This window comes from Ylistrum balloti, unplaced genomic scaffold (assembly GCF_031769215.1).
Source record: "Ylistrum balloti isolate Yb309-2 unplaced genomic scaffold, AGI_CSIRO_Ybal_v1 Utg370818, whole genome shotgun sequence".
NCBI lineage: Eukaryota > Metazoa > Mollusca > Bivalvia > Pectinida > Pectinidae > Ylistrum > Ylistrum balloti.
The window spans coordinates 46213-110443 of NW_026782473.1; the positions used below are offsets into that span (position 1 = coordinate 46213).

At 33.2% G+C, this 64231-nt stretch overlaps 3 protein-coding genes and 1 long non-coding RNA gene across 4 annotated transcripts; 3 read left to right on the forward strand and 1 right to left on the reverse strand.

Moving 5' to 3' along the window:
- The first annotated feature begins 6924 nt into the window (after positions 1 to 6924).
- On the forward strand, positions 6925 to 7517 carry LOC132558730 (uncharacterized). The gene is made up of 3 exons (XR_009554567.1): positions 6925 to 6953; positions 7101 to 7121; positions 7468 to 7517. It is a non-coding gene; the product is annotated as an uncharacterized LOC132558730 (long non-coding RNA).
- A 322-nt stretch (positions 7518 to 7839) lies between these two features.
- Positions 7840 to 14272, forward strand: LOC132558731 (uncharacterized). The gene is made up of 7 exons (XM_060223327.1): positions 7840 to 7870; positions 7980 to 8273; positions 9708 to 10046; positions 11028 to 11315; positions 12247 to 12588; positions 12831 to 13148; positions 14082 to 14272. The coding sequence occupies exons 1-7, from the start codon at positions 7840 to 7842 to the stop codon at positions 14270 to 14272; spliced, it is 1803 nt and encodes a 600-aa protein (XP_060079310.1).
- Positions 14273 to 30312: 16040 nt separating this feature from the next.
- On the reverse strand, positions 30313 to 31534 carry LOC132558742 (E3 ubiquitin-protein ligase MSL2-like). Its single transcript, XM_060223338.1, has one exon. It carries the CDS (start codon positions 31483 to 31485, stop codon positions 30313 to 30315), a length of 1173 nt encoding a protein of 390 aa, XP_060079321.1. The 5' UTR covers positions 31486 to 31534.
- A 9526-nt stretch (positions 31535 to 41060) lies between these two features.
- On the forward strand, positions 41061 to 54007 carry LOC132558732 (uncharacterized). Its single transcript, XM_060223328.1, has 3 exons — positions 41061 to 41142; positions 51950 to 51993; positions 53093 to 54007. The coding sequence occupies exons 1-3, from the start codon at positions 41061 to 41063 to the stop codon at positions 54005 to 54007; spliced, it is 1041 nt and encodes a 346-aa protein (XP_060079311.1).
- The last annotated feature ends 10224 nt before the right edge of the window (positions 54008 to 64231 follow it).

Genomic DNA, 64231 nt, shown 5'->3' on the forward strand with positions numbered 1-64231 from the left:
TCTGATCATGGAAAATGTTGGTTAGATAATCCATGCTATTAGTCACTTTAAAAAAAAAACGGTATTTAGGTCAGAAGATAAGATAACCTAGCTCGAGAGTTGAGACTTTCTGTGATGTATTTTGCAGGTTGATCAAAGTAGCCGACCTGCTACCATTAGAGATGTCTCATCTACGGAACAAGCGATTCGTCCAGAATATTTCCGAACGGTAAATACGACAAAGGATTCGGTTTATTAAAAACTTTTTTTTATGTTTCATGACTTCGTGTAAAACATTCTCTGTCTTGCGCGTGTTGTATGTAATTGAAGCTCGTCAGAAGTGTTGTGAGTTGTCTTGTATGCATTTGAGAAAGTGAAATAACTTGGATCGCCCTAGATTAATATTGTAGGTGTTGAAGATGACGTCGAAGACGCTTATCCGTTCGGTACACGTGCTATTATTGTTCTTGTACATGTTTAGTGGTGTCTTGTAGAAGCTTTCATTTTTTGCATCTTTGCCCTCATTTCATCGACTTCAAGTTTGAATAATGACTTTAATGATATGTTGAGTAAGTAAAGGAAGGATTAAGGAACATTTTTGCTTTATTTGTAGTAGAAACACAGTTCAGTGTGTATTGGGTTTTATTTAGCAATACTGTATAGAATCTAAAATGTGTGTTGGATGTTGCTGTATATTTGATATAATCCTTCAAATGACTTCCCGACTGAGGTTGTTGGCAATACAAACTGGCCTTTTATTTGCGATAGTACAGGCAGCATTGCACAAACCAAACATGAAGATGTGTATCGAGGACATCAAACGGTTTCCAGCTAAATATTATACGTATTTCACGAGTATGACAGATTATACATATTCTTCACGAGTTTGAATCAGTGATGAAAAACAGTAATTTATATTTTGTTGTACAAGTTGCGTATATGATAATCAACGGAAAGACCATCAAATTTTCGTTTTGTTATATTTTTATGGGGAAACGTTTATCCAAATATAAACAAAAATATGTGTGAAATTTCCGTATTCATCATTCAGCCATTCTTCACCCTTATCTTGTCGTTTTATATTTTATATGTCGATTTTTATTGGATGTGCTAACGTGTGAGCCAGGATTATGAGTAGCATATGTAGTTCCACATTATTCCCAGGTGAAACTATGTGGTAACACCCTCTAGTTGATCATCCTTATCCTACATAATCTTTTTTAATTTGAATTGTCAAAATGTAATACAGATCTTTTAACATCGACTACTTTTTTATAATGTTCGTGTGGCCAACCATCTATTAATTGGGTTTTAAAGAATAATAATGGATCACAACGTTCGATAAATCCCCATATTAACTCTACATATGATATACATCAATAAAACTGAGTTGCATGTTTTCAGGCGCTATTTCAGCCAACATCCGGAATAAATACCAGAGGAATGAACCATTCAGAGGTAATGCATTCCTTTTTAGTGCTTATACTGTTTGAGTTCTCATACATCAATACATTAGCGGTTGTGAGTGGTCAACATCAAAAACATCCTCGTATTTTGGTTCTGTATGGTTTACCTTAATATTAACATCAAGGAAAGGTATAACGTTAAAAATGCACAAGTGTTGTTGGTCCTTATACAACCACTGTCCTGTGATTTCATTGTTCTGTATATTTTACAATTACTATTAGATGGAATAATTAAATAAGTATTTATTTAATGATACTATTTCTATATCAATGGCACTAGCGAATATACCACAACTGTTCAGAGTACATCTTGACAAAATTAGATGATCTGACCTCATGAAGACAATTGTACAATATTTACTTGCAGACGTTTACACTATTGAATCCCATTTAAAGATTTTATGTGTTATTCATCAATCAAAAAAGAAAAAGAAAAACAAAATACAAAACAAAAAACAAAATGAAAAAAACAAACAAACAAAAATACAAAAAAAAAAACAAACAAACAAAAAAAAAACAAAAAAACAAAAACAAAAACAAAAAAAAACAAAAAAAAATGTGTTTCTTACAAACAACAAACGAATTCCACATACAGTCTGTAGTGATTCAATGGTATTTTAATATCTGCTTTAAATTTTACCTGACGCCTTATAGTTAAGGGTAAAATCAGTTTCTATTTAAAGACATCCTTGCGTTCATCTGGTAGACGTGGTTATCGATACCTACAATTCTATATTGATAACTAAATAGTGTTTAGGATAGATAAACTGATGCTATAGCGTAGTATAAATGACTTGTTGATTTAGTGGTTTCTCTGACGCCGGGATATCCATGTATTATGTTCATATAAAACCACCTAAAGGTAATAAGCTTAACGTTAAAGGGAGGCAACTCTCATACAATTGTTTTTTTATTCTGGGATACTAGGATCATTTACATAATTCATCAATTAAACTATATGAAGAGGGGTGTCTTGACTTCTAGTTGACGAATTATGATTGGTTATCATACAGTCAGGTTATACTATATCTGTATTCTCTGTACACCATTCACTTTTCTAATTTGGATGTTACCTCATTGTACGTGCCTAGCTGTAGAGTTGACTTTGGCAAGTCATTTGACTCAGCAAATAGCCGCTCGCTTCAAGAAAAGGTTAATAAAGTACTAAATTTACAACCAACAAAACGTCTAAAAATATGTGAACTCTTACATGGAAACGGTCGAGATTTTCCTTCTATAAATCGTTTACCTGGTGGCTATTAGTGGCACCGCTTTGCTCAACTTTTATCCCTAGTACATGAGCAATGATTGTGACATAGCCATGGCTTCTATCCCTACCTGCATGATGATATAAAGACACAACCGAAGTAATGGTAATATAACCACCTGTGCATGCCATCCTAGCACCCCATGGCTTAGTCTATTGGTCAAGACATGATCATACTTCATGATTTCAACCATATACATTTATCTGCTGGCAGTTTATGAAGAGTCATAACATTGGAATAAAAACTTGATTTGCATATCTTGTGATACACATTTTGTTTCTTTAAATTAAATTGAACTATCATTTATTGAAAGGCCTTCACTTTCATAAAACCGGAAAGCAATACAACCATTTCAGCCTCTTTCTTCAGACATATCTGTAAATGCACAGAATTGATGTTAGGGGTATAATTCTGAAAAGAAGAAAAAAGAAAAAAATCAACTGGATGCAGACTACTGATTTTCATAAAATTTTCTGTACGAAAACACATATCCATTTTAAACTCATCGACTGACTGCCGTTTTGATGTCTTCACTTTCGAAATAATGAGAAATGAGCAAGAATGATATAATACAATACATACATTTTTTTAAATAAAAGAAATCGTATTTTTGTTCATTCAGTATGGGCTCTTTTTTAAGACCATCCATTCGGCATGCAACTAAAAATGTAGCTTAGCAATACTAACATACCTGATAGCATCTTAGACGCACGCAAATCACACGTGTATTTATATCCAGGCCTCTTGTTAGACAGGAAATTTGACTCTAAGTTAAATTTCTGAAAATGTATTGACCGTGTCCTTATCATGGTTCTCCATATAATTCCATAGCAGTAATAAAGAATTGAAAAGTAACTATTTCTATGACTATGATAAAGTGTTTACGTCCACATTTCCAATTCATATATCTGATCCCTATCAAGGTATTTATTTTATTAAAGTCCATTATCAATATTTTACATGAAAACAATAAGATTTTAGCCGAATAAAGAAACTTTATTTTGATTGTTATTATTTTACATGATTCATCATTGACTGTTTTATTGTTTGGGTTTCTGGATTATTTCATCATTACTGAACACATTTGGATTATTTTTGTTGTCCTATCATAGACTGCGTTTGCGTGAATAGCGTTAAACAAGGGAACCTTACGCCGTTTCCTGATCCAAATCAGTACAATGTGTGCCCAACCCTACATTAAGTCAATCCATTAAGTAATATTTTTCCACTCCTAATTAAGGAGCTGTGTTAATTTAACGCCGTTATACGTTGACCCGCTTCCTAACCTCCAGCCCATCTCGTCCCACAAATGTTCGGTTGGGGACAAATCTGGACTGTTTGGTGGTCAATAAAAAAAATGGGACGTTTCTTTTGAGCCAGAAAGTCACTATAAACCATAGCTTTGTCCTTCAACACTTGGGTACGTTGACGGATAAGAGAAAGAAAGCGTGGTCTCAAGACCTGATCCCGATTTGTTACGGCTGTACATTGCCATTGACACCACGAGAGGTGTTTTTGGCCTTCAGATATCTCTGTCTATATCCTAACAGATCTTCCCCCTTATCTTAACATCACGCAAGTGTCAGAATATTTCTGAAAGCTTACAGGGTCGAGCAGAGTCACGGTCGGCTGAATTTTAACTGAAGAACATTTTACAGGTAGCTCAATGTCACATTTGTTTGAATTTCGTCCACGTGTCTATTACTAAAACCCAACTTGCGTTTCTTTTTTCCGCTTATATACATATACTTTGATATCCAAAATAGTATTGATGAAAGTCTTGTGTTTGGTGCACAAGTAAGTGTTACTTATATACTTTTCCATCCTTAATCTGCTGGTTATTTATTACTTATCATTTCCTTTTCTTAGCGTGAATCACTTCCTTCAGAAAACTCGAGTTCTCCTTACACGACAATCAAAGGGGTATGTGATTTTAATATTATTACATAATCAACACAGTGTCTAGTTATATCATAATTGCTTTATTTCATAAGTACTTTTATGTAGGATTATGATGTGTATTTAAGATTGAATAGCAGATACTGCAATCGCATAATTTAATCAGGAAAAAGATTCTGTCTACGATTTATTGCATCAATGTCCGCCTATACGCTAACAGACCTTCCCCCTAATCTGTCGCTTTCCAACGGTCGGCTGAATTTTAACTTAAGAACATAGTACAGTGCACTGAGGTAGCTCAGTGTTACATTTGTTTGAATTTCGTCCACGTGTCTAAAAGTTATATTACAAAAACTGAACTTGCGTTTCTTTTTTCCGCTTATATACATATACTTTGATATCCAAAATAGTATTAATGAAAGTCTTGTGTTTGGTGCACAAGTAAGTGTTACTTATATACTTTTCCATCCTTAATCTGCTGGTTATTTATTACTTATCATTTCCTTTTCTTAGCGTGAATCACTTCCTTCAGAAAACTCGAGTTCTTACACGTTAATCCAAGGGGTATGTGATTTTAATGTTATTACATAATCAGCACAATGTCAAGTTATGTCATAATTGTTTTATCTTATAAGTAATTTTATGGAGGATTATAATTCGGTTCTGTATGGTTTACCTTAATATTAGCATCAAGAAAATGTATAACGTTAAAAATGCACAAGTGTTGTTGGTCCTTATACAACCATTGTCCTGTGATTTGATTGTACTGTATCGTTTTACAATAACTATTAGATAGAATAATTAAATAAATATTTATATAATGATACTATTTCTATATCAATGACACTTTTGTCAAAATTAGATGATCTGACCTCACGAAGACAATTGTACAACGTCTACTTGCCAATCCCAATTAAAGATGTCTTCTCGTACATTATCGCCACTCACATCATTCACTTAACAACTACTTTCTTTGGTACCACGACAAACACCAGATTATGTATAGGCTTGTTACTGATGAGCAAACAATTGGACTGTTACTGTAGCAGAACTTTGAAACACCAGAAACTATTCGTCCTTAAGTAACAAGCGTGTGCAAAGTTTATCTATAATCTAATTACTGATGTGCTGTGAACGATAAAACCATGGTGCCGTATCTGCTTACTTATCGATATTTGTAAACAATATAAACTGAGGAAGATATAGAATATAACGTTAAATTCAAATAAAAAACTGTAAACACTGAAACGACAGAAATTCATCTGAATGTAATTTCCTACCGATATCAGTGCAATTTCTGTCGCAATATCGAAAGCAATATGTACATCCATAATCTTGTTTCTGTTTCCGAATATTGGTGAATCTGACTAGCGCTTTTTATTAAATTAAGAATGCAGATTTCATGCAGTATACCTTATCTCCGATAAGCTTGTAACAATACTAATAAACACAAATATCACACCAAGTTGTAGCATTGCGGTTTTATTATATCGTTCATATTTACTGCTTTTTTTTGTAGAACTCTGTCTTAGGACATGGACATCCGGCACAAACATTTGAAGAGTTTTTTCCGGAACGTCAGCGTTTGGTAAATCAAATTAGTAGATCTTTCTTACTATTGTTATGTGATTGAAGTACAGATCATCATTATTTACTATGTTATGAGGCTCTCATGGTGGCTGGTAATATATCATTAGTAGTGGTAAAGATATTCAAATGTTACTTCCTTGAGGGGTAGTTACCATATATGACACATTAAACACAATCTAGATTGCTTGCGATAGGTGCAGCCATCTTGGTATGGATAAGATCCGGGACACTCGGTTATCTATTTAATAACAACCAATCATGATAAGAGGAGGAGAGAAACAGATTTTGCTAGCCAGGTTTTGATTAGTTGGTTGAAACGTCATATGTTTGTGACCACTTTCCAATTACCAATCTTTATAATGTTGTGTAAAGATTAAATATCGTTTGGTGTTTAAAGAAAAACTATGAAATCTGAATAGATATTCGTTATAATGGTGTGTAAATTAATAAAATATTGTGCCAACATCGCTTATGTTTGCACTTCATTAGAAAAACGGGTCAACTTAACGTTTGATATATCATCTAGCTTATATATTACTGATTAAAAACATGTTCTAATTGTTCATTGTTAAGCTAAACAGTGACTTAATCACATTCTCATGTGCACCATTTTATATCACATTGTTCTCTCTTTATATGTATCCGTACTGGTGTGCAACAGATATCCTTGTAAACCAAATCATAGCAACTGTTTAATATTATATTTTAGAGTCCGAGACCTTCAAGTGACCAGACGTGCTTTACAGAAAGGGTAAGCATACTTTGATAGATCATGAAAACAAGGTTAATAAAAGCGTAATTTCCTTGTAACAGTCAATCAGATGAAGCTTGTATACATACATATTATTCACTTTCTCATGGGTATTAAATATCAACTAATGACGACTTTATTTTTCAGTGTGGTTGCCACTTCAAACAGGTTAGTACAATTAAACATATTTATGTTATAATATAGACGTTGCTTTCGAGGAATATCTAATAAAAATAGTTTTTATAGTTGTAAACATCGACCCTAAGGCTCCCTATATAAACATACTTTATACTGTGACGTTGTATTTTTCGTCTATATAAGTGTACGTCAAATTGATTGAAAGCTGTGCAACCCAGGTTTCCGGACATCTTGTATTCGAATGTTCCTGGATGTATTTGTAATCAAATATTCCTTGTAATTTCAAGATGCATCTTTTTCGGGCCATCGCCGTGAACGATTGAAATGCTAAGCCATCGGTCGTAGAGCTGTATTTAACCAATTTTTGATGTTTCAGATTTTGTGTTTTGGTGTCTTGCTGCTATTAGTGACTGCATCAGTACTGACATATATTGTCGTCTGGAAGTCTCCCCTAGATGAAGGTATGTTGATCGATAATTACAAATTGCTTCACGTATTAGATAACAGAAATATTATTTTATCTACTGTAATTAAATATAAATGTTCGCCAAACGCCATTCTCGTTGAAACTCATATACTATACATCATGAAATGTCCATTCTGTAAAAAAAAATATCCTCTTCGTGAATATAAACAAACCACGACAATAAATAGAAACGCATCACGCTTAAATGTACCGAAAATTGTGTAAAATAATTTGATACCCATGAAACACTTCATCCTTGAAATGATATCCTAGAATTCAACCATGAATAAAGAACCCCCAACAACATCGATAAGTTAGCACAAATTTCATATGAACATTGATTAGAATGTCTTAGAAATCAACAAAAGTAATGTCTCATGCATATTCTTTAGTCTATAATGAAATTTTTTAACCTGTTGAAGTTGCATGCCAAATACTTACCAATGAGATGGTATGCCCTTTCAAATCTGAATACGCAAAGATCCATATCTGGAATCCATCGAAACATTTGAAGAACGGAGGCGGGCGCACTTCCTATCCACTCCAGGAAGATACGGACGTTTCAATCGATGGTTTTAACATACGAGTAAAGCATGGAAATATTTCCATTCGGAAACGACCTTCTGACTGTGATGAAGAGGGTGACTATCCAATCCAGCTCAGTGGTGTGAACAACACAGAGATAACACAGAACAAATTATCCGTAAAAGTTAAAGGTAATATACATAGCTGTATGATTCTCTTTAGAACATTAAGAAAGTACTAAACGGTATTCGTTATGTTTAATCATGATCCTAGATTGTATAGAAATCAACGTAAAATGTATTTGTTAAAAGGATGAAGTCAATGTTTTGAAGAAAATAAACTTGATGTTTGCCAGAAATATTTATGTTTTGAAAGTCATGCTACATCATTGCTAACTTCAACAATCTGAGAGAAAAGTTATGCAAATTTTATGAAATTGACTATGTTGAAAGCTTGTGTCATTGTTATACAGGATTATACATCAGGCGCAAAATTGATTGATGCAGACATTATGATTAGTTTTGAGTTAGAGGTGGTAAGACACACCGATAATTAGTACAGGAGTTAATGGTTTGAACAAGAAGTGGTAAACACACCAATAGATAGTACAGGAGTTAAGAGTTTGAGTTAGATGTGGTAAATACACAAATAGATAGTACAGGAGTTAGGAGTTAGAACTAGAGGTGGTAAACACACAAATAGATAGTACAGGATTTAAGAGTTAGAAAAAGAGGTGGTAAACAAACCAATAGATAGTACAGAAGTTAAGAGTTAGAACTCGAGGTGGTAACACACAAATAGATAGTACAGGAGTTAAGAGTTAGAACTAGAGGTGGTAAACACACAAATAGATAGTACAGGAGTTAAGAGTTCGAACTAGTGGTGGTAAACACACAAATAGATAGTACAGGAGTTAAGAGTTAAACCTAGTGGTGGTAACACACAAATAGATAGTACAGGAGTTAAGAGTTAGAACTAGAGGTGGTAAACACACAAATAGATAGTACAGGATTTAAGAGTTAGAAAAAGAGGTGGTAAACAAACCAATAGATAGTACAGAAGTTAAGAGTTAGAACTCGAGGTGGTAACACACAAACAGATAGTACAGGAGTTAAGAGTTAGAACTAGAGGTGGTAAACACACAAATAGATAGTACAGGAGTTAAGAGTTCGAACTAGTGGTGGTAAACACACAAATAGTACAGGAGTTAAGAGTTAAACCTAGTGGTGGTAACACACAAATAGATAGTACAGGAGTTAAGAGTTAGAACTAGAGGTGGTAAACACACAAATAGATAGTACAGGAGTTAAGAGTTAGAACTAGTGGTGGTAAACACACAAATAGATAGTACAGGAGTTAAGAGTTAGAACCAGAGGTGGTAACACAAATAGATAGTACAGGAGTTAAGAGTTTGAGTTAGAGGAAGTATAAACAAATAATTAGATAAATGATAACTATGGTTCCCAAAATTCGAAAACTTAACATTCTTTGAAATTACGTATTGTATGTTGGCAATGAGGTCAAAGACGCTTACCATTCTGTAGAATCTCGCCTTATTGTCTTTGTATTTTTCTCATTCATTTTGGACTGTTTTGTTGACAAGTTTGTCTTTTTTATTGTTACAGATGACAGCGATGTTATGCATCTGGACATAACTCCATTTACAAATGCATCTGATGCCAAAAACTATACCCAAATCGTCTGTACAGGACACCATCAATGTGGAACTGTAGTGGTAGATCTTCAGCTGCAAATACAAGGCTTCGGTACATACTATCAGCCAATGGAATGTTCTCGGACCAACCCTGACGGGAAAATCCTGGACAACTACGGATATGCATGTACTCATATAATGACAACAGAAATATTTAATCGCATAGAAAATCTAACATGCAAGCCAACAGTGGAATCGCTAGAAGGCACGAAGACTCATTCTATTGCTCAACAATCCATTGATGTCATCAGTAAGAAATTTTATGTCATTTTCAATACCCTCTTAAAGAAATGGTGAACAATCATTTTCCAAGTATCCCCAACCTATGGTATTTCCATGTTATTCGATATTTAATAGTCCGTTCTCATTATCACGATTTTCGTGCAGGAAGTTACCTACTGACGGACAAACCCGTTACACAGGGTTTCAAATGATGCAGATTTTTGAAAACTTTGGGGAAATTTTAGGGTCGGCATAGTGATTTCACGGCGAAATATCATTGTTCCTGAACACCTGGTCTACTTGTCCGTTTTTGTATGTAAATTTTTGTTTTGCTCATATTTTGCCCTAGTTTGATGGAATTATGTTTACATGTTATTTTCTTGTTTTTTTTCACTCAAATTGTACCTGTTAATGCTAAATAATCCTTTGACGAAGTGGTTGCAAAATTGCTTAATTATATTGCTGATTCTACTGTCCACTCGGCTGAAAATATATACCCGTCTGGGATTTTTTATTTTATATTTTGAAACAAAGACAACGTTGTGATGCAGATATTTTCCTGATTTCCCTTACCTCTGACTAACCTAAATAAGTATTTTCTCATTTTGATATATCGTGACAATTAAATCACAGTTCCAACTTCCACATAAATCGCGTAAGACTGCATTTCTAGTTCAATCGACCTATGTCACGGTCCATCATCGTCACAGTCAGTGCTTATGAACACTTATGCGGATGTGGTTGGAATAGCTTTGATGATGAGTATCTGATTAGATATTCACATAATCATTAATATTTTGATAACCATAATTCAAGTGTCAATTCACAATGCGACACATTATATAAGTATTAATTTTATAACTTGTTAAAGATTAATCGGGTCAGACTATATGACAATATTCTTCCTCTGTAAATTACGCGTTTTATTTGTTTTAGCCAGTCATTAATTGTTACAAATCTTCAATCACAGAGAGGTTCCATATAATTTAAATCATGGTTATTTTTTTAGGTGCTACTCGGTACAAGTTTGAACTAGATCAAGGCAAACCTTCAACATTAAAGTGGAACGTGAATATACCCCCATTAACAAACATTAGTCTTCTTCAAACGGAAAACAACGGTGTTATTCACCAAAACGAGTCTGTCCAACACGAACGAGTACAACTATTCATAAGAATTGAATATCATGTTGCTAAATTGCAAGTGAGCTTCAATCCAGTCACATGCATTGACAATGGAACTCTGGAACTACATTTTCAAAATGGTGACAAACAACGCAAAGAAATCGAAGTAAATGGTAAGAACAGCACTCCGCTATTTTTTTTTTTTTTTTTTATCAAATGGATATGGGTAATAAATTGAGCACTAATTAATTGTTATTTGCAACACAGTCCCTTGCATCTCAATAGAAGGTGAAGGAACATGTTATTAGATAGTATATGTGTAAATCATACATTGAGTAACTTCTGGAAATTATCCGAGAAAAAAATTTGAATGATGTGGAAATGACTCCCAAATATGTATCCTGTTGTAAGCACGAAATGTCTATCGTTTGACCATGTACTTCAGGTGTTCATATGTTTATAACTTAAAAGGACATCATTTTATGAATTCATCCTTTCCCGACTTTAAGATGATATGTTCCAATGATAACTGCAATTTTTAGAAATAATTCATGAGGTAAACACTGACCTTAATCACCTGAGTGTAACCTATGGCGATTCGATAGTCGTTTTGTATAGGAAAGTATTGTTTCGATGTCTGTTAAAAATAATCTGAATTGACCTGTTTAACTTGACTCAAACTAGTACACTAAAACTCCAAACAGAATTAATCAACCAATCAAAAAGGCTTTATGTTATGTAAAGTCCGATCATTAAGCTACGTCTCCTGGATACCAGTGTCAAAACAACGTGATACTACATCATGATCAGAAGATGCAGTGGCACAATGATTAAATACGCGTCCATAATTAGGGATTAATTGAAGCATACATTGTGTTAATTAACCAGAAGAAAGACATGTCATGGTAGCTGTTATAACATTAAGTAATCTGAAATCACTTCATAGTTACCACAATAATGTGCACATAACCTCTCCCCACATTTTGTTAACTTGACATTGGATCAAACTGTAATGATATTTACATGGTTCACATGATTGGTGTTATCAGTCGGATTAAACAATTAGATTTCATTCAAGCTGGTCCTCCGTTTTATTTATTACAGGAATGTCGACTTTTAAAGCATGCCCTGAGTATTTGAAAGTTTCCGTTGGTGATGAGCTTAAACTGAGCTTTCTATCTTGCGTGCCCGATGATGTGAGTAGATACACTTTGGATCTTTACGGGATACATAACAGAAGCGGATTCTTTCTGCGTGATCAAGCTATTTCTATTGATGACCATTCTGGAAATTTTCTAGGGTACCTGTCTCTCAATGAGTTATCGGTGAATTACACAAAACGCCTACCGATCACATGTGCTGACCATGAGAAGGCATTCAAAATGTCACTGCAAACAATAACAGGAAAAACCATACGACACTTCACGTCTCTCACGATTGTCAACGGTACGTCCTATCGGCATTATCTGACAACAAATAGAGCAAGCACTCTTTAAGTTAAATGTGTTTAATACATTGCCAATTGTTTATGTTTAAATATTTGTAAAATATTTTTAAAATTTTCATGTTCTGTGACACTGGTTTACCTAACCTTGAATTGTAACTGTCTGAGAAGTTAAGATGGTAAAATAAGAATATTCTGTGTTTTCTCATGTAATACACATATGTTGATTCTATTTTTTCTATAGCGGACAGGGGACGATATGAAAGCTTTACAACTGGAGGAGATTTCCGAGAACACCTCCCAGCAGTTGTCTATCAGCGGCTTCATTTGGGATGCAGACCGGGAAACCTGCAACTATACGTAAACGGATCCTTCCTGAATGGTCCATATCGTTTAACAGAGGCCACTTACTCTGGAGAGAAAATTTTCAATGAATCATTTACGTTCCCAAACCTTACCATGGCAGATCATGGAACGACAGTGTCTTTGCATGTCAGTTTTATAGACGACGAAGGATCCCCCCGATATCTCAGTAGCACACAAGAGATTCGTGTCCTACCAGGTAGATATACATTTATCAAAAGTTATATCTTTGTCAGGAGTGTTCAATATAAGATACAAATAACACTTTTTTCAAACGAGTATTTGAAAATTCCTTTCATAGGTAGGTAGCGCATTAAAGGAAGCTGTAGCCTCACTTAATTTACGTGCTTTCTCAAAAAGGAATGTGTGAACCAATCTAACATAAATTACAGAGTTTGAAAAATCTGAAGATGCAACAATACATTGCCATATTTGCTACACATTCCAGATTTATTGTATTTCCTTGGTAAGTAGGTTGTTTGTTAGTTGGTTAGTAAAACGAACCCATCTCTCACATAGGTATTGCCATTGAAACGAAAATGCAGCTGGGGCTGACATTGGTGGGATTCACGTGCCACATATATTTTGCGCTATTCTGAAGCTGTATTTTAACATAGGCATTAATTCAATATGTTATAAAGAACCATTTTTATTGGTGAATATCATCTGACAACATTAAGCGTAACATTAACTTCAGGTAAACAAGGATTGAACATCAAAACTTATCTCGTTTCTATTGTCTCTTCGATGGAGCCTCGTGTCTTTTTTTTTTTTTTTTTTTTTACCCTCGCTGAAATATTCAGACACTGACCAAGTATCCTCGATGTATATCAAACGAGAGATTAGTATCTGTTGTTTATAACTCTCATTACTGTCAATACCCGGTGTTGTATAATGGTATTTTAATAATCTAAGCAGATATACATAAGTGTGCCCTTTCCATAATCACAACTCAATAATGAATGACCATATCATTTTAAGATAGTGTTAAGAGTATTTCACAATCAGGGAAAATTAAAAAAAATTACCACAAATCATTGTTAGTTAAATGTTTTTCATCTTTAACACTTTTGTATTTTCTACGATATATTCACACCTTAAGCTGCAACCAATAAACACCTACTTTTTACAGATACATTTTGCAAGGGAAGACAACATGGTTGCAACTTTAACCATCCATACAACGCCAACATGTATGTAGCATGTGGTGAAGGACTTATTGCGGATTTGCTGAAATGTCCGTATGAGTTAGTGTTCGTCGAGTCTAACTGTGAGGGACAGTGTTGTCCCCAGGATGAAACAACCAACTGCCGACGACCCTAAATAATGCTCGTTTATCAATGGTGTAGGCAGCATTGCCAACAACGGCACGCCGGGAAAATCTCTCAATTTTTAATGGCTTTACAGGAAATTTGAAAATGTAAATTTAGAAAGAATGATGTCAGATATAGTTGTAAATGGGATAACCCTTTCGTAGAACAAAAAAAAAAACACTCGTTTCAATATCCGTTGGAATGGACAATAGAAATGTAAGTGTTTACCAAGGAATGAAAAAAAAAAGAAATTTCATAAACGTTAAAGTATATGCCGCAAATGAACTGATATGTTAAAAACAATTTCACAACGCCTTATGGTATAGAATTATCAAAGGTTGATATTTGTAATAATACTTAACTTCTTAGTTGTTGTTGTAGCAGCAACGATGGATGTAGTTGCGCATGGTTTTGAGGTATTTCATGTTACATTGAGTCAATTAACTATTGAAAAAAGAAGGGTTATTATACCAGTTGGAAGAGAACTTATTATAAAATCACTTATGATATCACGATTTAATCATCTGTTTATATCTCTTCCAAATCCACATAGGAATTTTTGGAAGCTGAAAAACAGAATTATTGATCTTTCGTTCGAAGAGTAAAAATTGCAAAATATAAAGAGATGATTTATTTTTTTCTGAAGGGTGGGCCTAAAATATTATCTGTTATGGAAGTACTGAAATTGACATAAATGAATAAGAAAACTAATAGAGTATCTATTAAATTGCAAGCAATTTTTAAACCTTTCAAACCAAATTATAACCATCTACACCTATCCATTCTTTTACGAAGTAGAAATACCTCCCTGTTTTGCACGCAAAAACGAAATCTAAAAAAATAAGAGCACACACTTTCCGGACATGCAAAATGTACAAGAATTGTATGACTCTTTTATAAGATGCCTTACTTATTCCATTCATTTAATGATAATGAAATAATTCTTACAATAAGACAATGTATTTATAAATATAGATGCATCCAAGTTCCACTAAATATTATTGATTTAACAACACTATCATGTCCAATTATATGGTACTAATGGTAAAGACGATGATTTTAAATCTAAATTCAAAACAATGAAGAAATAAATTGGTCAAATTAGTTGACACCAATTTATAAATTCTGGCATCAATTTTTAATCTAATTTTATTATTATGTTCTTTCCGCTAACTTCTTTTGTATTGTTATACATATATGTCTTCTATGTGATACGCAGTGCGGTGTAATGTTTCTGTATTTGAATGTCATATTGTTTTCGCAGTATTATAAGTAAGGATCGATGTATATGTGTATATATGAGTAAATGTGTGTAAATAAGAGTGTTAGTAGGTTTGTTACCATGTTTATGTATATCTTTATTGAGCCTAATGCAATGTAAAGTTTTGGAAAATAAAACAAATACAAAAGCATGATGAGTTATAACACTCGACTTTAAACTATTTATACACATTTACATTTGTTTTATAATGTTTGGAAATCATCGTTTTGTATAGGATTAACGTTACTTACCTATGTTAGTTGTAGAATACTGTACTTTCCTACTTCTCACTTATCTTTCCATAAATCAATACTCAAACGGACATATCTCACTGAAGCTGAATAGTGATTCTTTCGTATACGTTACACAAACTATTATGCATATTGTAACAAAATGAGTAAAAAAATGGGTTTAATGGTAATTTTGGAATGGTGTGTATCGTAGAGAGCAGCATCTTAGTTTAAAGTACATCAGGTCAAAAGTCAGTTAATGCTGGACCGAGGAAAAGATCCCGTGAGTGATAGATAGTAATGCACGCCTGATAACGGGCGGGGTTTGTACCCAAGTGGTGAAGTACCGTGGCAGAATATCGCCAGTATGATTGATCAGGACAGATAGATGCTCTCTTTTGTATGCCTCGCGCTGGCGAATATATTTGTAAGTAAACGAGATAAGAAACAATGTATAAGGTAGATCAACGATGGGAAGTTGATAACAGGTACTCCTAGTCGCACGTGCCTTCATAATTAGATGCTCCGGGGGCTGGGTTATTGTTGTCCAATTGGGACTAGGCTTAAATTAAGTATTTGGGTATTATTTATACAAAGATAATAGCCAGTAGAAGTGTAGTCGAGTCTGGGATCGAGTAGCTAGAGAGAGTTGGGAGTCGGACGTGGAGACGGGCAGAGTCCCGTAAGGGACCTGCTCCGCGATGGAGCGGGTCCTGGCCAAGTTGGCCAATGAACATGTGTATGGAACTCTTTGATATGGACGGGCAGGTTTTTAGTTTTTGTCTGCCTTACACAGGTGTTTAGTTTTGGTGCCACGACGTGATGCTATATGTTGATTAGGAACTATCTTTTGTAATAGATATTAACGCGAAGTACTAATTATGGAAAACCACTATACGATGAAATAAACGTTTCGGTCAACCCAAGTAAACACTGTGTTTAGTCATTGTGTTACAATATGGAACTTATATATACTGATATAATACAAACAATATCAAATATATCTCAAATTCTCAATGTCTAAGCGATAGCGGTCATACGTTAATTGTGTGATGATATTAGAATGTTACCTTTTCCATGCTGTTGAAGAAATTTGTAGAAAACAATATGGAGAGTGGAATATCAATGTAACTGTTTATTTTGATTTAGTCATCAAATACTTTAACGTAAATGTGTTTGGTGTAAATATAAAGTCTTAGTAAAAGCGGTCATACTATCTTTAATCTTACGATGCTATCGGTATGCCACCTTATCCATGCTGTTCAGGATTAAAAAAACAACGATATCGAGATGTAAATCTAACTGTGATATGGTGTTACTGAATTCAAGGGAAAAAGCCCAAAACCAAAGAAGGTTTACATATATATCTCGATTAAATTGTATATAGATAATGAGTACGTAATTAGAAATGAAATACGACTGTTTTTTTCAATTTTATTTTTCTTTTATTTATTTACTTTTGTTTTGTTTTTGTTTTTTGTTTTTGTTTTTGTAGTGGTTTAATATACCAAAGAATGGTGACTTGGTTGAATCTGAAATTTAAATTAGTTTATGAGTTAGCTTCAATCTGTACGAATAAACTGTAAAGGTCTTGTTAATATTGTTACTTGTACATTGTATGCTCGAACACTTTTACTTTGTGTAGTGTTATTTGATTTTAATTTGATAAAAATATACCTGATTGAATTTGGTAGATTTTTATAATTACGATCAACTGGACGGAAACAGAACAAAACGTAATGATTGATATCTTAGTCTAGCATTAAGGAGTCTCATGCGCTCAATTTTAATTTGGGTAGGATTCACTGGTGTTCAGATATATTTTATATTACAAGACAACGCCATTGTGACGTCATCTATGTGCCGTGTTGATCGAAGTTACTTCAACGTTTTGCTTTAATCCTTGTCGTTGTGGCAAGATAGTCTTAATATATAACATTACTTTACCTCATTAGACGTCACAAAATTGGACTGTTCGTCCCACGCGCATACCCGCCGATATGATGCTTTTTCAGGTTTTTCACACCCACCGCCATGACACTTTTTCAAGTTTTTGTAGATAAAAAGTTTGCGCTTCGTAGGCAAGGTGCAGTTGGTGCTCATGATTTATGAATAATATATATTTTAATACCGTACTGATCATGATGTTGACTTTGTTATAACTTATATTTACACATGGGCAGGAAGGTTACACCAGAGGCGGTCAATTGTTCCCCTTCCCACCTCCGTCGTTATCTCTGATAATGAATATTTTGATTAGAGCACTAATGAGCCGCGCCGGACATGGCAGCAGCATCAACTCACATGGTATAAAATGTCCCTCGGACAAAACAAATATCGCAACTTGATGAAACAGACATGATGATATTTTGAAATAATATCTCTAATGTGAAGTTAACTATTGAACGTTTGTCCTGTGTGGTATGTTGTCAATATGCATGCCATCTGGAATACAACTCTACAAAATGTATCATATTGATTTATGTGTAGACATCATGATATTTATCTGTCACCTACATTTGTATATTGTTATTTACAGTTAGGAACGTTCGTTAGAAGTCTCAAAAGGATATGTTTGATGAACAACTGTCGAATAAGAAAATAACAGGCAATAAAGCATTATTCAATTTGTGATCATTAGTTGAATTCCCATTCTTCATTGGTGTTAAATCTATTAGCGATAAATTCTAGAATCCAGTGATATGTAGCTGCCAATGCCTGTGTTGAGCTATAAGTAAAGCTATTATTTCAATAAGTATCCCAGTCTTTGCTGATTTATGTATTTTTCATGCGTACATATAAAAGATTAAATTTATCAAAGAGCTTTTCTGAAAAGTGAATAGTAATCTTGACGAATCCTTTAATTTTACTTCATTTAAAGATATAATGATAATGTGTCCATTTACAAATGAAAGGAAAAAAATTAAAAAGAAAAGAATAAAATAAATTTATTTAACATTTCCAGCGAGTACTACCTAATGAGCCTACAAATAGCGACACGAAAGATGCAACAGAAAATTCAGACGTGTTGAGCAAATCCCAATTCCATCACTAAATCGACGAAACGATAGCGAGTAATGACCAAAAATAGCAATAAACACGAGGATATAGACTATAGTATATATATGTCACTAAGGTAAGATAGACTATATATAGTGAATCATGTAAGGTAAGATAGACTATATATGTCAAAGTAACAGACTATAATAACTATATATATCTAATTCACTATATATGTGTCAAAAGGTAAGATAGACTATAGATAACTATATATGACTATATATGTCACTAAGGTAAGATACTATATATGTGTATATACTATATATGTGTCACTAAGGTAAGATAGACTATATATATGTCACTAAGGTAAGATAGAATATATTTGTGTCACAAAGTTAAGATAGACTATATATGTCACTAAGGTAAGATAGACTATATATGTGTCACTAAGGTAAGATAGACTATATATATGTCACTAAGGTAAGATCGACTATATATGTGTCACAAAGGTAAGATAGACTATATATATGTCACAAAGGTAAGATAGACTATATATGTCACTAAGGTAAGATAGATTATATATGTCACTAAGGGAAGATAGACTATATATGTCACTAAGGTAAGATAGACTATATATATGTCACTAAGGGAAGATCGACTATATATATGACTATATATATGTCACTAAGGTAAGATAAATTATATATGTCACTAACGTAAGATAGACTATATATGAGTCAATAAGGTAAGATAGACTATATATGTGTCACAAAGGTAAGATAGACTATATATGTGTCACTAAGGTAAGATAGACTATATATGTGTCACTAAGGTTAGATAGACTATATATGTGTCACTAAGGTAAGATAGACTATATGTATCACTAAGGTAAGATAGACTATATATATGTCACTAAGGGAAGATAGACTATATATGTGTCACAAAGGTAAGATAGACTATATATGTCACTAAGGTAAGATAGACTATATATATGTCACTAAGGTAAGATAGACTATATATGTACCACTAGGGTAAGATAGACTATATATATGTCACTAAGGTAAGATAGACTATATATGTGTCACAAAGGTAAGATAGACTATATATGTGTCACTAAGGTAAGATAGACTATATATGTGTCACTAAGGTAAGATAGACTATATATGTGTCACTAAGGTAAGATAGACTATATATATGTCACTAAGGTAAGATAGACTATATATGTGTCACAAAGGTAAGATAGACTATATGTATCACTAAGGTAAGATCGACTATATATGTGTCACTAAGGTAAGATAGACTATATATGTGTCACAAAGGTAAGATAGACTATATATGTGTCACTAAGTAAGATAAGGTAAGATAGACTATATATGTGTCACTAAGGTAAGATAGACTATATATATATAAGGTGTAGACTATATATGTGTCACTAAGGTAAGATAGACTATATATATGTCACTCTATATATATGTCACTAAGGTAAGATAGACTATATATGTGTCACAAAGGTAAGATAGACTATATGTATCACTAAGGTAAGATTGATCATATATGTGTCACTAAGGTAAGATAGACTATATATGTGTCACTAAGGTAAGATAGACTATATATATGTCACTAAGGTAAGATAAACTATATATGTCACTAAAGTAAGATAGACTATATATGAGTCAATAAGGTAAGATAGACTATATATGTGTCACAAAGGTAAGATAGATTATATGTATCACTAAGGTAAGATCGACTATATATGTGTCACTAAGGTAAGATAGACTATATTTGTCACTCTGGGGAGATATAGTCTATATGTGTCACACTGGTGTGATATAGACTATATATATGTCACTAAGGTAAGATAGACTATATATGTGTCACTAAGGTAAGATAGACTATATATGTGTCACTAAGGTAAGATAGACTATATATGTGTCACAAAGGTAAGATAGACTATATATGTGTCACTAAGGTTAGATAGACTATATATGTGTCACTAAGGTAAGATCGACTATATATGTGTCACTAAGGTAAGATAGACTATATATGTGTCACTAAGGTAAGATAGACTATATATATGTCACTAAAGTAAGATAGACTATATATATGTCACAAAGGTAAGATAGACTATATATGTCACTAAGGTAAGATCGACTATATATATGTCACTAAGGGAAGATAGACTATATATGTGTCACAAAGGTAAGATAGACTATATGTATCACTAAGGTAAGATCGACTATATATGTGTCACTAAGGTAAGATAGACTATATATGTGTCACAAAGATAATATAGACTATATATGTGTCACTAAGGTAAGATAGACTATATATGTGTCACTAAGGTAAGATAGACTATATATGTGTCACTAAGGTAAGATAGACTATATATGTGTCACTAAGGTAAGATAGACTATATATGTGTCACAAAGGTAAGATAGACTATGTATCACTAAGGTAAGATAGACTATATATGTGTCACTAAGGTAAGATAGACTATATATGTCACTAAGGTAAGATAGACTAAGGTAAGATAGACTATATATGTGTCACTAAGGATAGACTATATATGATAGATTGATATATATGTCACTAAGGTAAGATAGACTATATATGTGTCACTAAGGTAAGATAGACTATATATGTGTCACTAAGGTAAGATAGACTATATATGTGTCACAAAGATAATATAGACTATATGTATCACTAAGGTAAGATAGACTATATATGTGTCACTAAGGTAAGATAGACTATATATGTGTCACTAAGGTAAGATAGACTATATATATGTCACTAAGGTAAGATAGACTATATATATAATGTTTTTAAGGTAAGATAGACTATATATGTGTCACTAAGGTAAGATAGACTATATATGTGTCAGATAGACTATATAGGTAAGATAGACTATATATGTGTCACTAAGGTAAGATTATATAGCTCATAGACTATATATATGTCACTAAGGTAAGATAGACTATATAGGTATATATTGTTTTTGGTTTTACACTAATATTGTAAATTTTATAGACATATATATGTAGTCACTATATAGCACTAAGCATAAGATAGACTATATATGTGTCACAGCATATATTATTTTTGTAAGATAGACTATATATGTGTCACAAAGGTAAGATAGACTATGTATCACTAAGGTAAGATAGACTATATATGTGTCACTAAGGTAAGATAGACTATATATGTTAGGATTTTAAAATGAGTTTTCATACAAGATCTTTTAAAACGAGTCTTAAAAGCTTTTATTTTGGCGGGTTTTTTTCACATTACTTCGAAAAGATAATTTTTTACGTGTTTTAAACTAAATATGTGGAGGACAATCTCAAACGGAAGCTCCCGTTTTGTTGAGTCATCTTCAATTCATGACGTAACGTCATTGTCCATATTAGGACATCACGATCGATTTCTGAGTAGCGCAACCAATGAAAACTATATCATTCTAGTGACGTCAATACGAACGGATGACATGGGTGTGAGTTACATGTCCAACTCCTTTCAATCATATCACAGTAATGATGTAATGTCATTATCTTTACTAAGATGAACTGAGTTGGTTAAATAACATAAGTCATATCCATCATGATTTAGATAGTGTAAGTTCTATGTGCCATAAATAATCACTCTCTAAAACAAACATGTCGCATTGTAGTTACCGTTATTGACGTTTAGAACCGTACATCAACGTGACGGTCATAATTCACTGAGTGTGAAACTTGATTTACACTTCCCTGTTTTAATTCCTATGGGAGGATTTTTTATTTAATTTAAACATATTTTATTTGTCAATCAACAAAAAGGATTGGGCACAAGTTATCGCAACTTAAAAACGCCTTCTCCATAAGATTTCATTATACACAAATGGCATGACAACAATAACATTTACAAAAGTATACATATATGAGTATAGAAAATAAGTGAAGAAAGGAATGGGGGAGAAAGGAAGAAAAGGGAGGGTTCGAGCCTCGCTGTAATATTTAAATATCCTTAATGTCGTCTCATTCTAGAGACAACCTTAATTCCAAATTGGTTATCTCACCAACTGAAATCTTGAAAGGCCGTAATTGTGGATTAAATGATAGTTAGATAAATAAAATCTATATGGAAACTAGCACCAAAACAGTACATTTTGATCTTATTTTATGTTCTGTCATTTCGACAGACAATTGTTAAAATAACAATAGCACAACAGAAAAAATCATTTTGTACACACATTTATTTTCATATTCAACAGGTTTGATCCCTTTCTCACACTACTTACATTGTAGTAACAATAATCCAAGCAGTAACGAATACCCATGTAGAGTTTAACAAAAAAACATTGGAAAGCACGTACACACATGGCAATGTTGACAATATTACAGATAGCATCAGGATACGACGTAAAGCAAAAACAAGCAATATGGGAGAGCATTATGTTGTATAATGTTAGGGTCCAATGATTCCGGGCACTTTGTTATGTCTATTTATTAATGAACTATAATATCAATACATCTTAACTTCATCCATTTTAAACAGATGTTTTATGTCCTACGAACAGACATCAATTTGTTGTCACAGAGGTAAAACGAAGCAAGCATACCTATATCTAGGTCCATACATGTACATGAATTTCCAAAAAGTAATTATTTTTTTAAACCTTCAACTACAGGTCTGTGATAAGGAAGAGTGAGAGGTGCTGACTTTCCACGAATTTATCTTCGTCTTGGTCGGGATTGATAGCCAGAATTCTTCCCTATGTAAAAAGAAAAGTCAATTACAGTAGCATGATAGTAATAAATAATAAGTCATACCTCGAATATATACTCAACTTGCATGTTTCCATTCATTTCGTGTAAATCTTCATTGCTGCCGATCTCTTAAGTTTACATGTTCTAGGTTTACCAGAACAAGACTTGAGAAAGTACCGTTCTGTTAATTTCATCCAGCACTTCTTGAATGCCAACGCATGCAGAGGCTGCGAAATTACTTTTTTTATGTATGCAGGACGACAAAAGTTAATTCGCCGTTCGATAGTCAAAATATCTCAGACAGGCGATTATATAGACCTATAACTACAGAAGTGTGTTTAGGCTGACCTGAACGCCTAAACATATGGCGACATTTGTCAGAAGATTTACGGTAAAGAAGAGATTCAAAACACATATTTAATACATATCTAATCTAGATTGCTCTACTCATTAGATATTTACGAAAATATCGATTAAGAAAGAACTAATATATGAAATCTATAACAGTACAATCACATTCCAGAATCTGTATTATCTTGAATAAAAACGTTAAAAGTTAACGTTTTGCATTATTGGGTTAATCAGTTAGTACAGCTTCTCATCCAGATCTCAACATTTCTGTCGATCAGTTTTAATCCCCTCTATCACCTTATAGGTATAAAGACATTTAGACATGTAGCATTTCTGAGGAGACCTAGAGTGAAATAGCTGTATGATGTAGCATTCCTGAGGAGACCAAGAGTGAAATAGCTGTATGATGTAGCATTCCTGAGGAGACCTAGAGTGAAATAGCTGTATGATGTAGCATTTCTGAGGAGACCTAGTGAAATAGCTGTATGATGCATTTTGATTCATTATTTGACTTCACTGTTTCTAATTCTAAATTTGTACTAAAGCTGCAATACACTTGTGTGTCTTTTTTTATAATTTTACAAAAAAATCTTTAAAATTAGTTGGAAGTGAATAACAGTAAGTGTTATTGTCAACAAGCATCTATATTTAGGACTTTCAAACTGATATGTTTCTGTTAAAAAGAATGACTTCAAAAAGGTTTCAAAAGTTTACTTTAGATTAACAATTTTTCACATTATCAGTAAAATCAAATGATGGAGGTAGAGGTGTTAAAATATATGTAATATAATGATGGTTGGTTTGTGATAATTTTAAGCATACTGTTGTAAATAACATCAACATGACCTGATTTACAGATCAAGAGAATTTTTTACATGAAATCACCATTCAATAGTGAAACTCTATACTGTGTCAATTTGTTCACATAAATTTGTGTATTTCCTAATACCTGTTATATGTTTATTAGGCACAAAGTACATCAATCAAATATTTAGGTCAATAAGGAATATTAAATACTGAATTTGGATAGTGCTGTCTTCCTGTCACTAGGCTGTATTTTGGGGTTATCATTTTAAATACATGCAGAGAAATGCTTGATTGTTACAGATTAAATTGTTGTGTAGTGAAACAGAATGGTAGAAAATAATGCAGAGGTAATAACAATAACTAAAATTTAAACTTTTAATTGACAACAATTACCTTTGGTAAAAATATTTTAAACAACAGATGCTTACTTTGACATAACCTTTTACCAGAAGGTATTTAACACTGACTTTTCGTTTTTCTAGTATGAGAGAAGGGTTTTATTTTCCAGATCTGCTCAGTAACTTGTAAGGACTTTCAGATCTCTGATCTATTTGTTAGACCAGGTGTTTATAAATCTGTTTTGCTTATAACATATTACCTCTTACATTCATCACACTATTTCATCCAATGAGACAGTTGCTCATCTATTTGATCAGTGGAAATACCGACCAAGTATTGTTACACAATCTCAGAGAAAAATAATAAAAGGCCAATAGACTGATAGATAAACAACGACAACTGATTTAACTACCTTTTCCATGCACCAGGGTCCTTTCAAAAACAAAACAAAAATGTGCATTGATAGATAATGTAAAATGAGTGTACTACTACAAGTGTTTTGAGTTCAGCTATACACTAACACTGTACAGTATTATAAGGTGCTGAGCCATTTGCCGTTAAACATTTTTTATTAGACTGCATTGACATTCTGTCTACTCGAGAAATTCTAAAATTTTAGTTAATCTGAAAGATATAAGTCTACATCATAGAACATAACTTACCATTTTAATCTTTTGTGGTAATATAACCATTTAAGATTTTTAGCATTTGTCTTTTACCTTTTAGTTTGTTTGATGTTATTTCCTTTTTGGATCAATGTGTGTTTCACCAGTGGATGGCCTTAATGACCTTTTATGTGTTGACGGGCCGTTAAGAAAATAATAATAGTAACATACAGTATTACGTAGACTTGAAAACTATACAATCTTGTGTACTGCAATTAATTAACATAACCAATATACATTGCATGCAGCTGTCTAAAGACAATCATTGGTGGATGAGGAATTCAAAGGGAGACTATTTGTTTCAATGCATTAAAATGTCTCAGATTTGTAAGTTTATTATCAAACTATTTTAAAATATCACGTTTTAGCTATTACAAGTCATCTACAACAATCAATCTTAAAAGAACCCATATTCTACAGAGTGAAGTTCAAGTACACAACATACAAATCTGTACCCAACAGTAGTAGAGAATTCCAACAATCTAAGCACAGGGACTTGGCATCAATCGTCAACCCATGATCCTTATATTATGACTGGGTTGGGAATTGATGCCAAGCATCTATGAATCTGATTAACAAACCATTCTCTACATAACATATAAAAAATGGGGTAATTTTTTTTCTGAACAATGTAATAAAGGAAATGAAAATTATAAGAGAGCTTGCAAAAAACTTGTCATTTAACACCTCTGTTTGGCAGTGAAGCAACATCAGTGATTAGAGTTCTATTAGAAAAAATATTTATAAACCCAGTCTAACAGTGTATTAAAGCTTGATCAAGTTTATGCCTGCCAAATTAATATATATCTTTGTACTGGTAATTCTAAATGAAAAAGTAAGAGTTGGAAACATTAAATTGGTATGTTAAAATATTACAATTTTGAAAATACAACTTCAATTTGTATTTCCGAGCTGATGGTACTAAAGATTTTAATGTCATTAGTTGTCATGGTTTCATATGTAGCTTCACTTTCGATGATTTATTTCACTTTTAATTTTACATCATTGCCACATCAATGCTATTGACATCAAATCTGAAAGTCAGCTGATATGGAAACTATTCTTAATTAAAAAACATTGACGTTTTTATTGTATAAAGTATACAAAGAAATCACTGAAATGTCTACTGTTTGATGGTTTTCTTCTTGACAAGATAAAACAAACAAGAGGCCCATGGGCCTTAACGGTCATCTGACATAAAATACAAGATTTCAAACTTTAAACTTGAGAAGAAGTCGAAAATGTATTTTCAAGATGGAGGCCATGCTGGATTTCAGACCAACCCGAAATCAACAAACTTTGGTCAGGATCATGTCACGATCATTTCAGGTAAGTTTCAGCTCAATGAGACATGCAGAACTTGAGAAGAAGTTGAAAATGTTTATGACGGACGAAGTACGATGGACGCCGGACAAAAGGACAGATGACCTAAAAACTGCAAAAAGTGTGCAAATCGTTCCATCATATCATATATTCTGCATATTTCATGAATTCACCATCCCCATCATTTGTCAACCTTATGATCTATGTTAAAAGTAAAAACAGGCACAGGATCAATATGGGATATTACTTGTTACAACAACTGTAAAACTATCATCATATTAAGACATCTATTGTTATGTCTTGATTTTAGTCTGTATCACAAACAAAAACAAAAAATGCTTTAATTCAAACAAGGCAGTTTCCAAAAACAACAAAAAAAGACAACAAAACAAAGAAAAGAGAAACCAATTAGAAGCTCTACTGCGGCAGTCTTTATATTGTATATATGGAGTGTGACACTGTTGTTAATCAAGCTGGCTTAATACACAACATATGGAAAAAATGTAAATTTAGTTTAAAAATTTAATATATTGTGTACCTAACAAATGCTTGGATAAAGTTGGAATTATTAAAAGTATCTTCAAACATTTGTGAATATACATCAGTATAAATTGACAAGAAGTCTCTGTCATTAGAGAACTACATATTAAAATCTTATGTTTGTTGACATTTACAGATGCATCAAGCAATGATGCCACCATTCTGTTGAACAAATAAACATGTCATTCAAGCTAGAATATTCCCTGCCTTCCACTTTCAATTTTCTAGGTATGGTATACAAAAATCTTTCTAACCTTAAAGTGCAGATAGGTCAGTCAAATTTGGCACCCCCTATATTCCATATTACATCCCTAGTTACATCACTTGTAGTTTCTCGACTTCGCTTATCTTCCTTACCAGCTCTGAACTAATCCTAAGTAGCTGATATGTAAAATAAAGATCAAATTCTTCCCTCAACAAGCATTTGGAAGGATCCCCCCAAGTTGAATCACTTGTGCAATTAATATCCCTGCAGCACTATTCAATTTCTATGATTTGGACTATGTGGTTCTTCTTCACTGAAGAGATGGAGCCTATTTCAGTAAAACTTCGTTGAGCAGGGATTATAACAAAATGACTACTGTATATAACACTACTTGGGGGAAAAATAACCTTCTGTTCCAAATGTTACAGCTATTTAGTATTGGACTAAAACAGATGTGTATGTGTCTATCTATATCAATAAATATATGCATGTTATGTACCTAATATAGAGTAACAGCACTATAAAAATACACATGTAGAACTGTCTATTCCGTAACAAGAGACAGTCACCCGAGTTCAAGAAGCAATGAGTTTTCTCTGAGTGGTCAAATTTCTATCAAAACTAAAACCTGGATGCCAGAACTGATTTGCATAGGGCACTCAGATAAGAGTGGTGACCATAAGGATGTAGTGTTTTGTTTGGTGTTGGAACTAGTTTTTCAAATGGGTATGCCTACAAGTATACCAAAAATTTGTAGTATTGATAACAAATGGCAATCATACTCCTGTAGTGATAACCTCTGTCCTTTGACCTAGTGACCCTTGAAATTGGTCAAAATAATGTTTGCATCAGTCCACACAACATCCAAATGCATACACCTTTACAATAAGTTGGTTTTCGAGAAAATCATCAGTTTCACTTCTTAGTGCTGATGACCTTTAACCTTGTGTAGCAAATCTTTGCATCATTTCCTAAAACTTCTAAATGTATATGCCAGTACCAAATGTGCAAGGTTTTCAAGAAATTTAAATTTCATTGATGTTTCAGTACTTGGCTCCATCCTGAAAATTGACCCACGATACATTCAGAGTCAAAATGTTGCAATTTTGTTCGAGCTACTCATTGAAATTACAACCTAAGCGAACACTTATTTCAATTACGTCTCTCAGAAGAAAAGATTTCTTAAAATAACAAGAATTATTTACTGTTTCGATGCTCATACAGGTATTGATGCTATTGTCCACGTGTGGTATGAATTGGACAAATGGTTCTTAAGAAGAAGCTGAGAATAAGAAAAGTAAATGTACAATGCAAGAGGACAGACAAAAGGAGATAGCAACAGGTCACTATGAGACTTCGTTCAGGTGACCTAAGAATCCAACGGTCATTTTAGAGAAGAAATTGTTAAAATTTTATATTGTTGAAATTACAGAAACACTGCTGGTAGCTACATACAATGTAAATTAAATAGAAAATGCACTTCAAACCATTGTAATAAGCATTCAATACATAATAAAATTACCAGCTATGACAACACTTAGCTAAGATGTACACATCACATGCTCTGGTTTTAACAGAACTTCAATTATTCAAAGTCCAATCATACCAGGTGTATTATATAACACTGCCTGCTTTTTGACACCATGATCAACCAAGAAATAGCAAATGAAGAATTTCGAGTGATGTTAAAGATATACCATCTGTCACTATGATACAATGATTTGGGCCCATCATACACTTTCCAAAGAAAAAGACCAATTGCCTGCCAAAGCCAGATGTGGAGATCTTGAGGAGTTTACCTAGTATCAGGAGACAGAAATAATTTGCATGCACTTTCAATTAGAGTGATCATCACACCTGGAAAGCTATAATCCAAATACTGTATCTTCAATAAAGTAGCTCTATATAATGTTGAAGCTTGACTGGCTAGAAGGAATGCAAAGTTCCATGGAAAAGATTGATTGTGTTCAATTAAAAAATAACAGAAAAAGGCATTGGGATTTTAAAGGTCTACCTCCTTTTTACAAACTTAAATATATTTCTATATAAAGATAAGATAATAACAAACATGTTTATGCATATAAAGCTTCTCTTTTTAAGTATATTGGATAATTTAGCTTATAACCATTTTAAAAAGATTTGCTTTTCTTATTTTTGTGAACAAATATTGTGAATAATAGGAGCCGTATAAAACAGAAATATTCCCTTAAACAGTCTACTACTCTCTCACTCATAAATATTTAAGTTTCATGTAGTCCACTCCCAAGTAATATGTGATTGTGCAACCGCTCTCAACCAAATTGCCAAAAAACATACAAGTACTTTGTATGATTGATAGATATTTTAAAAGTAAGCTAATCTTATATCAATCATAGCAGTTTATAGCAATAAATATTTATTGGATACTGCAATAGGTAGAAAAGATCCCAAAGTCTAGAAAGAATCAAGAAGGAAGTCACTCTTAACATGTATTTTCATATGGTCTAATTTAATATATGAAAAAAGAAAGAAAATAAAGATCAGATAGTAACAAAAATCTTTTTAAACATTTTAAACATGCAAAAACACTTATCACTCTAACATTCTAAACATCAACAAACATATTTTCACTGTTAACAATGGATTCAATGTCTGCTGTTTTTTCTGTTTTTACTATTTTGAGTCTGTCGTGTTCGATCTTGCGAGGGTTGCGACATCCCTTGCACTTGCAGCCTATACATGGTAGTCTGTTGATATAGCATGGACAACGTTGACCGAGACAAGTGAGACGACTATTTGTTCCGCCACGACCACATTTACATGTCTTCAAATCCTTTTGCTCATGATCACTGCTTGGGCCTAGTGTTTGCCTGCGAGTATCTGGCTCTAGCAACTGAGAGTTGTCTCCCCTAGATCCCTGTGATCCAGAGGTGAGAATACTACTTTCAAATAATATAGATCTGTTGCTACAATCAAAATCACTGTCATGTTTTCTTTTAAGTGAACTATCAGGTTTTGAATCAGTACTAGTATCTGTGTCAGTTACATTCACCTCGATTGATTCATCACTTTGTGATGTAGAGTTTAACTGTAATTCTGAATCATGTTCTACTTTGTTACCAGGTGTGCTACAGCATGATACTTCAGGGTTGATATCCAATGTTGATTTGTCTTTAATAATACTACACATTAGTTTTGGTGAGTCCGATTTCTCTGTAGATGAATTATGACTTTGATCGGAACGTTTGACACATTTTGATGGTGACTTCGATTTTGATGAGCGCTTTGGTGATAAATTATGTTTTGTAAGTATGTCCAGGCTTGGTGGTAATGACGAGGATAATGTGAAATCATCCTCAAAGTCTAATGCTTCCTGTAAGATGGCGGTGAGACTGTTTGTTTCTCCATTAGGTGACCGTGCCTGGATGTGTAAATCTGTGCCTATAGGGGAGTCCGATATGTATTCACAGAGTTTCTTGAAACAAATCACTGCTAGTCGAAGCTGAGTATTCTCTTTAAATTCATCGTGATGCTTACACCAACTACACTGGGGTTTCAGCTTCATTTTACCACCTATACAAGCGAAGCAGACGAAATGTTGACATACATTATGCACGGGTCCCATCGGCCTTACGATCAGATTCCGACATACACAACACGATAAGGCCTGGCGAAGAAACGGTAAATATCGGTACAAATCACTCCAAGATTCGCGATCGGCAAAATCTGCCTGCATGACATAGCGACATGTGGTAAGATAGATATTTAGTGCATTCATTTCACTGAATTGTCGTGAATATTATCAACATGTATCTATCTAACCGCATAGTTTTCTATCGAATACTCGCTAAATGAACTTCCAGGTGCGCCATGTGTGTGTACATATTTTGTGACGTCATTATTTTGTGTTGTTTATCTATAGGGGAAATAACTCTTGGCTCGAAAATTCAAGTAGTCTAGTATGGGTCTGTGGTTGGGTTGAGGTAGGCGGGGCAAAAGCTTTGTTCTCAACAATTTATGTTATAGATGATACAATATTACTTTTTTCAGAAACAGTAAGTAGACTTACCTAGTTTGCTTTGTCAGTTCATGAAGATTGAAAGTCTTATGGAATATAGAAATGCTCCTTCCATCCAGACATATTGCATGTACAGATGTGATCAAAACAGGTATGAACTTCACACTGTGACTGCCTCAAACTGAAAACTCCTTGAACAATCATATGGAGTGTAACCCTGGTAAAATACTAGCCGCAATAGTAAGCCAGTGGTCCCGGGTTCGATTCCTAGCGGAGACGTTGAGATGGAAAATAACCTCTGTCACATGGAGGATTTAGAACATCGGTTCATTGTTATATCAGTACATAGTCAACCTTATTCACCTTATCTGACATTTATGTGTGCCCTAGGGCACCCAGGTGAAAACTTACCTGTTACAGGCAGGTATACCCTAATTAGGACAGGCATGGAACCTCCATCTGTATAGTACAGACTACTGATTATGTCACCACAGAATCAATCAAGTTCCCATTACATGGTATTCCATCACACTTTTCTTCACATACGAAAAAATTGATCCAATAAAAATGTAATTAAATTGTAATCACAATTTCACTGTAATCAATTACAATTACTATTACAAGTAATCGAAAATAAATCTTCTGTTACTTAACACTGTCAGTTACGTATTAATTGGTTATTGATTACAATCGATTATGATTACACAATTATAATTACCCCATGTTTGTTGCTTGGGCCTGTAGGGTAGGATATGTTTTTGATTAAAAAATGTTATGTCTGCTAAAATTTAACAAAGCACGTTAGAAAAATGTTGTTAACGGGACTAACTGGTGCTTTTTAAATATGCCCCTGCATCTCACACGGAACTCTTAATGCCACGTAGCCATTTTTGCTTGCCTTGTTCACGCATCTATCAAACCCTGGACGGATGATATTGGTTATCTTGATCAGTTGAGCGTCAGGCTAGTAAACCAGGAGTCCAGGGTTCGATTCCTAGCGGAGGCATTTGATTAATTAACGCCCTAATTAACATAACGAGTTGATGTGTCATACAAATTTGAAGTTGATCTTGGAAATATAAACTTGAATGCTGTATTTAAAACGTTATGGACCCATAAAAATGTATAATATTGTTATGACGTCATTGCGTTAATGAGATGATGAAGATCTTACGCTTATCAGTAATTACATTTTGATGATGTCAGAAAAAGGTGTCGATTTCGAATGAATCACATTTGGTTTCTTGTTTTTGTTTCATCGTCATCTTCGTAGGAATATCTGTCATTGTTCCTTGTAAAAACAACTTGTAGTGACATGGTTGTTTTTTTTAAATGCACTCTGTACTGTTGAAAACAATCACAAAACACGAATCCATACAGGGTTTAGAAACTGTGTAAGCGACGTTGTCATCGCAAGTTCTTTACTTGGACCCTTTAAGATTCATTCGGGATACTGTATCTGTATTAATAAGTCAATCGACTCATTGGTGTACTGTATCTGTATTAATAAGTCAATCGACTCATTGGGGTACTGTATCTGTATTAATAAGTCAATCGACTCATTGGGGTACTGTATCTGTATTAATAAGTCAATCGACTCATTGGTGTACTGTATCTGTATTAATAAGTCAATCGACTCATTGGGGTACTGTATCTGTATTAATAAGTCAATCGACTCATTGGGGTACTGTATCATAAGTATTCAATAAGTCAATCGACTCATTGGGGTACTGTTTCTGTATTAATAAGTCAATCGACTCATTGGGGTACTGTATCTGTATTAATAAGTCAATCGACTCATTGGGGTACTGGTTCTGTATTAATAAGTCAATCGACTTATTGAGACACTGGTTCTGTATGAATACCGGATAATAGTATCTTTTAGCTGTCAAAAATATCACTCTTTACATTCACCTTTCATTGTTTACATGACGGTATTAAATACTAGTTTCCAACATTCTAAAGCAGTCTAAGGAAAACAGACATATCAGACCGGTTATACATGCTGACATGATACATGTATATACATGTATATAAACAGTTGAAGCGTAAAGCGGAATTAGAAACGTGTCTAGAATTGTAATAAAGAAATAGCTGTTTTCTTTTCCCTCTCTCTGAGCTGGAATTTCATTGGAAAATGTTAATTGACGGGGAAAATCCCGTCGAAATTATTTCAATATATGCACCTGTCCTGCAGGTATTTATATAAAGGTAACCTTTTGTGTTTTTATAAGTTCTAACAGGTAAAAAAAAAGACAACCACCTATCATGAATTAGATGACCATTCTTTAGGGAAACATCTGTCATCATCACATGGAATAGATCTATAGAAGTAGTACATGTAAACGAAAAGGGATTTATAAAGGGAGTATTTGTCATTTTTACAAAACTTTCAACATGTGACTTGAAAGGTAAATTTTATAACTTTGCTGCGGTGTTAGGTAACATTGGTTACATCAATATTACGATAGGTTATTTTAAGTAATTTTAATGTGTTGCCTTACATTTTTGGTTTGATACAGGTATATATGTGAGCAGCATTTTAGGTTATGTCTGTGAATTATAGGTGTCCTCCACAGGGCTGGACATCGAAAATGTTTATCTCAATTTTGGTAAGCAACTACTTAAAGTAGGCAAATATTCGTGTAATATCATATATTTTGAACTTGGTCATTTACCTATGTTCAGGTACTGTACATGTGTTAGAAAATATAGAATCATTCAGTGTTGGTTGAAATTACTTGATTCTGAAAACTGAATAAAGCATATAATTCATCTGAAAAAGAAGACAGACACCTGTTTTAGCTGTATTAATTATGTAAATAATCAATTGTTTGATGATGCATGCTTAGGTCAATCAACTTTAAATTTGAAAAGCATATTACCATCTATTCGACAAAGAAGTTTTGACTAAGAACAACACAACTTGAGAGAATTATTGGAGTCTGCATCAAAATGATATTTATACAAGTATATTGTAGAATATTTTTTAGCTCCACAAAATATATCCCCAAGAATGTTAGAATTACTTCAATAAGATTATCTTCACATTCCTTAGCAATACAGACAGACGGGCATCGAAATGTCTATCGAGCTCAAGGATACTGAACAGCTTGTAAATTCAACTACCTACGCCGAGCTTGAATATCATCTCATTTTGATATGTGATACCTAGGAAGCCTACAAAAATTCGAGTCAATTGTGTGAGGCCAATGTACCATAACATTATTAACATAGTTGAGAAAATAGCAAATAAATACATTTGGTAGATAACCATATTATCACATTAAACCAAACCCACTTGTACTAGCAATCGTGTGCACATAAGAGCTGTCTAAATATTGAATACCACACAGAGATATCACTCAGTCTACTCAGTTTTTTTTTATAAAATATGGAGCCTCTACATGTTGTTTTTCATTTACACACTAAGTGCCACAAAGACATTTTGCTTTGAAAAGAATTATAAAATTTGTAATATCTGTAAAAATATAGTTCACTTACCATGTAGTAAACAACAGTTTGGTATTTATCTTTATCTTTTTTTTTTATTTGCGCTACGTATAAATATAATAATCGTCATTCATTAGACCTTATACGCCCTGACGGAACAGCTCAACAACTCCCGGATTTGCAAAATACGAGTGCAGTTGATGGAACCATTATTATCAACACAGCCACTATGACTCTTCGTTTATTCTTTCATGCTTAAAATCATGGACCAATAATTCAATGACAAAAATATTTATTATTTGAGCCATTTTCAGCGTAAACATATTTCATTGTCATATTAGACTGTCTAAAGGATTGGTCAGTGAGTTTTACAATCTTATATGTGACCTTTCCCTACAGACAGATATACAAATGTGAAAGAACATTAGTCACACGATTAAACATTAGAATGAGAAATATGGCTAAGATTAGACAATCATTTCTTTTCATGATTAGTACTACATATAGCTTAATTAGCTATAGATTATAGATTTATGAGAGAGAGAGAGAGAAGGGTGGGGGGAGAGAGGGGGGTGGGGGAGGAGTGAGTAAGAGAGAGAGAGAGAGAGAGAGAGGGGTGGGGGCGTCCTTGTCAGGATTGCTCACGGATGCTTTTGATTATTTTATTCGTTTTTCATTTTATCTGCATCATTGTTCACTTTTTTTATAGCGTTAGTCTCATTTTATGCTGATATTGTTGTTGGGATCACTATACTTATATATAAAAAGAAATATTTCACATTGTATCTATATTGATCTAATAACAATCAATAGAATAGACTATTGTTTTAAAGATCCTAAAATAATGTTGTGAATAATATCGCTGTGTATCTACTCAAACTACCCATAATTAAAAAGAAATTTTACGTTTAAAAATGACGATATCCGAACCATCTAGATCTCTTAATTTTATAGATCTAACCAAATGCCAGTGTGACACACTATGAACTATTAACTATAACTATCTGTCGTCTATACCAATCCTTCCTCTCTTTACACCTGTTTACTTTGCTGTTCAGAAGTCACTTGCGTTAAGGTTATGGGAATTGTGTTTATATTAATAATAAAACTGGCTATGTAACCACTATCCTTTTCTATATCGATTTTTTGCTGTTGATTTTCGACATGAGAGATTCATCTTAGATGCAATCATTGTCTTTCCATGTGGAACTCGGACAATTTTACTCCGAAAAAAATATGTGGAACTCGGACAATTTTACTCCGAAAAAAATATGTGGAGCTCGGAAGATGTGAATTTTCTTGGTATGCGGTCACCGTTGGAAAATATTGTGTATACTGTGAATGTCGGCTACTTCAGTTTACTCCTAATTCAAAACGTTTTGATCGGTAATTAAACAGTATGGTAGAATGAAAATATAAAAGAATAATTGTAGTATTGAAACAAAATCAAAAGTTTGAGAATTTGAAATCTCGGGTGTAGTTTCCAGTCTTTAAAGACAGGATGCCAGCTGAAGTTTCACTAAAATTAAAAATGATATTATGTATACGTACCTACATGCACACAATATTTACAGCATATTAATTTCATAGTATGTTAAGCCCAGTCCAATGACTTTTGTTGTTAGCAAAGATAATTTATCATTGACTGGAAAATTTCTCTGAAGTTTCTGAAATTCAACATAACAGTGACTAAAGATGGTTTTTGCTAGCCTCTGCAATAGATTGTAAATATTTGAAATTGAAGTTACTAAATCTTCTTTTGGATATCAGTCTTCTCATGAAATTAAATCACAGATAATATGTACATGTACCAATAGACGCCATTCCTCCACTCTTGGACTTTGTAAGCTATTAACCACTTTGATATTTGTGTCGCAATAAAATATGCTGAAATCAGATCTGGGTATTGTTTTGATACTTTTTACAAAAAGAATCGAATTTTATAGCGAGAAACACGACAGTTTAATTTGAATGGTTGTTTCATGAATGCTATTATATTGAGAGATATATATACTGAACATCTATACTGTTAAACAATATACTGATATACTCACTCTTACAGTTTACGCACTTTCAGTATATTATTTAACAATTTATATAATATTTTGATCATGTGAAGGAACCGTCTGGCAATCAGCACAGTGATATATCCTGGCACTATTCCTCGCTAGTGACTTACCGACATGTAATGAGATATTAAGTACAAAATCAGACGAAACAAGATTTGATCGCTCTATAATCGCCTATAGCTATGTAAATAAAGTTTTCGTAAGATGGAATTGTATAAAAGTTGGGGTTTAAATATGAATATTGAAATTAGCAAAATATGCAGATAAAAACAAGAAAATAAAATGTACTGTACCTTTCATTCTCATCCAATGTCATGAAATATATGAAAAAAATGAAGGACAAATATATGTGCATACTGATGATACACGCAAATCTTTCAAAATGTACTTTAAGACCGGTCTCCTGCTACACTGAACCACGTTTTCTAGATTCAGATTTGTAATGAAAATACTACCACTAAGGTATCATACAGATCTAACATCAGAACGCAGAATGGACCTTTCGTCAAGTTTGACTTTTCCCTTTAAGTGAAAGTTACATTGAAGGACTTTAGAGAATGGTTTTCTACCTTTTTTATAATTCATACTTTAAATGACAAAGACTGATTTGCGTAATACAGTTTATATTACGACAGTTATCTGTTATAAGATCTATTTTCCTTAATGTAGATTGGCCATGTTTCAAACACGAAGTCTCTCGTTCCACACTCCTGCCGGGCGATCAAACTCCACGTTAGTTCTTTGCGTAGTTTGTATTGAGATAACGGATTAAAAGAATTTCACGGATGGTATTATAGTTTAATATGTACCACAATATCCAACGTAATGAAGTACGATTCTCTCAAAACCATCGTGAGACTGTGCTTAAATTTTACATTAGAGTCGACATTAGAGCTACTGCTGCTTAGATTTAAATATGATAAAAGTAAATACTTTTCAAATTATTAGAATATTAATCTACTAAAACTAAGACCAAATTAAAATGTAATAAAAACTTTATCATGTATTGACGAGACATAACAAGAATAGCATCGCTAAGGCAAGATGTTTCACTTGTGTGTGGTTCTTCCGCTTAATCAACGACATTCAATATGTTTATCTAGAGTCACTTCCTACAATGTCCCTTTTCTGAAAAGTAAAAACACACATGTAAGGTGTTGTATCGATAATAACCCGTTTTGAAATAAACAATGCTGAATTCTCAATAAATTCTGACTACCCTATCCCAGCTCTTGACAACGTCCATACGATTGTATTGAAGACGGTAGACTAAACCACCGAAAAATATCCTATCTCTTGTTGAATTGTGAACATTTTAGTACATATAGTGTGTATAATTAACATATCTGAATATGAAGCAAACATGACGTTTTAGAACCAGGATAGTGTGTCTCTACAAGTAGGATACTAACTATTTTAGTAAATAGAAGTAAAACAAAAACACATCATTCCATATTTCACAATGTGTGGTCGATTCATGCCGTCTTCTCTAGTCATTTCATGTTTTAATGAAAAAAAAGTGGAATTATTTCTCGTAGAAAATTATAATTCCTATCGAAATATGGTGAATAACTACGCTAGTTAAAATTAATAATCTAGTTTTCCTGATATTCAGTTAGCTGTATGTAAGTGAACTTTACATTTCGGTCATCGTGACAGAATCATCACGAGGTCATGCTACTAGTGACAGATGTCTATCCCACAGACTTGTATTAGTAATTTCACAAGTAACCCTCTCCTGTTCAGCATAAACACAGGACAAATTAAGTGTTATTCAATCTGTTTAATTACTTTGGCGATAAGCCAATCTCACCGTTTTAGAACACCAATATTAGAATAGTGATGGATAACTCGTTAACGGCACTGACAAGAAAGAACCAAAAGACAAATATTTGACCCGTCTATTTATCTAGCCTATTCACACATGATAAAAACCAATAAATAGACCATGTTTAACACTCGAGGTTTGGGGATGAACTACAGAACAGTGACCCCAAAAAAGATGTACCTGTTTGTATAAGTCTTCACTCCTTCAGTAGGCCATTAAGATTAGTTTTGGTAATGGGGTCACTTTGACTACCTGACCTACTAAAATCATTCAGAAATACAAACTTGAATAGGCCTGCATTCTTTGTCCAGTAAATCACGTTCGAGATTTATCTTAACCTTGTGTTTATGCCAGATAATATAAAAATACACTGTTCGATCTTTGCAATATTTCAGTTAATTTTTTTTTCGTCGACATTTGACTATTCCATTAAAAGACTCGGGATGCTAGTGTTTCTCTGTACACACTGCATGAGGAATAATAATAATTGAATTACGTTGATAATGAACAAAACATTTAACGCCTTGACGGTGCTGGTAACGACTGACATTTCCCTACACTTTGTGACAATGAATCACAATATGTTATTGTTGATTTCAATCGAAGTAAAACTCTTATTACCACGGACCCGTATTTCTCGAGCATCCCTTTTGGAAACGACTGTGTCATGTTGTTTCAACCTCGGATTATGTCCTCATTATATTTTTTTTCTATTCGAAAAAATCTATATATCACGCATTGTTGACATTTTCACCTGGTAACAATTAAAGATTACAAATAAATTCTTTGCAAATGCCTGTAGTTGATGGGTTCAAGGAAAACCTCCATACTTTGTGGTCTAAACTATAGCCTGACTACATGTAGTCGAATACATCATACTTCTCGAACTGTTGAAATGACTCCAAGGAATGAAAGGAAAATATCTTAGTTATTAGTAATCTCGTAAACACAATCATATTTAGAACAAGATGTGTGTATGAAACACTATGCCCCCGGTTGCAATAAAATTAAAATCAAATGGTCAACAAGGTCTTGTCACAAGGAACAACCATTCCAAATATGAAAACAATACCTCGTATGGTGCAGTAAGTACGGCCAATAAAACGATTTTTCAAATGTAGGTCAAATTTCACGGTCAAGGTAAAATGGTCAAACATTTATTACCGATATTGTCACAAGGAGCACTCATACCAAATATGAAAATCCTACCTCTTACTGCAAAAGTTATGGGGGGTTAAATTTGACAACATAAAAACAAACAAATAAACAGCAGCACAAAACAATATGCCCAACGATCCTTCAATCCGGGAGCATGAAAAATATTGTATAAATGACAAAACGTTGACAGGCAAATTTCAATATAAATTTGCAAGTATATAGAGCATAGCAAAACACTGCATCACACAATGAGATAAATGACACCACCAGATGGGTTTGCAATACATTTGGAAATGTTACACATGCCATTCGCAACACTAGTTTTGTGGTATCGTATAGCAACAGAATATGGACGCGTAAAATTAAAAATTTAGTTTTCACAATTTTCAAGCTATATTGTTTTATGCAGTTATTTGCAGATAAAAAAAATGGCAATGAAGGAATTAGCGTGATATTAAGAAATCGCACACCGGTACATAGCATGAATTTACCTGTCCAGGGTTAGAGACAAAGACATCTCACACCGGTACATAGCATGAATTTACCTGTCCAGGGTTAGAGACAAGGGAAATCTCATACCGGTACATAGCATGAATTTACCTGTCCAGGGTTAGAGACAAAGACATCTCACACCGGTACATAGCATGGATTTACCTGTCCAGGGTTAGAGACAAGGGAAATCTCACACCGGTACATGGCATGGATTTACCTTTCCAGGATGAGAGACAAGGGAAATCTCACACCGGTAAATAGCATGGATTTACCTGTCCAGGGTTAGAGACAAGGGAATCTCACACCGGTAAATAGCATGGATTTACCTTTCCAGGATGAGAGACAAGGGAAATCTCACACCGGTAAATAGCATGGATTTACCTTTCCAGGATGAGAGACAAGGGAAATCTCACACCGGTAAATAGCATGGATTTACCTTTCCAGGAATGAGAGACAAGGGAAATCTCACACCGATAAATCGCAGGAATTTAACTATCAAGGATAAGAGACTAGGAAAAATCTCACACCGATAAAAAGGGTGGATTTACCTGTCAAGAGGGCAATTAATTCACGGTATTAGTGACATTTCCGAGGGAATACAACAAACACAAACACATTTTTAAAGATATTATCAAGTATTTTCCTTTAGAAGTACGGCGTAATGAATATGATACTGGGACTGCAGAGTGTTATTTTTCATTTTTGCTATTAAAGCATTATATATAATTTTTATAACATTTCTTCTGATAGAAATAAGGAATTTATATTAAATTGATAAATATTTTATATATAGTGATAACATGAAAAATTATAAATCAATTATCATACAACTTTTTTAGTGATAATTTGAGTTATAACCAACCAGAGCGGTGTTTTCAAGTCACTGCTGTGCACTTCTGGTTTTCTCTTAATTGGTATTAATTTCAATGTCAAAAATATGACATAGTCTATCTTTTCACTTGAGATTAGCATTTATAAGAAAAATATAAAGATATTCTGTTATACGCGTGAATTATATACAATATGTAACGGAACACTATTAACTATCCTTAATAATTTGTGTTTAAAACATGTATTTCCACATGTGTTTCTTAGACAATTAACTAGGAAGCCTTAACATCCACACAAATCAGCATTCGGCACCATGTCATTGAACCACAGCAATCGATTTATTGACTAGTTATAGCTTAGATCGTATTTATGGAATATAAAAAAAATCGTAATTGTTTTATCAGATTTTAACTGAAATAATATAATAGTATGTAGACAAAGCCGTGACCATTATTTCTACCTTAACAGTGCTCCAGCATCACTAGTGTAAACCAGGATTTTATTTCATCATTACTTAATCGTCATATTAATATTGATATTCCTGTGTTTATAATAAATGAAAAAAATCAATTATGTTACTCATTTCCTTTCTTGATTTCGGGGGAAAAAATCGCCGTAAATTAAAGTTTTTTATCAAGTCTCCCTACTGCAACCAAATATTACATCAGCTTTATGAAGATTGTCTTGACAGCAATCTTATCAGAGTTTTGAATTTATCTAAGCAACAATTGTCATTCTAAGATCGATTTATTCAGCGGAATTATGTTAACTTTAATCCCTAATCCCTAATGATATCTTATTCACAAATGTGATATAAAGATAATTCCTTGATCCCTAACTGCAAATATAACTAGAAGAAATGCCTGCAAAATACACAAGTTTTACCGACGAGTCTTTTGGTTTTAATGCCACGAAAATAATATACATATATATGTGTTTTCTTATTGTAGTGTGTAAAACGCTAACATTCACTAATAATTTTACAGAGATTATACAAAATCATCATTGTTTACATTAAAACATTATTTAAATCACGGTAGCCATCACTTTGTGGTGTATATTTGTTCACAATATGCCATCACTTCACATCTTACCTGATTTTAAAACTTAAGTCCACAAAGATGTACAGAAGACACACAAGTGGGTAGCTCCCACAAAGCTACCCTGCCTAATCATCAATAGATTTAATATCACCTAGAATAAACGTAAGTCACAGAGATAACTTTCTATTGTAGATTCGTAACTATATGTGCCACAACATTGCTCAATAAATCAACTCTCATCACCATCATTATGTCCATTCGTATAAATTAGACAAATGGGGTCACGCTGTTTTATTTCAAGACGCCATTACAGAGCAAGGTATAGGTTTATCATACTAATAGCTGATTGGTGATGCATAATTATGTTGCTTGATCACATGATCTACCGATACTCGACTCTTTTAGGGATACGAACTAGCGGTAAACATATTATTACAGATAAAATTAATGTGTATGGGATTGAAATATTCTTGTTCCATGGTTATTGATCATGAAGGTAAGTTTTTATTATGTTTTATTTCTATAACAATTTTACAGTACACTTCCAATGCAATTTAGTGATGTAATATCTTATTATGCTGTTGCTAGGGTTGAGGACAATGTTTATCAGTTTGTAAATTCTAGAACATCATTTTTATTTCAGAATATAATTTTTTTTATTATCTTTTAATTCGATTCAAAATGTAAAACCTTTACAAATATGATTTTGTATCTTAAATATAATATACATGTACATAACACAGTTACATTTCTTAGATTCGTCAAATTTTGACTGGATCAGCGTTTTGCTATTTTTTTTTTATTACTTTCACTCCCAACAATAATATATGGATTCGTCGATTTTTGTAGGGATTTCCCCCAACCCCTATCCAACCCCACTTTTTTTGTCTCCGAACGATAAGGGGGATATATAATTTTTGTTACAATATACTCTTGTTCTTTTTATTGTTCCATATTCCTTTTGTTTTCTCCTGTAAAATTATTCACGAAAAATAAAGAATGAACAATTTCACATGAGTTCCTTTCCCTACAGAGCAAAACACTTAAATTCAACCATCTAAGCAGTCAAAACATAATATGTTCATATTTCGATTAAATCAAATATGATCTATTATGACGCGCAACCACACCTTCCCCACGAGATAAAGAAGCAGGTGACCCAAGTTTTTCTTCCAATCACGGAATCCATTTCCGGTCCCGAGGCAAAAGTAGTGGTCATATTATTTATCTCACCTTTGACGAAAAAAAGTAAACACTAAAGCGTTAGAAAGAATATCAAGGTGATTTCTCAATATTAGTAAATTGTTTTATGCATTATCACGATTGTGTTACAAATAAACTGTCGACACACAAAGTCCATCAAATGCAGTGTAGATAAAAACATATCTATCCTCAGCTAATTTTCAAATATTGCATGCGAAACATGAGAAATGTTAAAAATGTGTCAGCTGTCTGCAGCGAGAGGTATGTTATTCCTGTTATGGTCCTACTTAAGCAGTAGCATTTTGGTATTTGAGTGGCTTTGCGGGATCTTGAATTATGTAGAGATCACATTAAAATACCTTTGTTGTTTTAAAGCAATGCATACAATATGTTACTCTTTTTGCTATTTGTAAAACGAGTCTCAGTACTTATTTATTTTAATAATCAAAATGGAAAATAGAACAAAATCGTGGATTCCTTATATTTACATCAAATGATATGACAATAATGTATTTTTCTTCTCATTTCATAATTTTCGTTATTTTATATTTTTAATCCGTTGGTGAAAACAAAATTTCATAAGACTTATTTAAAATACGAATATGAAATATTGTCACTCTATCACTCCTTCTGTGATGACTTTAGACACGAAATCCATAATAAAAACAACTAGAAAATACCAACATGTGAACAATCAATTCAAATTCAATAAAATAGGGAAAATATGATCAAAAGAAACATCTACACGGACACTCATAAAAAGAACGAGAATAATAACACCAGGTTTTCCGGAAGTGAATGTGTCCTCTGCTTCATCGGCGACACCAGTCATGTAAGTCCAAATATGTAATGTCACGTTCTAGAAATAAGAACAAGGAATACAACAACGTTAACTAACCAGCATAAAAAAACGCCCAGCTTCATGTCGAGCAAAGAAATAGGATTTTTCGCAGTGTGATCACTATTATCACCCGTAAACCTCCCGAAAGATTTTATCAACCTGCATTTTTTGAAACCCAGTGTCATGTATTTGTCCGACAATTGACGCCATCTTACATATCGTGAGGTGTGGGCATCCCCATTGAACTTATTGGGAACATCAGCCAATCATTCCAACGGAAAACGTGTAAAAACAAAAACAAAAACAAAAAAAAAACAAAAATGAAAAAAGAAATAACACAATTTTCCTTAAATGATTAATTAATCAATTAATTAAACTTTATTTGTTTTGCAACCATTGGTGACTTACTGTGGAAGGAAATTTCGGCATGCGTGAAAAACGGATGGTCGGACAGGCTTTTCACGTCAGTTCCGCAAATCTAATCACTGACGCTTTGCTGCTAAAAGACGAGTGCGTTACCAGCCGATCACCCTAAAGACATGTTCATCAATTACTAAACGTGTTATTATTGTTATTTTCCTTACAAATACTATTATATATAGTTTTTTCCTGCTCCGTGTTGTTGGTTGATAGCTATGTGTTATAAAATATTATCAATAGAAGACTGCTAAAATCACGTGAGCTACAACAGACATTTATGTTTGTCTTTTAGTTATCTCTTACCCAGGACAAAGTTGCATTATGCATTTGTGATTACAACGAACTTACCTAGTTATTCAGATTAGAAAAAAAAAAAGAAAAGTAATTCAGAGCAAGCTCAAGAATTCGACTTTGCCCCAATACTTGTCATAATCTAATGATGTCTTTACATAATGCAAAGAAATGCTATTCAACACTCGAACATTTCGTCCTTAAAACGTAATTAAAGCATTGGACATTTTTCAAGAGCACAATATCGCAACGTCTCCACAGCAAGAAAAAAGACCAAATCGATTTCTAAAAAATACAGCAGATTCATATTTGGGTTTCTGTTCTTACGCCAATCAATATCATGTAAGCTGAGACATATGGGATTCCCTCTATTTACTGTGTCAACATAACAACTACGAGTGGGCAGGACTATCTGTACATAGTGTTTTTAGAAATTAGATTTGTTCATTCCTCATTCACGAAATCTAAGATGACACTGTCAATACGCTTTTGAAATCCCGTGTCTATATTCCAGTACTGTCAGTAAAACGAAACCTTATGAGAAGTGTTTGTATATATCACTCCCAGACACCAAAGAAGTGGCAAAAGCGAATCACTAAAAGTGAGTGTATGTATATTTATTTGATAAGAAATACAATCTTGGCAAATTGTAACATATTGTTCGACAGCCCACACATTATTGTTAGTCATGAGGACATACATGCAGAAAATAAAAAATGTTGTTTTCTCTCATTCCATGCAAAGAAACTACATATTGATATTCATGGCCAGACAGACACCACTGTTAGAAAAGAAAATACCAACATGATAACATAATTATAATCCAAACTTCAAGTTCAATAAACTAGGGCAACAAGAAAATACCAACATGACAACATACTTATAATCCAAACTTCAAGTTTAAATAAACAAGGGCAACATGAAAATACCAACATGACAACATAATTATGATCCAAACTTCAAGTTTGAATAAACTAGGGCAACAAGAAAATACCAACATAACAACATAATTATGATCCAAACTTAAAGTTTAAATAAACTAGGGCAACAAGAAAATACCAACATGACAACATACTTATAATTCAAACTTCAAGTTCAATAAACTAGGGCAAAATACAATGGTATGAACAAACGAATGATTTACACGGAGACTTCTGCGTTAAATCAAGGAGAAGAAAACCAGGTGTTCCGAAATTACATGTAGGTTTTTTACGATAAAGATGTTCATCAATATTTGTCATAAAGATACGGGAACACCTAATGCTTGCAGTTAATAAATCGTCCTATGATGTTGCACCGAACATTGATACATTTATTCCATACTCGATTAAAATCAAATTATGAACCAACGCCTCCTTTTGAATAGACTGGAACTTTAAAAAGAGTTTTTGTTTACCACGCTGTGCCCATTGGACACGTTAAGTTTTAAGTTAGTAAATGGTATATGAATAATCTCAACCGGGAATATTTTTGTACATGAAACCAGGCGGGATTTTCACCGCCAACATGTCTTTTGCAAAGTAATCTAAATGTATCAGTGCCTTCATGTCAACCGTAGCATGCCATATAAGTTTACCATAAAATGATCAAGAAAATGTATGAGAAATACATCTACACACTAATGGTGTACTTAAACAAAACAAAATAAAGCAGGATAGCCATAGCAAACAAATGTTAAGCAATAAAAAAACCCGGAGAAATCCGTCTAGACAACCATACAGAAAAAACATAACAAAGCTACAGAAACACAGTTGTTTATAATTGATCTTCAGGTGGAAAATTCAGATTATTGACAATATGATGAATGTTCATCGCATGATATTATCTACTAATAAGAAACGCTGATTTAAAAGTTAATTTAAATTCAAGATTTCTCCGGTTGAAAGTTACACTGCTGTCGAACGTCAAATCTTAACATGCCTAAGCACATAATTTGTTATCGAATTCAAATCCTTAACCTTCAATAGGTTAAAAGTGGATGTGGTAATCCTGATGAAGGCGTTTCGTGTCCACTACGTAGCACATGAAAGGACATGTTACCACACAAACTTCGATATCGCTCGATGGCTGTGTTTTATTTGATATACGTGGAATAAGAAAAAAACTCTGAAAGGTGTAATGAATATATAGATCGATTCTTTAGAAAACTGGTACAGTGACTGGTTTTGAAGTCTTTGTTGACTAACAAAATATCCAAAAAAAAAAAATACATTTTGTGATGTGTTGAAAAAATAGAATAAAGAGGTATGGCGCCTAACGATTCCTGAGCAATCATAACCGTGATATGTTATATGTATCCGTTGAACTCGTAAATGATTACGTCATATATCTTAATAATTGATTAGTTTCTATTAGAAACAAATCTAAAATTTTCATGAAGAAATGCAGCTTGCTTTAAAAATAAAAGTTGTATTTGAAAGATTCATGTTCGAGAGAAAATGTGTATGATTGACTAAATCTGTGCATTTTTAAATGACAACACAAAACGTTTTAATTTTGTTGTCAGAATACGCGAAATTGCAATACTACATGGAGAGTATGCCCTCAGACCCCAATAGTATGTGAGGGTTACGACCCTCAGCCGCTAGTCAATGACTAATAAAAAAGTGAATACATTATTGAACACAAGGCAATCGGGGCTGAAGAGTCCAATGCGGGAGATTACAGCCGTCTAGTTTGTAAACAACATTATTACACTCACAAAAGTCTTTGGTGACAAAAAGGAGGATCGATAGGGTTGCTTACAAATGGAATAATATAAGAGACTGTAATTAATAGCATCCTGAATGACTTGAAAAGAAATAAACAACAGACTTTCTGAATAAGTCATGCACTATATTAAGACGTAAGAGTACAATCACTTGAAGAAGAAACGAAAATGTTATTCTATAATAGTTCTAGTTCAAAAGGATGTTGGTAACATGCACTTTAACCCAGATATTGTTAAAATTGTTATTGCTATACATGCTACCAGCGAATTTAAAATCAAACACGTGTAGCATTACCTTGCTATTTGCCTTACCTGGACATCGACATTCAAATTTCAAAATTGTTGAAAATACCTTTAACATAGGACTTTGTGGAACATACTTCTCCTCTTCCTAATCATGTTAAAATGATATCTTAATATTAAGCCATTTCTTTTTCTCAAAGACATTGTATTAAAAAGAAAGAGTGAGAGAACGCATTAGAGCATTATTCTAAAACATACACAACAAACCTGAAAAAGAAACATTCTTATTACTACATCATTAATTAACGTGCTTGGAATGTACATAGACTCCTCCTGATATGAAATTAATCATGTCTAACATGATAGATCTTGCGCGAAATATTATTTCATCTTATAACTTCACTGTCGACCACAAAAAGAACAAAAATATACATAAATGGCTTGTTTTCATCCCGATATCTCTAGTTGAGCTAAACGTTACCAATAATGAGAAAACAGATGGACCGAAAGCAGCCCATGTGAGTTGATTGCTTTCCCTTTCATCATCTGTGTGCAGAAAGGAACTTAAATGGTTTAAAGTCTTAGATAGCTTACAGTCAAGTATATTTCGTTCTGTCATTGGGATAGGCGGTTAAAACGATATTTCCAAACATTGGAAAGCACGAGAGGTCAGTTAACGTAACGTTAGACTTGTAGGTTTGAGGAAGAGCGTATGGGAAGGGTGAATTGATATGAAAGGTTATTAATCTGAAACAAACGTTACATATCTGAAGTATTATTACAGAACAATGTTAATCACTAATAATTCAACATCCATATATTACGATAGCATTTATTCATGCCTTCAGAATTAAATAGTGTGTACCAGTTCAATGGAAAATTCATGTTAGAAATGCAACAAATCTTTAAAATTAAGCTAGTTTTAAGAGTCGCCTGTATTTGATTATTGCTAAGAAAAAATTTCAGTGTTATCCTGATTTGAAATTTAACAGCATTTGGAGCCAGACTCTTCAGCAGATTGCAAGGCTATTAAAACCATCGACGATGTCGTCAATGTTCACTAGTTTCATAACAAATGTATACGGTATGGGCTGTTAACTTCTTATGGTTCTTTTTTAGCTTTTTTTCCGAAGTGAAATAAACTCAAGAAAAAAAAAAAAAAACAGAATAAGAGAAAATAATATTCCAGTTCCGTGAAAACAACTTTATTATTTTTATATTTTTAAGGTTTCAGTAAAAGTAATGCTTAACAATAAGTCACAGAAATAGCTCATCAATTGAATATAACAATGACAATGTTCAATGGATGACTTTCTAACGGCATTGTGTTGGCCTTGAACGAAACACAAAAGCTGTCAGTATCCATGAGTGAAATAACAAACACTCTGGTTAAGGTCAAAACAGTTGGCCATCTTGACTTATCTCTACTCTCGATAATAAAGGCCTGTGTTCCCATTGTCATGATTTTTATATGCGCAGTCGTCAACTGACAGAAAAACTCGTACATGGTTTCAAAAGATGCAGGCTGATAAAAAAAACTATGAGGAAGTTTATGGTTGTCATAGTGATCTCATTGAGAAATATTTCAGTGTACGTTATAAAGCTGGACGTGTTTAATGCTCTTTAGTTTACCTGTTTTTTTGTTTTGTTTTTTTTTTTTATAACCAGTTCTTATTATTTACTCACACACGTTATTTACTTGGATTGCCCAATGTTTGCATGGCGGGTGTCGCTGATGAAGAATAAGACGCTTACTCTCACGTAACACCTGGTTTTAGCCTCTGTGTACTTTTTCAGGAATGTCCGCGTAAATCTTTCTTTTGGTCATATTTTGCCTCAGTTTTATGAAATCGTAGTTTTAATCATGATTATGTTGACATGTTGATATTTCCTTGATGTTTTCATGTTGCGCACGGATTAAGAATATATCAGAATAAGATAATGATGTTGCCATGAAACTTTCGTCATCAATCTGAATCTCTCGGAATTCTATGAATTATGTCAATAGGTCAGTTAACGAAAATCATACTATGAAAAAAAACTTTCGATATTGGAAACAGTCCGAATGTGCAAACAAAATAGATACAGAAAGCAGAGTTTATACTTCAAAAAAAACCCATTAGAGATATTTCAATCTCAGTTTCTTCATATTGTTCAGTGCAATTGGTTCTCTGTGTTGCGTGATAATTATAGATCGGAATAACAGATGTAGCGGAGTCTGTCGATATCTTGAATTTAACATCTGGAGATTTCATCAAAGGAACCCAATCAACTATCTGCGGAAATATGTATTTTCCATACAAATTTTAGGGTGTTACTGTTTACTCTGATCAAGAAATGTTGACTTTTTTATTTTAGTTTTTCATGCTTTCAGATTTTTGTTTTTAATTACGAACCAAATGCAAATTATCCATCACGAAGTAAATCTAATGCAACATTGTCTTCTCTTATCATCTACCTGTGTTAGTTTTCCCAGGTGTTTTGAAACTCACATTTTTTCCAAATGGAAAGGAAGTGTAGACACCAAAGTTAGCTCGATGTAATCATAATTGCATGATGAGTGATATTACATTGCCGGTCTTTCCCTAATATCTGAAGTATAACAGTTTTGTAATTCTGTGCCTTTTTTATCAACAGGGAGTGCGCCGTGTATTGTTGTTTCTGTGGCATCGCATTTGCGGTCTTTTCAATCACCCTCCGCACCGCATCGTGCAATTGTTTCCTCTTAAGGGTTACTACCTTTTATGCTTTAGCCTGTACTGTAAGTATTCCACAGTCCCTTTCTTTCTACTATGAGTTGAACCATTTTTAAGATGACATAGCCATGTGTCAAAATGTTCTTGGATTTGTGGTTTCACATAGCAGTTAATCATAAGGACAAATCATTTCTGTTAACAATGGACAGTTGATTGTTATACTGAAACAATATACCAAACACTACATCTTTATTTATGCTCTGGGGAAATTATTTCAGAAGAGTTTTATCTATATATCTCAATCCAACGAAATTGTTATATACACCTGATCACCAATTTTTAGTATTCCCCATTAATTCCGACATTTCCAGGTTCTATATCATTTTCCGAACTTCCTTATTTTCACATTCCCTTCTGGGAATTTTACAGAATTGTTCAGCTAAGAATTTCACTAAATTTCACTCCAAAACATCGATATGTATGAAAAGATTGCGTTTTTACCATTACAATAGATTGAGATGTACCTGCTTTGTCTGATAACTATAATAGTATCTTATGTCACAAAGTTAGATAATTTGAATATTTTATCTGTTATGGGCAAACTAAATATTCTTTTTGTTTCCAGCCACTTACAAAAATACGAAATTAATAATATGAATCTAACAACTACGAACGAAATGTATTTTGACAAACGAACATTTTCATATATTTAGCTCTGAAATAAAACGTGGAAGCTTACATCTCAAGCAACTACCGTTATTGTACATACTTCTTATGTTTCTTCAAGCTAAGGAAATACGTGTCATCGTCAGATAATTGTGTTAAAAAGGGACAGAGGAAAACGAGTCTTCTCGCTTCAGAAATTAATGTTAGTCGATGTAAAACAGTAAATATTGATTGATTTTTTTTATTGTTTTATGCAAATATTCTTCTTGTCTAATTGCAGTGAACATAGCTAAAGAAAACATATGGGGCGATTCTACAGACTCAGTAAGTACCGCTATCAATTAGTAATCAAACTAATCAATCGATAAATAATCTATCACATCAGTTCGGATGATGTGCAGTGATCAGCAGCAGAGCATATGACAACAAAATATTCTTGGTCAAATTCATCAGTCATTAAAATAAATAATTACTAGATTAGAATCTTTTGTTTGTAAATTAATGTCAGTAGATAATCACTTAGAACCTTGCACTTTCTCCCTGTAAATATTTTTAAGTTCGTGTTTTGCCCTACTTTTATCTATTTATTTATTTTATTTATTTATTATTCTTTTACTAGTTACGAATAGTAAAACAGGTAAATTGTCCAAAAGAACAGCGAGTCATTTGTTTACAAATATTTAGAAACAGTGAGTAAATCGTGAAAGTCAGTATTTAATCTATCAGAAGTAGAAAATAGTCAGATAGAGTGAGCTACTAAGCAGAAAGAGTAAGGTACATATATATGTTGAAAATATTGCAAATGTAGGCAATTTAAGTAAGAATATTAAGCATGAGAAATCATGAATTATTTTGTAGTTCAGATAAAACACGTTTTGTCATTCTTTTAAGTTAAGTTTAAAATGAAGTTGCCTCCCCTACACCAAATTTGACTAAAGTGAAATGGACTATAAGTATACATGTGCGCCTGTTTTCATAACATCCTAGAAAACAGTCTGTTGTCTAACCTTTTGGATATTTGTGTTGATAAAATGTTTGGAATGAAATGAAACAGTAATAAATAAGTAATTATCTAAAATCAATCAGTTAGGAGTTTTACATGTTTGACAATAAAAATTTGTTTTGGTTTTTTTCATATAGCTGAGGTATCTTTTGAAACAAACATATATACATATATATGCTATTTTCTAAGCGATCATAACTCCCGTGACTCATTTCCGGGGAACATTTCAAAATGCCCTAACTATTAACATAGAATCAGGAATATCTATATATATCCGTGTCTTTTTTTATGAGTGAAAGAAACGTAATTTTCCTACTCTCAAAAAATGACACGTTTTTTTAATATACAAATATGTGAGTGAAATTGTATGTGTTGAAATGACGGGTTAATGTCCCCTTAAATATCATTTCTATTTTGTAGCTTTACATCCCGCAGTCCCCAACACCACACGAGTCATTTATTAGTGATTACCTGGACCCAGAAATAACATTTGTTACGGCATACTTCAAACTCGGCAGGTTCCAGAAGGGCAATACAGGAGATATTCATTTCGATCTTAATACCTACGTTACATGGATGAATGAATTCGCCAACTTCAATAACAATGTCATAGCTTTTACAGACTTACCTGAAATTCAACAACAGCTCCTGGCGCTTCGTAGTCACCTCCCAAAGGATAGAACTCAAATACATATTGTTAACCAGAAGGACACATGGGCATTTAGTCTTGCCCCAAAAATAAAGGAAATATTTGCTGATGAAGATTATCCAAAACACCATCCAAACACTGTGCTAGAGGGATACCCTTGTGCCATGCATGTGAAGTATGAGCTAATAGAGAAAGTGATCAGACAAAGAATGCACCGGACAAAGTATTTGGCATGGATAGATATAGGTTATTTCAGAGAAAAAAATCAGAACATCTTTCACTTAAAAATTCCCGTGGATTTTCAGAACGATCACATCGCCTTTTTACAGATGGGTAAATTTGAACCAGGGCATACAGCGTCAACAATCATCAGGGATAATATCTTTTGGGTCGCAGGAGGAATGTTTGTCGCAAGACCGGAGTATCTGATTGTGTTTGTTGAGGATTACAAAAGAACTGTAGAAGACCTCCTCGGACGTGGGCTTATGAGTACTGACCAACAAGTGATTTACATAATGTACACAAAATCCGAGGAAGCACGCCCTCGGATTCCCATACAAACCTACAGCGCCTCTTGTAAATGCGATTGGTTCTATCTTGCCAAGCTTTGTCGCTTGACGTGGGAGAGGTTCCATAAACTCAAACAATCGACGTTCATGGAGATATACCATAGAAATATGTTATGATAATTGATATTTTGATAATTTACATTTACTTTATTTAAAATTCTTAATTCCTATATATATGAAAGTAAATTGCTTACGTAACCTACCGACCAGGCAAACACTTGGTTTGATGGTTGATTGGTTTGGTAGATACATGTTTTACGCTTACACGACTCTGTCTTTTGTCTCCATGGCGATGTTTCCTGTTATGTTCTGTTCGTATAATGACATAATTTGTACTTAAATTAATAGGGCTGTGAAATAGTTTTGTATTTTATTCACATACAATTATTGCTACTAACGATTTATATAGAATACGATAATGAAACTGTGGTGCTTCTCGGTGAAAACCTTCAGATAATATTTCTGCAAATGAACTCAAGTAGAACACTAATTGGGATGTCAAAGATGCAATGAACGTTAGAAACTCACATATTGCAAAATGAAGTCTTAATAATGGCAAATACTATAGATATTTTAGACCAATAACGATTTCAAAAATAACATGGAAAGCAATGATCCAGTAATAAAATGGAGCTTGCACGAGTTCCTGTTTCGTGTCAGTTTTATGAAACTCTACCGTCACAAATGGTTTTAGTTTGTTTCATGAAACTAACATAAATTGAACATTCATGTAATATTCTAATGCTAGTCACTGCCAAACGGCAAAAATGATGTTGAAGCGTCTGTGCTACATTTTGGTTCTATTGTCGATTCAACAAATGCATAAAATGTGCTTATTGAGTATAGATAGCCTTTCATCAAAACGGCTGGTCCTTTTCCGTCTCAGACAGACTAATGTGGTACTGGTGACATCATTTTGACCAAGTACATAGACTGACATTTGCGTACTGACATTTTTTATTATTTTAGTATAGAGACTTGATATCGATTTAACAGATTTAACGAATAAACCGACTTTGTTATTTACTACTGGGTAATATCTCGTTAATTTCAAATGAGGAGACAAATCATTTGAGGCCTTGTGTATCTGCGTTTATTCATTATTAATTCAATGTTAGAAAGAAGATTCTTTTATGTACTTAACAAATATTTACTGCAAATGTTAACACGTGTCTTGCATTACGTTTCATCGACTGAATGATATATATTATTTACATATTAATCTTGTTATTTGATAAAAAAAATCGATTTGCTTTAATCATGTTATTTGATAAAAAAATTCAATTTGCTATCAACCTTTCAATGTTATTATGTACTGTGTTAGCATGTTAAGTGATGTACTTTGATTAAGAAGACTGTGTTTATTTTTTTCTAGAACGCCTAGTCTTACTTTCGTTAACTTTTTCAATAGTGTTTGTTTACAACTTTCTTTTGTTCAAATCACTTGCTTTCGTGTCGCCGATTCCGCGGAGTCAGAAATAAGAATCTTTTACCGGGTCGTTATCCTTTTGATGTTTCATCCCTGTGTACAATTGCTATATCTTCACCCGTATTTTTGTTGTTATCATTGTCATAACATTATTATTGTATTTATTTTATGACTGAAACCGATCAATATATCGTATCTAAATAAAAAATAGTAGGATATGTTTAAAGATGTTCAGCCAAATATCATATATAAACACGTTTAAACATGTAATATATATTAGTTCCACATCTTTTTTCTGTGTTATTTAAAAATAATGACATCGTGATAACCATATCTATTTTAAAATCAACATACTTTACTCTATATTCGATTTAGCTGCTCTTTGCACGCCTCCACGTGTTAACTACTTTATGTCAACAGCACAAAATCACATAAATCAATATTGTGATTCATTAGAATAAAAAGCTATCAGTTTAACTGATTCAAAAGACTCGCACTTGATTCAGGCTAAACCAGGAGTAGATAATTTGATGTAATCCTGGCAAAAATCAGTGCTCTGTTGTTATGTTAACAAGTAGACACTGAATACTCAAATACGTCTAAAAACGACTACCTGTAGCCCCTTGTTGTCTTCTAACCCTGTCATGTGTCAAACGTTTAACATTCTAATACCTGTATGTATTTAAACGTCGATCTTTTGTCGAATATAACAAAATATTCTATCTAGCTTTACTCCATACTTTGTACTCAGAAAAATCATTTCTCGTCTTTTTGTTCGCATTGTGGTTGGATTTTAACTTTTATGTGTTTATTTATTTTATCATTTTGTTGGAATTACATCAACTGCATTGAAACATGTGAAATCATCGTTTTATCACAACTTACTATGAAACAGCATTTATTTAAAGAAAGAGAAACATGTATTAAAGATGATAATATATTTTATTAAAGATGATGATAGATTTTAACAAAAGATGATGATAGATTTTATCAAAGAAGATGATCGATTTTATTAAAGATGATAGATTTTATTAAAGATGATGATAGATTTCATTAAAGATGATGATAGATTTTATCAAAGAAGATGATAGATTTTATTAAAGATGATGATATATTTCATTAAAGATGATGATAGATTTTAATAAAGAAGATAATAAATTTTATTAAAGAAGATATTACATTTTATTTTAAAAAGATGATATTTTATTAACGATGATATTATATTTTATTAAACTGTTTAATCAACTATTTGTACCTTACAGACTTAACTAAATATAACAAGAGATTGCCTTTTTTTGTAGTCGATATCAGAGAGAAAGAGGCTATTTAAATGTTCGTTATATAAACCTCGACGTTTGTATCAATATACTCAGCATTACGTAACAGATACCAAGACCAGAACATTAACATTACGAACACTTTACGATGTTTTTCATCACAGTGCATTCCGTGTGTATATCATGATTCTTTTAGAATGTATAATTGTTTGAAAGATGAGGATTGAAACCTGTGCTTTAATTGTATCTAAAACATGGCTACTCGGAGAGTTCTCAATTATCAGAAATGTGTTAAAGCGTTATAAGCTAAAAATCATATATTTACATATATGTATATCATAGTCGAATTACAAATAACCATTTCGATACACCTATTATTGTGTTGTTCATTTGTTGTAATATTTTTTTATTATATACATATTTATCTATATTTGTGTGTTTATTTTATATAATTAATCATTTATGATCCTATTTGAACTTTCAACCACCGTCCAATAAATATTATGGTAACAAAGACTACTGTTAATTACTTTTATATATATAACCTTTGTTCGAGACACTAATTAAGTTCTCACATATACAATCAACATATAAAAAACAAGACATATCAGGCAAAATCTCACCAATAGTAAGGGCTCATTAGCCTTGCTGCGAACAGTGTAGATCTGGACTGCTATTATCACGTTATTTTAATGCCTTTTTCACTGATGAAAATGCATATTATATGACGATCATTAAGAACAAACAATGTACAAAACACTCATCACTTAAAAAATATAATAAGAATATAGCAACAGAGGCGATATGTGTCGTATAATCGACAAAATACCCACTAAACGATTGTGTAGGCTTTCAATGAATTACTTCATAGATTCCATCCTCAGATGAGTTTACAATTGACCCACGCAACTTTAAATATGTTCATCAGTAAAACTGCGTGGTTTCCAAATATCACCGTGTATACATATACAGCAACAATGAGAACTCAGAGGCATTATATATATATTACGTGGAAAAAGGACATACACCGTTTGATAAATTATAAAAGCAGGTTTTGTATTTATCAAACGTTGGATGTGATGTATGACAGGCTTAAAAACGACACACAGAGATATGGAGATACATATTTTAGATAAATATGCAGCACTCAATGAAATAATATATGTTGGAAAAGAAGAAGGGAATCACTATGTAATGATGTACTATGTAAACGAAAAAAATTACAATAACTCAAGGGAAATGTCAGTATGCTTAAACGCCAATCTCATTTTTATCTCCCTTTTTTCGAATTTTCTTTCACGTGCAATGATTTTATTTCCAACGTTTATCACAGTTAGAACGAAAAATACGTGTAGTTGGATGACGTCATACACATGCAAAAGGGTAGACATTGATTAAAAACAACGATAACGGGACGTCCTCAGCTTTTAAAAATGTCGTTACAGGATTTCATTTTACGGCTGAAGATATTTACTCTTTAAGTATCAAAACATAAGAATATCCGAATCTAGATTCAACATGAACAATGGTATACCCAATCACAAGTCTTTCAAGACTTCATATGATCAACAAAATACATCAACTGCAATTTTTTTTGTCAGACTTTTTATCTGTCATTTATCTACATAAATCAATCTTGTTGGCGGGGGTAGCCGGACACAGTGGTCTGGATGAAATCCTACGTCACCGAACCTTTTCAAGTCATTTGCGTTTTAAGGGAGATAACTGTATATAGCAATACGAATTCCCTGTGTGAACAAGAGATTTTCAGGGGATATTCAAGGGTAGCAGAGGCGGTATTAATGGACACATGTAGTCACTATGGGTGTTGATGACAGTTAGCTATTTATTCTTATATCTGCATTATCGCAATGTTAAACGAGATTGAAATACTTCGACATATTTTTACAAACACAGAGAAGTGTGTCCTATTCGTATTGTCTCTGTGTCTGTAATTGCAATGTCCTCTGTCTGTGTATCTGTCTATATCTACATGCGACTGCTCTGTCCTTCGAAGATACATATCGTGTCTCTCGTGGTTGATATTCATTTTACATCTATATAATGAAGCTGAGGATGAGTAACAAATCGATGAATATTTTGATAGATAAAAATGCGAAACATATCACTTAAAAAGATCAAGAAAAATCTAACACCCACGCCTCCTCTCTACTTCATATTAGAGTTGTAGTCGTAAACTGTGTACATGAATGTCTGTCGAAATAAATAAGGTTTTCTCACATAATACACAGGGTGATCCAGTGGTTGTTAGAAATTGGTTACCTCTTTACCTCTTTCTCATTTGGAGAAGGTAAATACAACTGGCACACGCTACACAGTGTATATCACGATTGCTAGTCATCGTTTCATGTGTGGTAACCATGTCATAAACTGCTGACGTTATCAATTTCAATCCAACATTTCCTGAAACATTGATGATGACGCTAACAAAAAGTCTCACAACAACTGACACTTTGTTACGGATTTTAAAATACGTGCGAAAAACTAATTAAACTTGCATCTGTTCCGTAGGCAAATGATATATCAATCCTGTTGTAAGAGTTTGGATGACCAAAATCGTTACCCATCATCATTGGGCTTATAATTGATAATGTATCCAATTTTGACATGGTTACGCAATCTAGAATGATAACGTGACCCCATGGTATAGTGCATGTCAGATGTCTTTTCCTAACCCATGTAGAATAGGTATCTAGCTCACACCTTTCAAAACCGGAATCACTCAGAGAATGATGTGAGAATTCCTTACTCCGGGATTCCGATGGCTAGGGCAGCTAAGCAATAATAATTCACAGCATTAAGGTTGAGATAGAGTAGCTGTTGGGAAAATATTTCTTTCGGCGAAAATAAGAAAAGTATTTACAAAGTAAGCGGTCTTTTCCCTCGGGATAAGATTAACTTTTCCACTCCAATTTGATGGAATGTTTTATTAATTATGTCCTATTCTCGAAAGAGTGAGAGGAAATGGTTTGTCCTGTTTGAGTTACCTCCCTTAGATAAGTAGAATCTATCTGATACAGAAGGTCTGTGGAGCTATTCTTGTGACAAAACAGTATAAGTTAAGCTTAAATTTACAACACAGGCATTTAGAATATTTAAAAAAACAAAAGCAAAAAAAGCAAAAAAAAACAAAAAACAAAAAAACAAAAAAGCAAAAACATTAATAAAACATAGGCATAGTTACAACATCAGTATCAGACCAATACTAGAGCAACACGTCTAAAGAGAATACACCAAGAGCATAAAATATACCCTATCACAGCAGGTTAGTGTATATGAATATTTCACAGTAGATGGATTGAAAAACCCACAACTGCATCAATAAAACGAAACTATCCTAATATCATAATACAGATCTCATTAAACAGTAACGTAAGCTAAAACCTGCACGGAGGCCTAGATCGATCAATAAATTAGTAGTAATAGTTAAATAAATAATTCCGTAAGTTAAAACCTGCACGGAGGACTCTATCGATCAATAAATTAGTAGTAATAGTTAAATAAATAATGACGTAAGTTAAAACCTGCACGGAGGACTCTATCGATCAATAAATTAGTAGTAATAGTTAAATAAATAATTACGTAAGTTAAAGCCTGCACGGAGGACTCTATCGATCAATAAATTAGTAGTAATAGTTAAATAAATAATTACGTAAGTTAAAACCTGCACGGAGGACTCTGTCGATCAATAAATTAGTAGTAATAGTTAAATAAATAATTACGTAAGTTAAAACCTGCACGGAGGACTCTATCGATCAATAAATTAGTAGTAATAGTTAAATAAATAATTACGTAAGTTAAAACCTGCACGGAGGACTCTATCGATCAATAAATTAGTAGTAATAGTTAAATAAATAATTACGTAAGTTAAAACCTGCACGGAGGCCTAGATCGATCAATAAATTAGTAGTAATAGTTAAATGAATAATTACGTAAGTTAAAACCTGCACGGAGGACTCTGTCGATCAATAAATTAGTAGTAATAGTTAAATAAATAATTACGTAAGTTAAAACCTGCACGGAGGACTCTATCGATCAATAAATTAGTAGTGATAGTTAAATAAATAATTACGTAAGTTAAAACCTGCACGGAGGCCTAGATCGATCAATAAATTAGTAGTAATAGTTAAATAAATAATTACGTAAGTTAAAACCTGCACGGAGGACTCTATCGATCAATAAATTAGTAGTAATAGTTAAATAAATAATTACGTAAGTTAAAACCTGCACGGAGGACTCTATCGATCAATAAATTAGTAGTAATAGTTAAATAAATAATGACGTAAGTTAAAACCTGCACGGAGGACTCTATCGATCAATAAATTAGTAGTAATAGTTAAATAAATAATTACGTAAGTTAAAACCTGCACGGAGGACTCTATCGATCAATAAATTAGTAGTAATAGTTAAATAAATAATGACGTAAGTTAAAACCTGCACGGAGGACTCTATCGATCAATAAATTAGTAGTAATAGTTAAATAAATAATTACGTAAGTTAAAACCTGTACGGAGGACTCTATCGATCAATAAATTAGTAGTAATAGTTAAATAAATAATGACGTAAGTTAAAAAGGTAGAGACAAATAATACAGGGAAAAGATCAAAGCACATACAAAGCTGGCTGAGAATTACAGCAACGAGATATGTAATAAAGTAAACCAGACAAGATAGAAACACTACTTAATTTGAACCTACAGATTTGACCATCCCAGGCTTGCAGCACCCTGCGTTTCGTAGATCTCTACTTTTTTTAAATCATTTGCAAAAATGTTCTACACCTGAAAGATTTCTTCAAAGACACGTTGGTTATTTTCATTCTTGGCACATGATTGGAATTTTCTTTCCTGGAATTGAATAAATTATCATTTTTGATAATTATTTCACATAAACTAAGGTGCCAGATGATTTACAGTCATGCATACTTCACTGGCCATCGCTTTGATTCAAATACCAGGTATAAAGTGTAAGGGTATGTATAGACCGAGATATAGACGAGGTTAAATCTCTATTATCAATCTTAGTGTAGATATTGATAAAAGTAGAGAAATGCCATTCTTTTTTAAGTAAACCGCCTATTTGTTAACACATCTAGCTGTTTGAGGTATTTCTACACAAATTTGAGATGTGCTCATTAAAACTAGGATTGGAGTCAACATCTATCCAAAGCGGTTTTACTCGGTTATGACATTGATTTTTAATTTCAAATGATTTTACACTATCTCTGATTTACACTATCGCTGGTGTTATCTTTCCACTATACACAGCCTGGAACTTAGATTTGAATCTATTCTATTAAAAGAACACCAATCGATAATGATTTTACACTCATTCCGAAGCCCTTTCTTTAAAACGTTATCACTCTGATAAGAATCATGTTTTTGTATTTTTATTTTTATCAAGTGACACTTTGGTTTGGCGATCCTTTACATGACATTTCCGTATATTGATACTTTGACAACGGACTGGTGTACAATGCTAAGTTCCCTGTTGAGCTATTTGATAGTCAAAAGTTTTATTTTTCATTAATCCTATGCTATCTGCCGATTACTTGCGATAAAATATCAGTTGAGTAAAGTTAGAGATGTTGCGTGAAAAAAAGGTGTATTTGATAATAACAATACTTTGTAAATTTAAACCTAGAATTCGGCTAGTCATTGTCGTTGCTGCTCCATATATCTGCATACTGATTGTTATGCATTAATATGAAAATTATATCCGAAAACTTTAGATCTAAAATTAAAATGTAAAACATAAGAAAGATTTTCACGTATATCTGATACGTTTACATATACCTGTATAATAGTGACATCGGCTTTAAACTGTTACGTGTTAAGTTTCTGGTAGACAATTCATTCCTTTAATCTTTATTTGTTTACTCAAAGATGTTATCTAACCCAAAAAGTTTCCTTTCCTGAAATGAAGGTGTATGATTGTAAATCACGTGATTATTCGACCTCAGGTAAGTGTCCTGGGCTCAGGTTTCACGGGACCAAGAACGTTCAGTCCTATTTATCAATCAGGTAAAGTGACTTGTCAGGAAGTCCCCGATGATTTCTATACACTACAAAGAAATGCTGTCATATCAGTATAATCTTAACTTTGATTTGAGCACAAAATACACCAGGGGAATAAGACCGAAGTTTTCGTCAGAATAATGGCCCTGTGCCTTATCTACAACACACCCAATGTACCTGTAGAAAGTCGTTATTGCTATCGTTATATTGGATAGGTCTGGCGACAGTTCTACGTCATGATATCAAGTCAATTATACACAAAGAAATAATTTTACGAAAATTGGTCGTTCATTGGTACAGATTTCTTTATTTTTCTAGATTCGAGGTGTTTTAAAATGTATTCACTATGATATTGTATCTAATAGGTGTTTTTTATGAGAACATTTCCCCCTTTGATCGAATTTAAAATGGCAGTTAACACACGTATGATTCCAAACGATGTTAAAATTTTGACGGTACAAACTAGGTCTAATTCTGTTATTATATGCCATATGCAGCTATAGAGGACATCTCGCGTCGCGCATGCGCGGATTTCTCGCTCCAGGTGAACGATTTTGTTTACTATAGCGGCATTTCTGAGAGAAAATGCTAATATATCGTTTGGTAAATACAAATTCCAAAATGTATACCTCTGGTCAGTAGATTTATCATTTCTTTGTTACAGATATATTGTTTTGTTTTTTTAGATTAAAACTAGTTGTGTCATTTCTTTTTTGTTGAAACTTGTACATGAATATACTTCAGAGTCTTGTCATATTTTAAACACCACAGTTATTGTGACATTTTCAATGTGAAATAAAAGCTTTATGTATAAATCTCCAAATGTATATCTCTGTCAAGTATAATAACTTTCCAACACATTGTTATAACTTTGACAAACTTTAATTAAAAATTAGTTGTGTCATTTTTAGATATAAATGGCACTTTATTTCAGATCGCGGAAACAGTCGCATCGCTGTACAGGTAAACGTGGCACCAATGCACGTGTATCGATGAGTCATTATGATGGACTGCTGTTTATACACTGAACCCCTTAAAACACAAGTACATTTTCACGTGAAAATGTTTAGTTGTGACCTTTTGTATACTATTGTTAATATCAATAATAAAGTTGTGGGAGAAAATGATGAAATGGCGTGCTTTTTGTTCACTGCAGACACTATTCACACCAACACATGCCCAATGCGTAAAACGGTGTATTCTGCACATGCAATCACGGGTGTTGCCAATACAGGCAAGTTTTCACCGAGACTTGTCCTTTATAAAGTCGTTCGTTCCAAAAACATTCACTCAGTGAAGGTAGTGCGAATAATGAGCATGAAACACGATACCACGATTAATATCAATGCAGAGACGGGGAGATCAAGGGTGACAACTCAGGCTCAAGATCGCTACATCCGGGTAACTCACCTTCGTAACCGGACCCATTCTGTAACCAGATCAGCGTTAGAAGGCGCCCAGTGTCCGCCGAGACCGTCCGGCGTCGCCTACGTGAACATGGCATTAACTGCCGACGTCCTTACGCAGGGCCTATTCTTACTCAGCGCCATCGACAGCAACGTCTTAAATGGGCAAGGCATCATCAACGATGGCGTCTT

Coding starts and splice junctions, on each gene's coding strand:
- LOC132558732 (XM_060223328.1), top strand. CDS start 41,061: ATGAGAGACAAGGGAAATCTCACACCGGTAAATAGCATGGATTTACCT. Junction 41,143..51,949: donor ACAAGGGAAATCTCACACCG/GTAAATAGCATG, acceptor GTCTAATTGCAG/TGAACATAGCTAAAGAAAAC. Junction 51,994..53,092: donor GGGGCGATTCTACAGACTCA/GTAAGTACCGCT, acceptor TCTATTTTGTAG/CTTTACATCCCGCAGTCCCC.
- LOC132558731 (XM_060223327.1), top strand. CDS start 7,840: ATGAATAAAGAACCCCCAACAACATCGATAA. Junction 11,316..12,246: donor CAAAGAAATCGAAGTAAATG/GTAAGAACAGCA, acceptor TATTTATTACAG/GAATGTCGACTTTTAAAGCA. Junction 13,149..14,081: donor AGAGATTCGTGTCCTACCAG/GTAGATATACAT, acceptor TACTTTTTACAG/ATACATTTTGCAAGGGAAGA.
- LOC132558742 (XM_060223338.1), bottom strand. CDS start 31,485: ATGAATGCACTAAATATCTATCTTACCACATGTCGCTATGTCATGCAG.